We start from the raw sequence: 60,948 nt of genomic DNA, 5'->3' as shown, positions 1-60,948 counted from the left end.
TCCCTTGCTTGACGCGGCACTTTTCAGGCACGCGTTTACCGCGATCAACGAGGGCTTAACGAAACATTGTCGTGACTGCCGAGTCTGGACCAGATGGGTTAGCGCACCGATTTTCCGTGCTGCCATCTGCTGGCCACCCCGTAGCACAGCGGGGTTGCGAGTGTCGTGCGTCGTGCGTGATGGCACCAAAAAACACCCTTGCCCGATGAAGCATTCAATCACCGGGGCGATATTCTCCGCCGTTGTTTTGCCGCTCGAGATCCTTGAGCGTTGGAGATATTTCGCGCAGGAGGTGGTCCATACTCTTTGGCTTCATCGGTAAAGTCACGAAGGTGAAAACTAAATAAATAATTTAATTTTATTTAATTTTGTTTTCACCTACGTGACTTTACCGAAAAAATCCTTGCAGTCACGAAAACTTCAAATCTAGGAAGTGGTTCGTTCGGCATTGCCACGCGTGGTGCGGTTCGCGCGTCCGTCCGGGCCATCGTGGAAAGAGTAGGCCAAAGTATCCTCGACGGGCTCCGAGAGCTCCCCGTGGCCGAGGCCGTTCCAGCAGATGGTGTGGAGCGAGCCAGAGGCATTGCAGGGTCTTGCGCCTCCGACGTTTCACGCGCCCTGGGATTCCTCGGCCAGGAATCGCAGGGCGCGCTGTTCGGCGAGCAACGTCGCCACAGCGAGCGGGGCCCGGCTGCTTTACGGAGCGCGCGGAGGCAAAAGCGTTGCTCGTTTGATCCACACCCGCGCCCACGAAACAAAGCGAGTAACAAACCCCCGGACACGCGCGAATGATGACTGAACCGAACGAGATGAGCAGACGAAACACACACAGAGAGAAAGAAAAAAAATATACCACATCGCTAAGATATAATTCATAAATCAGCAATCGAAGAGGAGCAAACGGTTTTTTTTTTTGCCGTTCACATAATAAAGGCAATAAGGAGCGTGGGAAGGAATAAAAGGCTGGCGCGGTTAGTTAATGTGACTGACGGGGCGGCTTTACAGAGCAGCGTGACGAGGGAGCCTCTCTCTCGCACGGCGCCCTCAAATGCGAAAGCATCTCATTTAGTGTAGCGCTGTAGCGACCTGATTGGCGAGTGTTATTTTGAGGTTGGCGGTTTAAGGCGCACCGTGTATAAATGAGAGGGGCTGGTAATTTCCCCCGCACGCCCATCAGCTCTGACAGCTCCTGACAGGCGCCTCTGTGGACGCGGCTTCCTCGAGCCCGGGCAGACAACAGCGAGGGGCGTCCAAACGCCTCGGCAATCAGACGAGGCGGGCGGGTGACTGCACGAGCGGCGAGGGGAGGAGGATGACGGGGGGGAGATTGTGTGGGGGTGCGGGTGGGGTGGCTGCTCGTGGTGGTGTGGGAAAGACTGGACGACAATTGCAAGAGGCTAATGAACAATATCAGAAACTGCGTATTACCCTAAAGTGCATGTGGCCTTGTAAATTAGTTTCGCATCTATATTCAAAACGAGCAGAATGTACCGGGGGTTTTGTACCTGTGGATGACAATAATAGGGCTGCGGATATTTGCATAAGATTGAATTCTGGTGTTTGGTGAATAATTATACCAAGCTGTGGATTTTTTTCTTTTATATGAATATGAAATGTTCAACAAGGCAAAGTCACAGGATGTATCTTGTCAATGTCGTTTATTATTTTTGTTGTTACATTTGGTTATGATTTAAAGTGACGAAACAAATATGGTAAATAGTGTGAGTTTTAAACCACGCGAAAGATGGAAACTCGTATATTGAACCAACGAAAAACAAAACCCACTGTTGATTTAACCACGTTAACAAACTTGTATATACGATGTTGATCAACTTACCCCGTGCAGATTCAACATATATGCGAATTGCTAAATAAAAGTCCCCAGCTTTTGATTTGTCTCAGAGGTCTAATTGCAAAGCTTAGCTATATTACCAGAATAATCACAGGCAATGGGTTAACAAACAAATTGCTCACCTACTTAACGGCACAAATACGTGGGAATTATCGAAAGGTGAACCGATGTGATTAACCAACATGTCACAAAATGAATAGGATACCAAAGAAAAAAATCTGTGGAATATAAGTGGAAATTCATAATTGTGTAAATGTTTACTTATAAATTTCGTGACTGCAGGAATTTATATTATTGGTTCTTTCGGTAAAGTCACATAGACAGAAAATAAAAAATAAATGTATTTTAATTGAAGACAGAAGCTTGTGTTGCCTCCGAAACGTCGTGATTTAATTGAGTTGTTTTTTTATTTAATTTTTTACCTACGTGACTTTACCGAAAAAAACAGAGTATGAATCCTTGCAGTCACGAAAACTTCAAATCTAGAATTATTTTAATTGTATTTTCTATTTTCTATTCATCATTGTATGTTTCTAGCCGTGACAATATCGATCTTCAAAATGGTCACCGACTCAAGAGACTGGAAGAAAATTCTTAAGAACGCACAAAACAAGCATGGAGAGGTTTGCACACTTCGAAATAAACTCTGATAAAGGAGAACACCTTAAAGGAGAACACCTTAAAGGTGAACACCTCGATCAGAGAACATGCACAAGAAATGAACATCACATTTGAAAGGAAACCAAGTGGTCTTGGACAGGACACACAGCTGACGGCGTGCCAATGGTCAATGATCACGGAAGGCGGCAGAGCGGCAGTCAAACCGAACAATGCGCTCCAAGCGCACGTCCACCGTGGACATGAAGTGGTGAGATTGGCTCTTGCGCAGGAAGCTTTATAGATAATTGAATCGCAACCGCGATGGTGATGATTTGGGCAGGCGTTCATCGAGCTGTGGGATGACTGATAACGCCGATAATGCCGCACGGAGGCATTTCCCCGTTCACGTGCAGGAAGTGCGAAAGCATTTTCATAGTTTTTGTTGCGCATGATATAGTATTATTTGAGAAATGTACAAATTAGTTTTATGATCCGTAGTAATTCTATGTCATTTGGAAAGCTGTTAACAATATAGGAAACATACTTGTGATTGTAGGAAAATATTTGTGTACGTGTTTATTGGTTGTCGTATATTCCGAGCAAAAAAATTACTTGGCTAGTTTCTCAGCACAAGATAAAATGTGCGGCTAAGGCATCGCTGACTACGCCCGTCGGTTGATGTCTACTTTTTAACAACTCTCAAGTTGGTGACATTGGAAGTGTCTGTGACACTTCGGCTGTGTGTGTAGATATACGTGTGGCTGTGCAAAGGCTGTGGAAATCTTATGCAGGTTAAATGCCAAGGTGCCTCGTTAAAACCACTCCGTATCATCAGGCACGCCTACATAAGCCAGATATTCTATGGCAGAGCAGAGACCTATTTAGGGGTTATTATAGGAATATCTAAAAAGGAAAAACTCATTCAGAATATGGGCTAATGGATTCGTAAGACGTAGCGAGGTCAGAGACTTTATCTGAAATTGCTCCATAGCTCTTAAAATATGGTATCATCTGGGTGCACACGCCCGTCATCCAAGTGGCTCTGGACGTGCTCCTCAAACTTCTGCTGATCCATGTCTGGTGGATACTGGTTCTTGCACAAGGGGCACTCCTTCCAGTGGCTCTGCACGTGCTCTTCAAAATCCCCCTGGTCGTATTCTGGTGGGAAGTTGATTTCGCAGATGGGACAACGCTTTCTCATCCTGCACACCAGCGCACACACACACACGAGGCCACAGCAGGGCACAGGTGAGAACGCAAAAGAATTGGCAATATTTGTACAAGTGCAGAGCTTTTTTTCGACTCATTGTTGGATGGCATCCCCTCGTGCGTTGCGAATTATGGAGGGGGGGGGGGTGTTTTAATCATACCTTTACCGAGCATGTTAGTGTGGACTGGTGAAGACAGGGAGAATATGTGGGAGCACAGAAGTACAGTGCCACAATGTATTTTGCCAGACTGCGCACCACATGACCCTCGCCAGCCTGAGATGCATGGTGGAGGTCGCCCATCCAAGCACTATCGATGCTCAACCCGAGTTAGTTTCCGAGATCTGATGGCATCGTGTGCATCCTCCACGACTTTGTCAAAGGCAATATATTTTGCATGACAATTACACAACTGTATACATTCATTGTTACAGAAAAAACACAATGTGACTGCACTTAGGGTGGTGTAACAGTATAGATGTCCATCATCTCTGCCCTGTTCATCTGCTCGAAAGGGTCATTGCAAAAAACGTCAGCCACCTATATATACTTTTTAACATTGTGTAAATGAAGACTGATGATTAACATCATTAGACATTACCTAAAAGTACACTTCATCATGTAATTAATTGTCTATAAAACTGGATGATCACAAAATAACATGTTTGGTCGATTCCTAAATGACTGGTTCAGTGTGAACAGTTTTATTACAATTATATCTGTCATTACTCTATTATACCCAGGAAAGCGTCAGAATTCAAATACTCCGTTTTCCAGGGGGGGGGGGTCCCACAGCATTGGGATGTTTGGCCAACACACATTAAAAAAATTGCCATGGGATGAAACCGGAGAACCCATGCAGAACGGTGAGAGAACATACTAAATCCATCAAGGCTTTATAGACACTGTCCTGTAACCGGATGTTACAATAATTCTGTGTGTAAGTAATTTTTAAAAAATCACCACTTACGTTTCGAATGAAAGGGATTCTGGCTCCTGCTGCAGTTGATTTCCGTCAACATTCTGAAGGGTGCCACACAGACGAACATTAAAAGCCCAGCTTATGCAACACCTCAATAAAGAATTGTGATTCCCAGAAGTGATGCACACGTAAAGTCGTTCATTATTATGGCAACTCAATATATGGAATTTCGCAATCACGTTACTTACAAATTAGAGAACTAATTCCATATACGATACGTTAAAATAAACATTTACGGAATTTTTTATCTTTACATATATATTTTTTTTAGGGGGGGGGGTACACAATCCATTTGTCCTCCAGGTGGTTTTCAAGGAATGCTTTTCAGGCGATACCGCAGACTTCGTGCCACAGCCCAAGCAAGCTTAGCTTCATATGGTTCGGGCCTTTGCGTTGACCACACCTGGTAGGGTACTGTGCAGGGAATCGCCCGTTTTCAATGTAGTTGATTCGGTAAAAAGTAAGTCAACATGTCTGGAAAGAGGCCACTTGAGTGCAAGTGATAGTAATGGCACTCAATGTGATCACCACGGTTTATAATAAGTACTGTACAGTGTTTTCATTTCGAGACTTATTTTGGGTATAATTAGTATAATTTCATCATGAGTTTATTGATTTTTACATAAAATGTGCTTACAAAAGGTTTGCTGCATTCTGACGTGCGATTTTATTATGTCTTGTGGCCGATTTTTTTTCCATATCCTAACGCATTTACAATTATTTATCTGGAAGCCAATGGGAAAATAGGGTTCGATAAACGGAATTTCGCTTTAGGGACACCTTTTCAGGAATGTATCCATTCCGTATATTGAGAGATGATGCCCGTACTGTATCGAATATAACATTTGCATGCAGCACACAATTCTACAGAAATTACCACCACCGAAACAAAACACTGCAAGGTCTTATGAAATTAAATAATGTCGACAAAGCAAAAAGATCAGAACAATTCTTTGTAAGCATTTTACATCAACGTAACTGCAACAGATCGAGAAATAGCTTCTAATTTATAAATGCTATCCATAATGCAAAAGAGACAGGTAATAATTAAACCACTTTGTCACAAGGAAGTTGCCGTTTGCAGTACACGGTGTTTTCTCTAACAGAGTTCATGCGCAGAGAGGTGCCCCGATGGGAGACAATTACTCTCGCACTGAAAGCTAATTAAAGGCTGAATGTGTCCCTCGGGAGTCTTTCACGGCTGCAAGCTCGCTCCCAGAATGGGTGCTGCCTACCATTTCACATTACCCACAAACAGCTTCTGTTTATTTTTTGTTGTTTGACACATAGTGAGGATAAAAACCATCAGGGTGGTTGATAGCCTGTATGATCCAAAATCCCATCTTCTCTGCCACAAAAACAGCAATCTCGGATATCAATCTCTGCAATGCGGATCGAAGAGGCTGTGCCATTCCTTGGGCCATGATGGATCTTTTATCCTTTAGCCTTGTAATCAGAGCGCTCATCGCTTCTGAAGATCGCACCCTCCCTGGATAAGAGTCTTGCTGTTGATCTTTCACTTACGGGAGGACACTTAGGCAAGAAAGTAATCTGTCACGAGAGCCTAAACGGCACGCCAGGGATCACTTTACTTCCAGATGAACTGCTCTTCACTGCCGCTCACCAAAACTTGATTCCCGTAATAGGGAATTGAGCAGGGTTTGCAGCAGGGGTCCGTGGAAATGTTCTTTCAGCCAATGTGCAGTCAAGGAGGCTGTCTCAGTGATAATGCCTACTGAATCGAATTCTTAATAGCTAAACTGACAAGCTGGCCCACGATGGAAAAAAAAGCTCACGTGACACCGTAAAGACAAACAGTGGTAGGCAGGACAATATAAGACGGATGATGGCTTCAGTGCAACACTGCGAGGTCGGGGAAACATTTTCAAAATCACTTTCGCGGGTCGCGATGTTTTTTTGTGTGTGTTGCGAACCGTCGTATTACAGACGCCACAAGCACCCAATTACCGGCGCCATCTCCAAGCTCGTTTACCTCCAAACGCAATTCAACACGTTGCATAAAATATCAACCTAGTTTACATTTTGCAACCGGGTTTTTGCTATTAACGATATCACCATCCGTTCGGTTAAACGTGGCTAGCGAGCAGCCCCTAATAGAAAAAATAAATTTCAACAAAGCATCAGATGCAAAATTCTGTAGGAAATACATTTCAAAGCCAATCATAAAATCCTCACCGCAACTGGGGGGGGGGGGGGGAGGCTCTTATGACCTGCGGAAAGCACAGAAGGCCTAACCAGCCCGAGACACGGGGAGGTTATCGCTGTATTGATGAAGGCTGGAGAGGGGGCCTCCAGCTGACAGGTTCAGCGTCAGTCTCTCTCCTGCCGCGTGACAGAGGCCAGTGGACCATGGCCGGTGCTGTCAGCGGCCCAGGCTGGATGCTCCCTCCCCTTAAACGACCGCTGATTGACCGTAACGAGGCAGCGGGCTGACATCGGCTGAGGAGACAGCCATCACTCATGCCGATTTGTCTGCAAACCCTCTCCGCCCCCCCCCCAAGCATAACCCCCCCTTCTCCATCGCCCTACCACCCAGGTCACCGACGCCCAACGCGGGCTGTCATCTGACCACTCTTCGTTCTCCCCCCCCACCCCGGCACAAATCATACGCGCACACATTTGAGCGCATTTCTCTTCTCGTGCCACTTAAGAGCTGCGGATGCAGCTACAGAGAAAAGAGGCGAGACGTTCTGGGGTTGGGTGGCTCGGAAAATCTCAATTCGGTAGTAAACCATCAAACGGGCCAATTAAACGTAGATGATTTGGAGCGGGTGATGGCCAGCCATTCCGTTTGAAAGCATGGCGTTGGACTGCCAATGCTGCACTCTAAACTGCCACAACCAACAAAGCGTTGGCTTGAAAGGGGCGGGGGGACACAGGCCAAGGGCAAACAAATAGCTATCAAAAACACGATTGCGAAGAGAGCTTCGGTACAATACCTGCAAAATGCTTGTAGCTGACATCCTCATTTTTGTAATTTGTAATTGTAATTTGTAATTTTTTTGCAAATGAGCCACATGAGAAATATCACAAGCAGATGGCGAATGAAGAAATAAATAGCGCCCTTTCTTCTTTTAATCAAGGATCACTGTCAGCACATCCCTGCAAATGATGCTCAGCTGGATCTGTTTTCAACAGCTGTTATGTGCCAGCACGCTATTTATATATGCTGTGCAGATGCAGATGAGACCATTACATCTGATATTGTTTGTTGCGATTACATCACAGTATGCAAACATGCAAGGCACTTAACTAGCAACAATTATTTTATGAGGGATGCATTATTTTGGGGGTTTAAGTAGTCGAATTGGCCGATGGCAAGTATTGCCTACAAATAAAAAAAAATCTGAAAAAAATAACCAATTTAAAGCAGCTTAACTGTGTCCAATGGCAAAACTTTATAATTTATGCACCACGGTATCGGCAGCAGTTCAATTAATGCCTCCTAACTAATAGCGTTACTCATCTGTTAAACATAGCAGAATTCTACAAGAGCGCAGAGGGTAATAAATGACACCAATACGCGTATTCCTAATAGCATATCACACATTAAAATGCTGGACGTAAAATAGCCCTGGAGGATATATCGGAGGATTAACACACTCTGCAATAAACCGACCTTTATCTTTATTGACAAGCGTGCTGCATGTGGATTAATCAGAAATGCATTACAGAGAGTCAATGTGGCAACCCCTTTAGAGGATTTAAAGTGCCGTTTCTTGCTGTGCGGCTCTCCCCTAATCCGCGCAATCCCCACCTAACGGCAGACAAATAACGAGGCATGGGCCCTGTCCGAAGGGACGTCAATAAACAACTTATTAGCGCAAGAGAGAGCTGGCAGCCCAATTACTGAGCGAGCGGGGTTGGGCAGGAAGCGGCAAGGGATGCTCCATTCCCTTATCCTACAGCCGGGGCAGAGGCCACGCAGTTCAAGCCAGCCCCTCCATCAAATAAAAAATATGATATTCATCAAACAAGGCCTGCCCCCCACTACAGCAAAGCGCTCCGGGGTAAGACGCCCGTAAAAAAAAAAAAGCGCGCTATTAGCATATTGCCTAACGGAGTATGACCACGAACGTAACTTAAATTTTTCTGCGATAATTCAGCGACGGGCGTCTCTTCCAAAATAACAATTGTGCGCAAAATATAGAGTGTGTACTAAATTAATGTGCTATTTGTAAAAAAAAAATGAGGGGAGAAAAAACAAGTCCCAAAACACTGAATGTGGCGGCGAACCATTTTTTTTGCTTGAGCAAGACAAAATGAAAATAGCATATTTCCAATTTGTTACATATAAATAGCCTAAACGTGAAGCCTGTTTGGCGAAATTACGATAAAATGAAGCGCGCGCGGCATTTCGTTACATTGTTATTTTAAGCGAGCATAAGATGCCCGAAATGAATGTGCTCTCCGAGCCTCCCAGAACTGGTTGAATTGCAAATGTGTTCTCCTAAGTTCCTAAGTGGCAGGGCCTGGTTACGCTGAGCGCCTTTTTAACAAACAGGATTACGGGAGGCGGCCGCGCGCGGGGTGAATGAGCACTATGCTAGCGGCAGGCTGCAGCTCTTCCAGAGACTGTCAATACGTAAGAACGCCGAGCTCTCTTAACACTCTACCTCGCTGACCGGCTTAGCCATGAGGAAAATATTTAAGAATCCTAAGCCGTTCAGATCCAACGTATGATATTTGAACAATTCTATAATCCTTCCAAATATTTGTTAGGTTAATATTTTCCTGACAAGACGTGGTGCACATGCCTATCGTTAAATGAACGCATGGCGAGTTTCAATCCGCGCAGCAGATCGGCATAAACATCCGTTTCGGTTTGTGTTTTTTTTAAACGACTTGGGCAAAGGGCAAAGTCGAAAAAATAGCAAAAGTGAGCGTGCGGAGTAGCACATGCGGAAGGAGCCTTGGTCACACAATGAGATTATCCTTCGCGAGTTTTCCGACACGTTACAGTGGGAAGGGAGACGCTCCGGGATGCTGTAAAAAGCGTTAATACGACGGCACTCTGGACTTGGCACGATGAGAGGGGATCCTAAAGCGAGGCATCAATTAGGGTCAAAGCGAGTCGTTTGTAACGCGGGAGGGCGACGGCTGCCCGCTGGAGGAAGCCGGGCCTCACGCCGACGCCGGGCTGGCAGCCTGCTCGCGCCAGCTGTTAGAGCCGCGGGTTCTGCCCATCGGCCCTGCGTGCCGATACGGTGAGGCCCCTGGCAAGGCGCGAAGTGGTAGCGGCGATAACGACGAAGACGACAACACTGACGAAAATTATCTTGCGCGCACGCACGCGCGTGCGTGCACACGAGAGAGAGATCGCATGGCACGTTTAAGCAGGACTGGACCACAAAACATGGACAATGTTTCTTTTCTTAGGCACAATTAAAGCAAAGTGAAATAAATTAAGCTGTAAACAGGGTAAACGTGTTAACACGACGGCACTTTCGACTTGGCACAATGAGATGGGGGGATCCTATAACGAGGCAACAATTATAGATAAATCAATCAAGGAATTAGTAAAATATGAAAAAGGAAACGCAAGTCGGGGTGAAAAATGGTTGCGGGACATGAAGACAGCGGACTCCCACTAATCCGGAGGTGTACACTCCAGATGGGGTCTATGATGTTTTTTTGTTAAATTACAATGAAAGAGGGCGATGGCATCGTGATGTCAATCCACTCGCTCTATTCAACTGCGATCCATCCGCACATGTGCCACGTACAGCGGCAAGTTCTCACCACACTGTCACCACGCCGCACGTAAACGCCCTACGACACGTAAACGTTTTCCACCAGAATTCATTTGCTCATCCACAATTGATCTGCTACAGATTAGTAGAAGTCTACTGTGCCAAATAAAAAAAATTATAAATTAAAAAAGGCCAAATGATAAAATAATTTCCACAGCAGGCAAGCCGACTCGTGAGTATTTCGGAATGCTTTACCTGCTCATTACGGTAATCTCGACGGAATGGTTGATTCTTGACCACATGGTGTGGGTAGGGGCCTGTGCTGACCACGGGCTTGTGAAGCCATGGGTTGCATATCCCACAGTTGCCTAGCATGCCTGAGAAGACATAACACTTTACTGCTCGCGTCCCAGGCACACAGGACAGCCAACACAATGGCAAGCTCTCGGCTTGCAAACGCATTGGCGCAGAGGAAAACACAATGTCAAAATGCTCGTCCTTTGCAAATATTGCTGCACACCCATGTGCTGCTAGCTTGCGCTTACCGCCACTAGCGCCACCCTGCCCCGTGTCGCACTTCTCTTCCAGAAATGCAAACTTTTTCTGAACAAGGATAAAAACAATACATATCACAGACAAGATCACTGCTCGTAGCTGAAGCCCCTACGTTAATTGGAAGTAAAGACTTGGTGAAAGATTTTCTTTCTGAATATTAAATGTAATTCTGTCTGCTGTCAGAACGTGCAACAGATGTTGCCTTGTAGAGATATCCTGAGGCTGCGTGTCCCGGGCTGACCGACGAGAGTTTAAAAGTCCCGCTAATTGAATAAAATACTTTAAAATAACTGTGACAGCATTATGGCAACACTCCCATATTTTATTTTATCAATCCAGTCCATCACTAGGGTGCTATAGAATGATTTTCAAAAGTGTTTTGTTCTCACAATGGAAGTTTAACTCGGGCAGGACAGCTCATGACTTGCAGCCTGGTTATAAATGGCGATGGAATACATGGTTTTGTTCATGTTTTCAGTTGCATCTCCATTTTTAAATGTGTTAACAACATCTGATAGCAATACAGCAGACTCCCAATAATCAGAATCAATCGAGAGCAATATCCTTCTTGGATGAGCAAAAAAATCCCAGCCGACAAAAAAAACAATCGACATTCAAAGGAAGGCTGCGTCAAGTGACATTTAAATGCTTGTAAACACGATGCGGAGCAAGCCAGCGGATGGCTCGCGACACGCTGCTGCACTTTGTACTTGCAAAACACTCGAGGGAGGAAAGTGTTGATGAGTTTGTCCACATATTTTATCGAATTATTAAATTATTTGACGGCTGGCAGAAAGCACCTCGCGCTGCAGATAGTGTACCCAGTGGCGGAGTGTGGTGGGCACGGGCTCCAGTTCAAGAGAAGAAATTGGGCCTACGTCGAAGTTACGCCACTGGGTCTCCCAGAGCAAAGGACGCATTGTAATGTTTTTCATAGCAGGTGACAGTCAGTGTGCAGTGTGGTCAACAAACATGGTATTTTTATCCTCTCAACAGGCCATGGCATTTGCAAACCGATGAAGAGTCGATTCTTTGCCATAATTTTCTATTATTTCTCGTTTTATCAGTCTCATTTGTACATTTTTATCTCGCTCCATTAGCCAATGTAACATGATCATATCATTTGCTGATTATTTGCATAAATAATCCATTCCCACGTGCACGATTTCAATGCGTGTATTGCGAGCGTAAGAATCGAATTTGACGAACGTACTAATCCATCGATACAAGTCTCGTACCAATTTGTAGCAAGGTGAAATATCGTGACTGCCGATGCAGCCGTCGCTAACGCTAGGTTTGTTTCAAGAGGATGGGGGGGGGGGGAAGGAAAGTTACTTCGCGCAAACGAGAACGCTTTCTGGATGACACACACTTGCAGATTAGTGGGAGTCGATTGAATTCACAGCGCACGCGACACAATGTGCATCCGGGCCCAGCGAAACGACGGCCAACGTTCCACGCGACGGGAATAAATACCGGCGACTCTTATTGACGTGGCAAATTCGCAGCACCGGCCCCCCGCGTCGCCAAAGACTGCAAGCTTCAGCAGAAACAAATTACTCTGTTATGATGCCAAGGTTACGAGCGACACAAATTGCGGGCGGCATGCGTGCGGACCCAGCCGCCGCCAGAGTGTGACCCGTGACAGCTTCCTCCACGATGACAGGCCCACATCACTCGCAAGCAGCAAACTCTTACTTCTTTTCATCAACGTCTATCCCACTTGCCGGCCATCGTAAAAAAAAAAAACATTTTTAAGGTCACGCTGGATGTGCTGTAGTCTGAAGGTCAAAATGCGAGCCTAAGAAAATTGAAATCCTGGGAAGAGCCGTGCCCCAATACATCTTCGTTATACATTATGGATTTTTCTATTCTTTTTGACTGCCTCTGTTATCAAAGTCCTTCAAAGGTGCTCATTAAATGGATCCTGTAACCTCTATTACTGCAACAAGAAAAAAAGGCCCATAAACAAATTACCAGCACTCAAATTGCATGTGTGATTTTGTTATATTTTGGTCACGATTTACTTAAGCGGTTCAGCGTGTGATGTATCCATCTTTATTTCCACGCGGCCGACTCACTGTGTATTTATTGTCAGCGCAGGTTGCATGCTCGCCCAACTTCTTATTTTATTATAGATATCACAGCAGCAGCAGATTCCTAACCCACTTTCGAATACATTTTATTCTTAGATTTTCATATAAAAATGCAATCTTCTTGATAACACTTTTGTACTAAATATGTTATAAAAAATTTGCTCTTTAAATAGTGTACGGGTTGAGCCAGAGGCCAGAGAAACTGAGGGCTATGCAATATTTTAGTCCAACCCTAACCCAGCAGCAGTGCCTCATGGCCACATCGCAACATGCCGTCATTCAGACATTGAGTATGCTAAACTCTACTGGCCACATTTGAATGTACAACTTTTCTAATTCTACGGGTAGGTTCCCTGCGGCAGCACCTGAGATTTGATGTAGAAGTTTGTTTTCATCTACATTAAATACCTGAACACCACCTACTATAGAGCAGCAACTAATTTGAGCCAAGGACCAATTAAGTATACCGACTATATTCGCCCAAGAATGTCTATCCTTAACGGTCGTGACGTCACTCCACATCGACCAGCCCCCCTCATTAATATTCATGAGCAGGTGACATCCTCCAAATGGACCCCCCCTCATTAATAATCATGAACAGGTGACGTCACTCCACATCGAACAGCCCCCCTTCATTCATAATGATTAAGGTGACGTCCTCCAAATGGACACCCCCCCCCATTCATAATAATTAGCTGCTGACGTCACTCCATATGGGGGGGGGGGGGGTGAGGCGCCTCCTCCCCCCTCCTCGGCGTCAACTTACAACCCTCAGTACAAAGGCAGAACCCTCACGTCACGCAATCTCCGTAACGCTATTGAGACATCAAAGTAAAAAGGACGTCATGATGAACAAGGGATTATAACCTTAAAATAAAATAGTTCTGTGTCACCGAGCCCTTACAAATTGCACACGCATCAATGCAATATCACGTCGCCATCTGCTTTTCGCTTGCATGTTTCAGATTTACTGCACTACACCCGTCCTTGGACGGACAAAAGCTCGTTAAACTATCTTCTTGAGAACTGCTTTTTATATTTAGTTTGTTGTTCTTTCCCCGCATCTCCGATTAGCAGTTGGTTACGTACGGTGCGAAATAAGTTCCATCTACATACATACAACACCTACCGGGGTTGTCATAACAATAAATAAGAATCGTTTGTGTGCATCTAATACGTTTATCATGAACGTCATTTATATTTTAAAGGCAAAATGCCATGACCGTTGCTCCGCATCTCCCTTACCAGATACTCGTCTCTTACATGCTTCAAGTCTGTGACTGTGGCCACCAGCTCATCGATTTTCCCATCTCTCTCGCGCAGCTGCATCTGTGACATTTCACAAGAAAACAAAGCCTCTTGAATATGCCACACACACCTTTAGTTTACACTGCAAGTGAGCAGGGGATGTTTACATCAATGGATTCTTACTGTTATGATATGCGTATTGAATCATGTGCACAATAAGAACTACTGAGGGTTTATTTTTTACCGTGCAATGCATGTAATCGCTTCGCAGAAATGCTGAGGCTGCTATGAATTCTACATGCACCAGTGACAAAAAGAATTGATTCGTGACCCCCAAATCATGACCCCGAATCAAGAAAATTCATTGCATCGTGGCTGGTGGGAATTGTTACATCCATACTAACAAGGTGGGGTTGCTTTCCATTTATTAGGGACTTGAACTTACAAACGAATCAAAAATGTTTCATTGGGTGCAGTCTGAACCGATAATCCACATTGTGAACATTGTGTGAAAAAAATAATAACATGTTATTATTAACAACACTCTGCCGACATTCTTGTGTGTGTCCTTGTACATTTACACATTGTGAAAATGGTGTTTAAAGTTACCAGTAGTTGCTATTAACATTAGTATGTGCACATTACATTGCAGAATGACTGCTTCAAACAATGCATCCTGAAATATTAGTCAATAACATGAAGATCATATTCATATTCTATAATTTGTGGCAGCAACAAAGATCAAAACTATACAAAAGGGCAATGTGGGGATTCTCAAGTTTAAATGTTTTTGTATTTGTAATGCAAGCTGTTCGAAGATTAAAGGGGCAAACACTGCACATTATCCCGCTACATGTAGCTAGTGCAATTAAACTGTCATTTCGCTTTTAATTAAACTCTCTCCGAGCATGAAACATTTCAATCCAACAGCCAGCGGTGTCCATTAATCGCCGGCAAAGTGGAGATGTAATTCAATATGTATCATGGACATCTTATTCGAAGACCTTTTATATAACATGTCCATTTAAATAATTGCAGGGACAGCCAGAGGCCAGTGTAAGAATGTGGGTTATGCAATTGTTAAATTCTGAGCTCATGCTTTATAGCAGAGCACTCTGCTGCTACACAGATCATGTGGTAACCCAGCAACAGTGCCTCTTGCCGCATATCAGAATAGGATGTCGTTAAGAAACTTTGGCATGTTAAACACTACCCGGCCACACTTTAACATTGTGTTTAGTAAATTGCCCCTTTTCCCATACCTCCAATGAGCAGTTGGCTACGTACAGTGTGAAATAAGTTATGCATATGTGAATGTACCGTGTGGCAACATCGAAAGCTGCTTTCGACGTATAAGTTGTTCACATTCAGTAAATATATCAACATATTGTAAACAGTGAACACACATTTTGTAATTGGTTCCACCAACATCTTTCGGGGATATCACTACAATAACATAAGTGAGAATCACGTGTATAAAACTTTACATTACACATTATCTCCACTGTTCATCGTGGAGATAATGTGTAATGTAAAGTTAAGTGCCATCCTCATTGCTCAGCATAGCCCTTACCTTATGCGCATCTATTTCATCCGTTAAATCTTTAAGTGTATTTTGCAGCTCGTAGATTGCGAAATCTTTCTCCTGCTGCTGCCTCTGTGTGCAACATCGCACAAGAAAAAAAAATGCACCTTGTACACACACCTGACGTTGTTGTCAATAATGGTCAGGAATGTAAACATCAATCAATTTAAAATGATTTGTTACGCTCAAGACATCCACAGTGAATAATCGTGCATCCAATAACTACTTTCTCTTCCGTTACCGTTTGTTGCATACAGTTACTTGCAGAAAGCATGAAGCCATTATGGATTCCATTGCACCACAATGACAATAAAAAATTGATCTGTGGATCGAATCGTGACCCTCAAATCGTGACCTCCAAAGCATGCAAATTCATTGCGTCATGGATGGTGGTAAGTGTTAAATCTATACCAGGCGAGATGTAGTGGTGACTTAAAATGTTTTTGGTTAGTTATTAAATGTAACTGAGTGCAGTCTGTACACTGAGTGGATTTCAAAATGACACCATTATCATTATTGATATAACTGTGCCTTGAGATGCAGTGCATTGTCAAATTAATGCATACGAATTCCGTTACAATTTAGCTGTCACGGTAAATGTATACTGTACTTTGTTATGAAAATTGTTGAACATTCACCAATAGCTTCTATTACATTTAGTGTATGCAAAGCACATGGCAAACTGACTAGCTGAATTGATGTATCCTGATGTCAATTAACACAAAGATCATGTTCATATTCTAAGATTCATGGAAATTTCATCAACAAGATTAAAACTGCATGAAGGGGTGAAGCGTATATTCTCAAGTTTAAATGTTTTGAATGTTTAATGCATGCTGTTCAAAGATTAAAGGGCAAAGACTGCACATTATCAGCCACATGTAGCTCATGCAATTAAACTGCCATTTCCCTTTTAATTAAACTCTCTGAGCATGAAACATTTCAATCCAACAGCCAGCGGTGTCCATTAATAGCCGGCAAAGTGAGTACGAGGTTTGTGTTGATCGGGGATTAATGAATAGACGCCGAGGGTGCGATGCAGACGGTAACGCAGCTGCACACCACGGATTTACCCTGGAGTAGCGCCCCTGGGGTGCGCCGAGGCTCGGGCACATTTCATAGCACGGGGCCAGCCAGCCATCTGCTTCGCTGTGATACACAGCACAAGGGGTCCCCCCCCCCCCCCTCAGCAGCTCACACCCGGGCCCCAGGCCTCCTTAACGCTACCCCAGCTGTGCGCGGGTCTGTTTATCTGCGCGCATGTTTTGCGCAAGTGTTAACCAACGAGGGAAGCGCTTGTCGCATCAAGATTCACCCCCTCCTTGCAATTTGAAAAATTGTCACAATCTAGGGTCACGATTCGAGAGGAGGATTGTTGTACCGCCAAACTTGTGATGTTTCTCAGTTTTTTCATACGATTTGTACCGTTTGGTTGGCTCCATGAGCATGAATGAGACGGCGTATAATTTGTATTTGCATAAACAGAAACCAATTGATTCTTACACGTTCAATTTAATGCACGCAACGTGAGCTTAAGAAACTATTTGAATTGACTATTCGGTGCATCGTTACATTGATGCCAAGAAGTGTATTTCTTACTTTTAGATATCAGTATATTAAATTGTGACGTAAAAAACCACTGTGCGATGGTGCGATTATATTGCAAAAATACCCCCCCCCATTTGTTGAATGACTAAATTCATTTTCCAGAAATATTTGGGGGGGGGGGGTACTGGAAATCCTACTCTAAGCTTAAAGACATTCACCCGGGCAAAAACACTCCAGAACAATAGCATACGTTCGCATTGTAAATATATTTAAGATTTCAAAACTGTAATTTGAAAATTTTTACTCTTCCCCAACCCCCACCCCTCGAGTATATTTCAAAAAAGCTTTCTCACATTATAACGAGTGTGGTACGATCAAAGTTTAATGCTGCAACGGCAGTGGTCTCGGGATTCCAATCCGCGCACACAATGCAGCGAGGCAAAAACGTCAGCGGCAGATATTGATTGATTGGCTCACATTTGGGCTCGCTGAAATGGAAGGCCACTTGCCAGAGGTGCGCGCTAAACCGCGGAGAAATTCATGCTGTACTCAGCAAGAGATTACGCAGCACGCTGCTGGCATCTGCCAGTGAACCACCATGAAAATGGCAAACAAATTGAAACACAAAATCTAATTATTCACCAGCGGGATGGCAAAGCAGTTAGGAAGTTTCTCGCAGCACACCAAAAACACATGCGCCAGATTGTATGCGGGCTGGTTTGCAAGCAGGGAGGCAATATCCTCCACGTGAAGTTTTTGTGGCAAAACACTGCACACGTTGTAAAGTTGGAAAGGTTTCTGGAGTGGTGCACCATTCAGCTCTCACGCTACATTGTGGGAAATACCGAAATGTCTTGTTTGGTTTGCTGCTGCTCATTGAAGAACGTCTCCATCCGCATCACCTTCTCTTCCAGAAGCTGCTTGTCCTCCTTCTCGTGCTGCGTGTTGATATCACATGACAAAAATTAGGACGCACGTCGAACACAGCCTCCGATGTAGCTCACTCGCACCGTCCAACAAAAGTGCCCTCTCTAAAAGCATCGCTAGGCTAATCCGGGCCCCCCTTAAGGAAAATCAAATAGGTTCGACGTGCGGTTGAAGCTACACGTGAACTGGTAAAACAAAATACACAATTTACGATTGCCGCATTGTATCGGTGCTCTAACGGCACCGGTGAGCAATGCTTGGAACCCGCGCCGTGGAACAAGAAAACAGACACACGCATACATATGCTGCTTCTCTGCCGCAGGAGATAACTGGTCAAAATCGGCACCGCTCCAACGTTGTTTAGAAATTGTGTTTGTTTGTTTGTTTCTTTATTTAAGCATGTCAGCATTTCTCAAAGTCAACAGTGTGCCTGGTATAAAGTGCTCAGGTAATGAGTACGTAGAGATGGGATGTGCAGCCACTCGAGTGTAATGCACGCCTTACTTCCTCTAAAAAACTTGTTACTATGGCTGCTGTAAGCGCATGTCCTGCGATGCACGGCTGCTGACATTCATGGTTCAAGTCTAGCGTGTCGCAAAGTTTTAGCGAGCGGGATTTACACTACCGTGAACTTTGTCAGCAGATCTTCCTTCTCCTTTTTAATCTTCTCCAGAGCCGACCGGACGTCTTTCAGCTCCAATGCCTTTGTTGAAAGCTGATCCTGAAAAAAAAAAGTGACCATTATGGGCATACACTGTGAAAGCATCCAGAAAGTGGCAAGCCTACGAGAAGACATATAAACAGAGTAAAGTTAAAGGTAACACAGAATGCATTAAACATGAGAAATGACACAAAGACAGCAGCAAAAAAACTGTAAATGAAAAAGGAAAATAAATGGAAGCATGCTTTTTTTGCAACAAAAAAAACAAGCCAAACAATAAAACAAAAACAAACAAGCGAGTTCAACTGCCAACAAAAGACAGAGCACTGTACGATGAAACTGAGAATATAACGGCCTGAATAGGATTGGTGACAGCAAAACAAAATCCAAATTGCACGTCGAATGACGATGCAGCGTACTGAGTGAAGATTTAAAAAAACACAACACGCGAGAGGAGATTAGCGGCAAACCATTAGCTCTTCAAGCATTCAATTACGAGGCAGCATTCGTTTATGACGATGGCAGTAATGAAGCACCGTCAATGTGTCGTCTCCTACAAAAAAGTGACATGGGTGTCTTCCGTGCCAAATTACACAGGAATCTGTAGGTTCGCTCGCTTGTAAGTAAAGGAAACTGTAGAGTCACTTGAGCACTGCGTTACCTGCATGTTGGCCTGCTCTCTAGCCAGCTTATCCGACAGTACTTCCGTGGCCCGCTTCTCCTCTTCAATGCTCCTCTGCAGCTTCTGCAGCTCCTCTTCCAGCCGCTCTCTGCTCTCCTTCTCTTTCTGAGCAACATCGCGAACGACAATCCGAGATCAAGTGTTCAGGTCCTTGTTTGTGAGTGTGTGTGTAGTTTTTGTTCACGTCACCTTTCTCTGAAAATGCAATTCCTAAAATGGGTTTGGCGACGCTCGGACAAATCTGCGCCAGCTGTTTCGTTAATTCACCCAATGAAACGGTGCAAGTGTCCTTTATGAAAATAAAATACATTTAAATTAGACGTAATATGTAATTATAGCAACCTGCTCTGAGAATTTGAGTAATGGTCTAACATTGGCCACTTTAACCCCCCCAAGCTGTTGTGTACGGCCAAAGGAGGCTGGGAAAAAAAAAGCTGTTTGTGGAGCCACCGCTGGTTAACTCGGCTATTTGTATCAATTACTGATGACAGCTGAAGGAATGGAAATTTAAGAGTGTGCCGCCAGAACTAACCAGCTGGTGTATGAGAAAGAATCGCTGCCAAATTTATGTGGGGATCAGCCGTGCGGGAAAACAAAAATATAAGTAATAACCTCACTTGCTAGGCAATGAAATTCCTATCTATACATCTATAAAAATGCATCACATTTAAAAGCAAATGCTTGACAATTTTTTTCCCCGCATTCTTTCACAAAGCTAGAACAAGCTATTATTTTTATCTAAGCACTAACATTATTCTCCAGCGTACACACATTATGTCGTGTTGCATTTAATTACGTGCGAACAACGGCACAATTAATTACGGCTCAAGTTTTACGACAATTGTTATCTCAACAACAACAAAAAATACTTTGTGCAGCAAACGCACACTGGGAGGGATGGGCATGCAATCCTTACTTTGAACATTTCCTTATACTTCTTGCACTTATCCGTTTTTTCCGCCAGCTTCTCCATCGCCCGAGACGACAGCTCACCGCCCAGGTTCTCCTTCATCTCAGACGCAGCTGAGAGGGAAAGGGGAGGGGGAGGGAATAGTGATGCGTGCAAGGCGGCCAAAAGAACACACATGAAATGAGTTTTATCTCTCTCCGCTCTCAACCGCCCCGTCGTAGATTCTGCCGGCGGACGACAGAGACATAAGTTACGGCGATAACTTTTTACAGGATCAAGGGCACTGAAATGTTTTAAATGACGCGCTTGAGAATAATGTGTCTCGACTTACGAGGGGACTTCTGGGTTTCCATTGAAACGACCGCCGGCGCTTCCACCTGTTCATCCTGTCGCAACAAGGCAGCGAAGGGAGAATTTGTGCGTTAACGTTTCAGTTGAAGTGGCCACACTAAACCGCTTCGTTTTTTTCGAGTAGAGGAGGAAGAGCAGCACTTTCAAGTGAAAGGCATTAAAATCGATTAGTGCAAATGTGAAAGCAAAAAACAGTTCATGTGACCAAATGCACAGGACTGTGAACATGAAATGACATTTAGACGATGACCTTCTCAACTGGAGCAGATTACACCCAACCTCAAAAATGTATTTTATTTTTTAGAAAACTTTTAGTCAAAACTGTTAAACTAAATTGGTCCCTCCTCTTATTTACCAAGGGCTAAAATGTAGGCTTTAACGACAAATATCTTTATCAATTTACATGAATGCTTATGCTCACTGTACATGCATCTAATGACACGTATAGGAAGTTATTATCGATTTTGTATTCCGTGTATGTAAAGGAGTTCATGTGCTTCTCTGCCACTAGAGACCGCTATTGTCACCCTCTTGAAAAATAAAAAATAAATGTGATTCTTGGACAAAATCGCCGCCCAAATCGTGACCATTCATTGAAACATGGGGGGGAGGGGGAAGGGGGGTGGGCATGACGATTTAAAAAACAGCTCTCGATTTCACAAATGGAGCATGCGCTGCCACCTCGAGCATCCCGGAACGTACCCATTGCTGCTTCGCCTTGGTGAGCTCCTTCTGCAGCCTCATGCACTCCTTAAACTTCTCCTTGTAGTGCTCGGCTCCCATCTGCAGACGCAATTTCAGGTCTTCATTCTCCTTCCTGAGTTCGTCATAACCAGGCGAGTCTTCACGCAAGCCCTCAACGTTCTTGTTTTCCATCTGGAAAAGACGACGACTCGGCTTGGTCAATGAAGTCGCAGGTATGAGACCGGCTACTTCAGTGCAATGGACTAGAAAATGTTTTCGAAATTTCACAGTTTAATAATTTCCCCCCACCACTCCCCTCAAGTGAAAGCTTTCAAAAGCAGATGTTTCATCACTTCACAGAATGATTCCCAACTATCAACTCAAAAATCTGAGGATGGAAAAGAGTAATGTTTTTTTATTACTTTTTTTACCTTACCACTGTCAATAAATTATATAGACCGTTATCAATATCATGGGTCCCTGGTTCCTTCCAGTCAAAATGAGCGCTCACTTGACCCTTGTTATAAAAAAGAAGAAATTATGGACTTATTGCCTCTTAAGCATGTCAACTGTGCATTAATTCTAGATTTGAAGCTTTCGTGACTGCAAGGATTCATATTCTTAAGTTTTTTCGGTAAAGTCACATAGGTAAAAAAAAATTTAAATTCATAAAAGTAAAATAAAAATAAAATAAAAATCACGACGTTTCGGAGGCAACACAAGCTTCCGTCTTCAGGTGGAACCGTCACAGCACGATAGCTGTATCAAGTACTCGATACAGCTATCGTGCTGTGACGTCGTGATTTTTATTTTATTTTTATTTTACTTTTATTAATTTAAATTTAAAAAAATTACCTATGTGACTTTACTGAAAAAACTGTGCATTAAGTTCATCCAAAATAAACTTTAGCAATGGCAATCCCAAGACCGCTTGCACAGATCGTATAAGGTACGCCGATACTTTAAAATGTTAGCAGGCTCACGTAGAGAGCAAGGAATGAAAATGTCCCGTGCGGTTTGAATATGTCAAAGCCAAGAGCACGAGTTGGTATCATTGGGCACCTGAGTGACGAGGGTGCGAAGTTCCTCGCTGCTCGTGCGCTCTTGGTACAGAGAGGCCATAATTTTGTCCCGGGTACTGGTCGCATCCAGAAGCTCCCCCTGGAGGAGCTTTAACTTCTGCTCGCTGTTGGCCAACTGATCTTCAGTGCGGCGCAGCAGCTCCCGTACCACACCCAGCTCCTTCTGGAGAAGGCGCAGAGCAAACGAGGAGAGTTTCTACCATTTATCATTGCAATGTGATACGCAGTGCAGTTTACATTAGGGATGCAACAATCCATGGACATAGATTGGGTCTAACGATCAAGATACCTGCGTCGAATCCTAAAACTAATAATTATTTTAAATTCTTACATGTCTTATCGATATCAGTCAATCTTTATCCACCAGTGGATGACAGTGGATGAAGCCATCTCAGGACGCTGCCATTCCGCATGGTTTGTCTTACGATGCTATAACCCATTACATTCCTGCGCATAAACTTCTCTGCTCCATCTCTGTGGTGGTTCCTCCTCTGAAGCGCATTTTCTGTTAATTTACTACCGTTACTTCCAATGCGAGGAGACACTCATTATCAGTGGTTACTGTACCAGACGGGCGTACTCAGTAAATGTAGCTTCCCGAGAGAGCTAGTCGACCAGATGCCTGAGCACCGTACATTAGCAAATGTTGCCTTTGCATTGTAACCATCAATGAATCCACCTGCCCTCATTACCTGAAACCACAAAATTCCAAGAAAGAGCTTGCTTACCTTCACTAATTGGGAGCCGGAAGAGGCCGTAAGGTTGGCCGAGTGGATGAAAGCTCATCAAGCAGATTGCTGCACAGATCAAGTAGTGCCACGCTCAGCGTGGAGTTGTTGAAATCCGAGCACGCGCGTGGACTCACCTCCGGTTTAGATGACCCGGCTCCTGCAGCCCCGCAGAGCGACCTCTCTCTGTGAGCCGCGCTTTGCTGCAGGCGGGAGATTTCCTCTGTCAACTCTGAGATCGCGTTGTTCTTTTCTCCGACCTCTGCCTGGGCGGCCTTCAGGTTTGTGTTGAGCTGCTTGTTTTCCAGATCCGTCTCCTTGATGTGCGTCTGTGTACAGATGTTGGTCACAGTTTGGCATCCATGAGTATGAAACTGCTGTTGGTCTTTTTTTTACTAAGACATTTTCATTTGGAACTGCCCTGAAAGATTACTTCACTAATCTACATCAGAAGATACTTCACGAGAAGTCTGTATCCACACGAGAGAAATATCTTTGTATACCTTGCAAAACAGGCTGGTCGCATGTTCATAGTATTTTTTTTTCTGAGCTGGAACTAGATAGATCAAGTGAATTATCACGTTTAACAGGATGAAGATGATTTTGTTGTGCAATCATTATGACTGGATTGAGACCAACTGATTACTCTTTTGAAACCATGGTGTAAGGGCGGGCTGAAACATAGCTTAGAACCTAGCATCTCGGTGGTGCTGGTTCATTAATCAGTGTTATTCAGACAGTGTTAGCCTCCTGAGCCACCCAACCACCTCTTGCACTTAAATGGCATTAAAAGCTTCTGCTCACTCAGACTTACCATAAAAAGATTTTTCTCCTCTCTCTCATTTTTAAGTTCGGTCTCTAGCTGTTGCTTTTCAGCAGTCAACTTCTTAATGCTGTCCTTGCACCTGCGCATGGACGACAGTACAGAAAAGAAGTGTTCTTTAGATACCTGTGCATTTACAACAGAAGAAACGCATCAATCCTTAAACAAGATTGTCACATTTCTGGTGAGCACACGCTCGATCTATAAATCGGGTTTTGTGGCTTTTACAAACCCCTAGACATCAAATTTCAGCATCAAGACTCTGTACCAACATGAAAAATAAGCTTGCGAGGTCAATAAATACCCTAAGGGCAATCATGCACTTTGCTTCTCATAAACGTCGCTCACAAACCCACCCCCAAGGCAAATAGCAATTTGTAAATAGATCACCCAGGGACCTAAGAATCTTATCGGCAAATGAGTTTCACAGCCATAAGGTGGGCAGTAGGCATGCGGCGATATCATCAGTTAAAATTGATTCTTAGGCTCATTATGCGTGCATCGAACTGCGCGTAAGAATCTAATTATCGACAATTTATTCAAATTATATGCGCATAATCAAAATGTTAACAAAGAAAGCTGAACGAGACGGTTAAAATCAGAATGATAAAGCCATTCGCTGAATCAAATGAACCAGATCTGCGATGCAACGATGTTCAGCTACTAAACGCAAAAGTCGATATGAACATATTGGAGGCCTCACCCATCCAGCTCCATCTCTTTGTCCAGCATCTTCTTGGCCAGGGTTTCCAGGTCTCCCTCCAGTTGCTGAACACGTACGGCAGACTCCTCCAGCTGACGTTTGTGCTGCACGAGCCCCGAGTCCACAGCCTGCTTGCTCTGCTCGAGTTCCTGCATCACAAGCGTGACGAAAGCCACATCTCGCCGTTCAAACAATGATACGTCGTGGTATTCGCGACAAAAAGACGTGTGTTTGAGGCAAGTGTTTGGCCAATGTTCCTAGTTGTCCTATTTTTCAGAATTTTTTTTATATCTTCATCGACAGTGGAGCAAGTTGTCAATATTGACGAATTGTGAACATGGCCCACGATGTTCACAACTGCAGCAAGGCCGTTATGATCATAGATTGACCACCTTGTGTCCTCTGCAAAGGTTGACTGTGGCCAAATAATCCAGAACGGAAAAGCGTCTTGATCTGGTGGTGAAGCCACAATGGAAACTTAGTCTTTCATTGCAAACCAGGCACAGCAAACGGCAGAAATGCTGCCAAGAAATAGTGGAAAACGCCGCGCCGATAAAAACGAACTACGTGTCTGAGCAATGAGCTCGAGCAATCGTTCCATATTTCAACCGGGTAATTTAACTGGTCTTTCAGGATTAATTTATATTTGTATTGCACGATCGATACACCTTTAAGGTGGCTAAATGGTCAATTTAAAAAGAAGAATAAAGCCAGGAATTTAATATCAACAGTATAACCCACTCCAGAGGGCAATGATTCAATGTGTAAACACAGTGCTCTGTTGAGGTACGACAGCTGAAAATAGAATTGGATTTCTAAACTGAAATGATGTCACCCAGCCCCCAGAGATGAAAAGGTCATTTTTTATTCCAATGCAAACCGTCAAACGTCCTCTGTCAAGCACTAAAAGAGAAATGGATTACTCACACGTGGCACACTGGTATGCCAGGCAAACTATACATGGCTGTGGCCTTTAATTAGGTTTATTTTGCCTCATTATCTTGTCAGCTACATGTAAGCAATGCACTTGAGATCCAGTATTGGCTGTTTATGCAGTGGCTATTTTTTTTGCACAGCAAGAACACAGCCACGATGAAGGTTATTAACCCTGCAGTAAGGTAGTGTCCGCACACGCACACACCCATGCGCAGGGCTTAATTTCTCTCTGAATATTTTCTGGGTCGCTGGCAAGACTGGAGTAGTCATGTGCCTAGCAGACAGTGAGAGACATACTGCATGTGGTGTGCAAAGAGCTTACTTTTTCAACGAATCTGGCTACGACTGGAGTAGGCACGCAACGTATAGCCATTGCGAGAGGTATTCTGGATGTGGTCGGGCACGTGTGTAAATATTTTCCGCGTGAACGACCCGGACCGACTCAACCGAAATGAATCCTTGCTCGTGCATCCCCAAAGAAAACTGCGGCAAAATATTTCCCGAAATGGCGTGTCCGCATTCATCACCGAAATGCCAATGTAAAAAAAAAATATCCAGCCAGAGCACCATGAATGTTGAATGATTGGCACTCATACCGTGTAGCGGCTCTGCAAAGCGCAGTCCTCCTTGCGCCGCCCGTCCAGCTCCTCAGAGAGCTGCTTGATTTTCTCATTCATGCCAGTCACTTCGGCCTCCATATCAGATTTAGCTTGGCTCAGCTCCTTATACTGGCGCTGCACCTCCTCCAAGGAATTCTATCAGACAGCACGTCTTGTTAGTGGTACGAACCTTTTGTTTGGGCAACATTTGTACAAGTTAACTTCTCACACGAACTCTAAAAAAAAAAACGCTAAAGCTTTTTAAACGGTTATCATGCCACGCGGAATGTCTGAGTTTTTCTCCTCCCAAATCGACAAGGTTATTTTCGAATGCCTATTGCGTTTTTAGGAGTGAACCTCTCTTCTTGCCACTTCTGGTAGTATTCTTTAAAGGGCTATTGTGAAATCTATGCAGTCCCTACTCTATCGTTTAATATTCAGTGTGGAACACCGGGCCATCTGCTTCTTGCTTTGCTGTCAGCAGTATTGTAAGTGTTTATGGAGAGATGATGGGCCTTGTCAGGCAGCAGGAAAATGTCACCTGCCATCGCACGCTCCTTCTGCTCTGCCATCTGGGGCTAATAGAAACACCTTATCTGGCTCAGCCCTGCCGAGCGCACACATTTATTCCTAAAAGCCAGCGTTGCTCTCCATCACTTTCGCTAAATACAACTGGAATTAAAGGTTACCGAAAGCCCTACTCTTCAAGCACGGCAATTGTAAACGTAAAGAGCAATAACAGTTCTACGAAGTGGCTGGGTGGGGCTCAGGGGTCACAACATGAAGCTGGCAACACTTAGAAACTTGGGTTTGAATTTGGGTTTCAGCCACCTGTGATTAAACTGGCTTCTCGAGTGCAGCGAGTAGATGGTTACCTAATGATAGCACATATTACATTTGGTTTTTCAGTTTGTTATGCTTAATCCTACTTCTAGATTTAAAATGTAGGTATTACTGACATGTAATGAAGAATATTTCGAGAGGATGAAAAAGTGTGCTCTTCAGTGTGGCTAATTTAGGTTTATTCAAGTGACTAGGGAAGTAGTCACGTGACATCTTCTAGGGCTGTTTCATGTTTTTAGTTGAAAAGTTTAAAAGGCAAACTATACATCACTAGCGGGAAGTACCTGGCGTTGCCCGGGGGAAAAATATATTTAAAAACATTCTCTCAAAAACATAACATATACATACACAAATAATAAGTGATAAATTGTTAATTTAACTCCTTTACATTTGACGGATGGGAAAAAGAAATTGCGATTTATTGGTCGGGGGGCTTATTGCGTCGTACGTGTAGTTTGTTGAAATGTAAAGCCAGCAGTTTGAGAGTTAAATGCGTCACAACAGACAGACATAAAATTACTTTTATAGGTAAGATACTAATATTTAAAATAATCTATACTTCGAGTTTCCTCGCTGGTTGCTTGCTGGACTCCTCTCCATTAACAATGACTCTGTTGTTAGAAGGCTGGCTAAACAGGAATTTTCCGCGAAACAAACACCGAGTTGAAACGATGGAAGAAGTTCGGAAGACATTACAGTGACACCAGGTGGAAGTAACAAATACAGAAGATGGACACGATTCATTTAAAATTACTCTAACTTTTCAACTTGTGCTATTAATGTAATTATGTTGCCAAAATATACTTTAAATTCCAGAGAATATATAAAAAACAATACATATTATCTTATCATTTTAGTACGTAATATGTTTTTATTACTTTCAGTGCTCCGAGTATTAAAACTACAGCTGTCTCCTATTTTCTGTTGTAGAGCAACGGCTTCTCTATTCGCGAGAATCATAATAAAAACACATGTCGAGGAGTGTGTAAACAACATTTTGCTAACAACATTGCCCCTCCTTGTAGCCTTGCCAGCTGCACGAAAAGACTGTGTTGTCCCATCGAGGTGATGATGATGATGACGACGAAGGGTTCGTTACCTTCAGCTGAGCGGCCTTGGAGGTGACAACAAGGATGTCGGATTCACCCTCAGTCTCCAGGGTGAAGAGCTCATCGGACTCGGAGGAGTTGCGGAACTGAAACGGCGTGCTGGCTCCGCGGATCTCGCCATTGCTCGTGACATAGCACAGCTGGTAGAACTCGCCGTCGTCTTTCGGCAAGTAATACGCTGGCAGGGGGGTCGAAAGGTCACAAGGTCGCAAGTGGCGATAAACGTAATGTAGAGGTGTGCGTGCGTGCAGCACCTTGTGTCAAATGCTTGCTGGATGAAGGCTTCCCCCCATGCCGTGCGGGTGGACAAGGCGGAGATTAATAACACATTTTAAAAGACCAACTGCAAATTACAATTGCTTATTGATTTAATAGTCGCCGTTGCTTTTCGGTGCAATATTATTATCCTGATTGATTAGAAATGAACACATTAGCATACAAATGTGAAATGCTGTAATTCGTTTTAACCTGATAATTGCCCAAATTGGCTTTAAATAAAGGATTAAAATGATTGGTTGCTATATTTAATGCAAATCAGTAAACATCATGGATCAAGCGCAGTGGAAAAAGACGTAAAACCGGAGGGAGCAATGTTCGTTGATGCCAGCACGGAAGGCGTTAATGCTCACCTTGGAAAATGAGATGCTGCTCCGAGCCGAGGCTGGTCTGAGTAGAGCTCGGCACTGGGGCCCACAGAAAGGTGAAGTAGTCACGTGGAGTACGCCAGCCGACCTACACACACACACGCAAGGCTGGGAGTGTCACTCAGTCCACCCTGCTGGGCTAAATCGCCCAAAATGGGAACTGCGCAATGAGGATGACAGACGAGAGATGATGCCCTCTGGTCTGCATGATAGTATGATCAACAAGCTAAATTTCCATATGTATATTTTTTTTCCAATTGTTTAATTTTAGTTCAATTGTTATTTGAAGTGTACTATCGGTCGTTATCAAGTCATGAGATGAAGTGACTGCTCAGAACTCTTGCCAGAGCATTGCATTATTCAGTGTTGAAAAATGACTTGTGGAAAGTGACATCGCAGAACTACTTCTGAGATCCATTCAAGTGACCTCTCATCCACATTTGGCGGTACCACTGTATCGCCCGTCCTGCTCGAGATGTTCGTTGCATTGCGTTAAAACCAAAAGCAGAATTTAAATTCTAAGAGCTGGATTTGTTTGCCACATTATGAAAACCAGATTCAATTCAATAGATTTTTGCACCATCATTGGTGACTTGGTCTGAGTCTATTAAGTCACTGCAATTGAGAACCCAGATGAATCACAGGAGGCTATACTTCAGACATGTGGACATGTGCCCCTAACCATTTCAACCAACTGTTCATGATTAATAAAATCAATAACTTTCTTTACACATTCTATTCTGAACTTACAAGTTGCTTTATTATTTAGAATTTTCATAAATTCTCAGCATCCCGCACATGCAACTAGTGTAACACGTGTGCTCATTTGAATGTAAAAAAAAATAATCAGGGCAGGAAAATAATCATCAGTTTGTGCAGCTATTAGGAAATTTAGTCATCTGACACTGAACAAAAGGCAGCCCAATAGTCATTGTACATGCAGCACTAATACTAATAATATACAGGCTCACAGGGTTTGTGGTGATAAACAAATTCCCCAAGTGGAACAACCGATCCTTGAAACTATAAGGACAGCACTCTCTTTATAAGCACTAAGGGAAGTGTCATCTATAAATAGCACAGAATAACTTGTTAAGCAGATTGAGACACCGTGAGCAGGAGGGAGCTCATGTGATGGCCGTGTGTGCCCGGTTTGTTACAGTTCTGGGAATGACCAGCTTTGGCAATGAACGTGAATTGCACAGAGGCGCTTTCTTTCAGTCCGTCATTACTTTTGCGTTTTATGTACGAGGCATCGCGGGCCTTAATCCACTGAAAGGATACTGACCGTAACAGGTTAAGAAGGATGGGTTTTTGCTGCACTTAAATTCCGTATATACAAAGCAAACCTCAGCAGTGTAATACTATTCCGCTGTCTTCAGGTGGCAGCAAATACCTATATATTAACGGCAAATACACAAGCAACACCGAACAGAAGGAACTCTACCAGTCAGAACCAGAACTGGAGGGCTCGATAACCTATAAACTGAAGCATTCGGTGCACAACACATGTTTACAGTGGGGAAATACTCTACCGTAAACATGTAATGAGTCACCCCTACCGCGATTCTATGATCTTGTGACAATTTGATGTAACGATCACATGGTGAATGCAGGGAGAAACTGCAGAATTTAACGCAAATGATAATGTACAGAATATAGTGGTGCGACTGCATAGGACCTGTTATAAAAATCTATGGAATAATTCTTGAACAATCGCATGTGCAGCCCATGACAGACATCCAGCATTGCATTGACAAAGAGCTGTATGCATGTAGAACTTCTTTCGCAACGTACACAGCCAACGGTGCTAATTGAAGGTGTGGCTGTAACTTATTATTATTGTTGGTATGAATCTCTGGAGCTCGATCTAGCAGATTACCCTTCAGCCCAGTGGCGTGATCAAGCAATTACAGGGCCAAACCTTTACCTGCTGGATTCTTAGTGATAGAAATCCCCAAAAATACACTGGACAAAACAAATCCTTACAAAGATAATTCAATGCATGTACCATGAGAGTAATGCTCTTTTTTAATTGATTAATTATTCATTCATACTAGCTTGTTTTCCCGTCCAAGGACAGGTGCATATTGCAGTAAATGTGAAATATTCAATAGAAAAATTGTTCAGCTCATGATTATTAATGAGGGGGGTGGGTTGCCCCATGTGGAGGGACGTCACCCGCTTATGGTTATTGTGGAGGGGTGCGGCATGTGGAGTGACGTCACCCGCTCATGATTATTAATGAGGGGAGGGGTGCAGCATGTGGAGTGCGCGACCTTCTTGTGCGTTGGTGTAAATTTCCACGCGGGCATGAATATTAATGGAGCGGGGGGAATCTTTTGCAGTGACGTCACACACGATGTAGCACTGTGCTGCGTAGATAAATGTTTTACCGTCTCTTTCTGTAAAGAAACGTCATATTTGAAGCGGTTTTGCGGAATAAATTATTAAATTCAGCTCGACCTTCCTCTGCGTGAGTGCAAAAATCCACCCACTCATGAATATTAATGAGGGGGGGGGGGTGGGCCTCATGTTGAGTGACGTCACGTGCAGGACACACATTCTTGGCTCATGAGATTAGTAATTTAACTTTACACTAACCAGCTCGACCCAGGGTCGCGATTAGAATGAAGAGAAAATTCTGTCCCGTTTGTTACACCTCATTGTTTATCCTTTGTTCTGTCTCTAATGCAAAGTTTGTTTGCTCTATTGACCTAAATGTAACATGAGCATTAGTTGTCATAAATTGTACATAACCAATTCTCATGTGCATGATTTGATGCATGTATTGTAAGCATTACAATCGATTTATAAATTAGTGAATACCAGTCCCTCCAGAAAAACGCGGAGTTTTTTGGCGATTGTTGCGGGCAAAAATCGTTGATTATGCGGCACGTTTTCTTAAAAAATGCGATGGAATATGCGGGATATTTATGCAATTTTATGCGATTAAATTGCGGGAACTTGCAAAAATTGCGGGAACTTGCAAAAACTGCGGTTTGATGAAAAAGAGAAAAAAAAGTGATTCCCCCAACACCCTATTCACTAGGCTACTACTTTAATGTAAAGAGTCATTTCTTATTACTTCCTATGATAAGCAAGCATACTACATCACAGCAAGTGCTGGGAATATTTAAGTTCTCATCTTGTTTTATTTCAGACCTTAACAAACAGATGGCTCAAACTTACAAAACATTGAGTCGAACAAGTTCTGTAGCTTTACAAAATTAATATGCTACAACTTCTGTAAAAATGAATAAATAAAATATTAAAAAATAAAATGTGTGCTTCCTGTTTTACAGAGGTAGCTATGCAAAATAATTTGCCCCCACTGTCATGTAACACACTGGGGAACTGCTTTGCGCGGTCTTTTGCGCTTATGTTTGTTGACAAATGAGAAAGATTTGCGGGATTCATCATGGTTTCATTGGCATCGCGGGGTTTGCAGCTTTTCAATGATGTCGCGTAATGAGTGACGTCACTTCATAACGTTCCCATGGCAACAGGGGAAATGGCTGCGCTTGTGTGAAGTAAACGCAACATTTTTCAACTTTCTGCTAAGATATATGTGACTTTTTGCAACGAAAATGCGGGGATTATGAAATCATGCAAGCCCGCATATTTTGCGCGCGGAAATCTGCAATTTATGCGGCGAAAGTGCGGCGTATTTGAAAAAACGCGCCCCCCGCATAAATATGCAGACTTTGGCTGATTTTGCGTGAAATCTTGCGATCGCATAATCGCGTTTTTCTGGAGGGACTGGAATACATACATCGTTGCATATCCAGTGATGAAGCTGACTAGTTTCAGCAATTAAGCTGATGGTTGCGAGAACACTAACAAAGAAACCTATTATTCTTTGGGTCTTTCGGTTGAACCTATCTATGTCACTTTACCGAAACCCAAAGAATATGAATTCCTGCAGCCACGAAAGCTTTAAGTCAAGATTTAAAGAAACCTATTGATTTTTTTTACACCGAACTAATAATATAATGCTGATTACAGGTTGGGAGGTCATAACCTTGCATTGTCTGTTGATGAGGCAAGCAAGAAATCTCGAATTTGAAGAATGTGTTGTTGAGTCCATTATAGCTTAGCAAGGTTTGCCAACATAATGCTGTTGTAAGCAGTTTGCTTTCAAAACCTGTTTGATGCCAAGTTCACAGCAGTGCATATTTGACATTGTCGTGTGCCTGTAAATGCACACAGCAATGTACCTTGACCAGAAAGCAGAGGTGTGGACTCGAGTCATGTGACTTGGACTCGAGTCAGACTCGAGTCATGAATTTGATGACTTGCGACTCGACTTGGACTTGCATAACAATGACTTTGTCCCACCTATGAGATGTGGACTCGAGTCATGTGACTTGGACTCGAGTCAGACTCGAGTCATGAATTTGATGACTTGCGACTCGACTTGGACTTGCATAACAATGACTTTGTCCCACCTTTGCCAGAAAGTATACAATGTGTAACATTCTCAGAGTTGTGGACTAAGATATATATTTTATCGTGTAAAAAGTGTGGGCCTATGACCAAATCACCCTCAAGTGTGCACTACCTTGTAAACTCTCGGCAGCTAAGCAAAGTTTAGCCTGGATAGTGCTTGGATGGGCAACAAAACCACACACAAAACTAGTTGTTATAGGCTCCTGCAAGGCTACGTGGTGGGCAGCAGAGGGCAGTGCCACAAAGTTCAACGTTGTGCTCTCCTTCTATCCTCCAACGTCTATGCTTCCCACCTTGACCAAGCCCGCACTGACCATCGTAGTGAAGTGTGTGTGTGGTTAAATAACCCCCGTGACCCACGAATCATGAAGCCTTCTTCCAGCAGTGAATTGGCAAACGGGCTATACATGTAGACATATTGCAATTTATTGACCATGATTTCTTTACGGATAAAAGTCACGAGTGTTTTAAAGAGAGAGCACCAAAATACACTGAGAACGTTAACCTACATATACAGGGCTTTTGAAAAACACAATAAAATGGAGCAAAGTTCAACCCTTGGCTCTTTCCTAACTATTTGTAAATGACGGAACATTCAGTTCCCTTTCCAAGGCAGTCTGTGTAGATGCTGACTCACATGAATGAGAATGACACATTTAAAAGCATTGTAAGATATTTTTCAAGACTCAAATGCATTTCCAAGACTGCATCCACGTGACATATTATTATAATACTGCATACTAGATCAAAGCAAATAAGTCTGAACATGGTAGTACAGCAACGGATTGTTGAATCCATCTGTGAGGCACTGTTAACTTCTCTTACACGTGGGTTTTCTCCACATACTCAGGTTTCCTCCCACATGCCAAACATTCATAAATGGAATATCAGCAATCTCCCACGGTCCCATGTTGCAACAATGTGTCTAGCCAATGCACACCAGCTGACCTCATCCCTCCATCTTGCGGTAGTCATACTCTCAGGCATGTTCCACACTAGCAACCATTCCAACTTGTAAGTGACCATTATTTAGCTTGTATTTATCTTGAGCGTAAGTTTTCCCAATTATTAACTTTTTTATTGAATGTAATCCATGTCCATTGCTTGTTACGACTGCCATCAGTGAATCAGTTGACATTTATGAAAGATTTTACGAACCAAAGTCTAAATAAAACTATTGAGGAATGACAAAAAAAAACAATAATATAAACCTACATGGAGATTGCACAAAGAAACACTTTCAACTGTGTGAAATTAAAGTAATATTAGATGCTTTACAAAACATTGGACTGGTAAAATATAGACAAATAACATAAATGGAAAATCCATAATATTGTATGTACCTGACTCAAAGACACTAAGAGTAGGAGGCACTCTGTTTATTAAACGGCCTTAACAGTTAACGCTTGGTAACTAGGGTCCCCAGTCAGGGCAGCTGGTAGACTGCCTGACTGGCCACGCCGAGAGGATGAAGACGGAGATGACGGTGAAGACTCCAGCAGCACGACGGGGATCCCCCCACTCCAAACGACAGCCCCGAGCTCCCCTCCCGGGGCCCCTCTTATACTGTCGTGGCCTGGCTCCGCCCCCGGCAACGCCCCCTTCTGGAACCTACTAGCGGGTTCTCAATGTGCCCCTTCCGTAATCTTTCCCCTACATCCCTCTCTGGTCTATCACGTGACCTTCTGTCAGTCGGGGCTGCTGCAAGCTGCAGTTCCCCTTCCCTGCCAGCAGCCAGCACTATGCTGCTACGTGACCGATTCTATGTCACTACATACCAAAAAATCTCACATGTGGGTAATGACAATATAACAGTTTGGAAGCTGCATTACTTTTGCTTCAGTGAGTCATGTTTAAATAATCTATTTTGTTTAAAGTTTAAGTGTCATAAGCAAAAGTGTGAAAAATCAACAGGGTAAATAAAAAACAATTGACTTTCTTTATATTTGATGCAGTAGAATGCAGTGAATGTGTTTTCAGTCAAAACAAGCTGCACATGACAAATGCCATCCAATTTGCTGGCAGTCATAATCGGAAGCCTACTGTAAAAACAATGCAATTATCACAAGGCACAACATCAGTAAAAGCGATGATTAAAACAAAAGTAAATTTTTGGAAAACAGTAAGGTATTCAACATACTTTAATTGAAATAATTAGAGTAATTCCTCCTATTTCTTAAAAAAACATCTAGTGCGGGAAAAACTCACACAACCCCCTCACCTTGAAGATGCCAATCCAGTCCTTGGAGTGTGGCTGAATGTGCTGCGTGAGTGTGTAGCGACACTCAAGGTGTGTGTCGGGTGGGTATGCCTGGGCCACGTTGTGGAAAATGACGTGTGAGAAGCTGTACGGCTCGAGATTTCCGTCGCCCACAGGAGGTGTCTGCACCAATTCGGCCATGGTGTAAAACTCTGCGAAAAGAACGGCACAAAATAGAGCGACGGTCACAAATCATGCTCACGTTGGGTTTTTGTTGAAGTATTGTAATACTTATGAGAAAAGGATAGGTGGATTATGCTAATTATGGTTGTCTACATTACTGTAATGGGGAAACCTACAATGCAACGTGCCATTTAATAGCATAACGTTCAATACAAATTAGTTTATTTAGTGATACATTTTGATTATTTAAGGATTTGTCTATTACTCAAGAGACCAATTAAAAACATTATTCATCTGGAATGTTTTTTTATTAAATTGTTATCTGGTCTTTATGTGCTCTGAAGAAAGGTAATTGGTTAAAAAGTCACTTATTAGATTTTTATTTTAAGGCAGTGTTATTGACGCATATGTTCAGTGTTTTGATATTTGTATTTGTATACAACTGCCAACGCAGAATCACCATCTTCTTATCATATGTCATGCTTAATATTGAAAACATCCTTCTAAAAGAGCCATGTTTTGATGGCTCACTCAAGACAAGACAGACACAATTTGAAGAGGATAAATGTATATGATTTGATGTCGCCAGCCAGACAGGTTAGCAAGTTCCCTGGAAATTAAGATTATTAGGTGCAAATCCACAATCACATCATTATAAATTCACAGGTTGCAAAATAAATACATCTTATTGTATATTGCATTGAGGTGTGGTCGTATTCAAGATATGTATAAAAACAAATTGTGTTACAATGTAAGGAGTTCCTCTGCAGGAAGCCAGTCCAGTTTTTGTTCCACTGCAAGTGTGACATGGTCATATTTCCTGACTGCAGATTTATCGAGTAGCATTTTGAACTTGCTGCAATGCAGACACCACCATGAATGGCACTGTGATAGTCTAGATGGAATTGAATTAAAGAGTTAGTTATTACAAAATAAAATGTGGCTTTTGTTTATTTGGAATACGAAACACAAAAGTGCAAAACGATTATTTTGGGCATACCTGCCTCAGCTAACACAAGTCTAAAGCTTTAATTTTGATTAAAACAAAAAGTTACAAGTTACTGTGAGGGTAGACCATGATAACATTCCAGTGAAGCCGCTCCCATGTTTCAATTCGTCAACGTGGTGGCATCACTAAAGCGCTAACTTTAGTTTAATATTATCGTTCACAAAACTTCAAACTCATATTCTTTGGTTCTTTCGGTAAAGTCACGTAGGTGAAAAAATAAAATAGAAATAAATAAATCACGACGTTTCGATTGCAACACAAGCAATCATCATGTGTGACAACCACAGCAAGAATTTTTTTTTACTGAAGTGGGAGAGATGCCTGGACAGCCAAGGGCACACCTTAGATACACCTCTAAAATATCTTCGTTTTTTGCATTGCATTCCCTTAAAGCTGTAAGTTAAATACAATTCTCATAAATAAATAAAAACTACTGAAGTTACAATACAATCACATTAAGCCTGCCACTAACCTGTGTGCAAAGTAAATGCCACTCTGTTCTACTTTAGGAAGATTGTATCCCAAGCTTGCATATCAGCCATAATGCCGGACTCTACTGTATTCTAACTATAGCACACTCAAAGTAATGTTTCAACAGCAGTGTATTTGCATAGTTACGAATGCCTGCTATGATAGGTACTACATGAACATGATGTGGATCAACCGCTATGAACAATCATACCATTTTCATTCAAGGGACTTCACAACTAAGCACAATGCCTTTTTGGAAGCAGCAAACTTCTGATTGACTGACAATGCCTGCAATATTGTTCTGTACTTTTGACTTGCTTGTAATGTTTTTTGTTGTGCATGTAACAATTGAGCCATATAAAATACAGCTGGCTGGATGGCTCAGATGTCCAAGTGATGAGCTGGAACTTTAAGATGCAGTACTTTCTACAGTCCATAATACAGTTTTTTTTGGGTTAGATCACGTAAATATATAAATGTGTAATTAAACCCGCTACCACCCGACAGGGCCATTTAGTAAGGTTTGCCACGTAAACAGAACATGCAAATTCGTTACTATTTATGCGATATAACCCAAAAAACCTGCATCATGGATAAAATTGATCGTGAAAGCCTAGGTGTTAAACGGATTTCCTGCAGTGTTACTTAAAAAGAGGAAGAAACGCTAGTTTCAGTTCAAGTTCATTTATTAGGTATAGCCCTGTGAGCCATTCGGCTCTTGAATACAGTATTAGTATATCAACACTATGCAGCGACCTGCTGCAGAGGTTGTATTGTTATTCGGATATAATTTTACCCAGGAAAGCTGTATTGAGTCTCAAGAGGGTCCTGTCTTGTGGCGTTTGGCCAGTTATTTTGTTTTATGTCTTTCGTAAAGCGTGAAACTGAAGTGCCCAGAAAAAAACCCAACATAAAGAGGGAACCATACTCTTTGGTTCTTTCGATAAAATCACGTAGGTAGAAAAAAAGAGGGAATAGCACAAAAATATTTGAAATACAGCCAAGCTTGGCTGTATGCCATTCCTGGCCACCTTGAAGCCCAAGTTGGTTTGTGAGTTTCAGAAACGTCCCTGCATGAGCCATCGACCGTTGCCTCTAAAACGGCGCATTATGAAACGTGCAGAACAATGGCACCGTGAGTAGCATGCTTCGAGATGAACCCAGCAACCTCAGTTGCATTTTTGACCGTGGCTACCATCAGTGGTGAATATCTGAACCAGTTCTGGGCTGTACCTTCACCAACCCGCATTGACCAGTGTAGGTGAAGCATGGTCAAACAACCACCAAGGTCAACATGTGGAAGGCCTTCTCGTCCAGTCGTGGAACAACGTATGTGAAAAGATAACTTGAAGTGTATTTATTGGTAAATCTCATGTGAGGCTTAGTAAAGTGAAAGGTTACCTTCTCATAATCCATCTGTGAGATTATAAACTACGGCATTGCTTCATGCTCATTTATATATTATCATACTGAACTCAAATTCCTTGGTAAAGTACCAAACTAAAACTGTACAGCTAATTTACATTTATATGTTTGAGTAAACTGTTTTACAACACATTTAAATGGTTAAATGATACAAGTACTAGCAAGAAAATTCATAAGTAATGTATTGTAACTGCAGTAGATATAGTTTGCTCCTCTCCACAACCTCCTCAATCCCTGCAAAAAGGAAGTTTTTTTTTATATTCTGCTGCTCCCAGTCAAGAATTTATTTCCCTTCGCTGGCACTTGAATTTTTCTGTCTTTTCTGCTTCCCTTCACTCTGCTTTATTTAAATGTATACAGTACATAATTGTCAATCCACTGTTCCATTAAGGCCTCCCCCATGTTGGTCCTGGGGTTATTTAACCATACTACATGACACTTTAAGCACGTGTTGATAGAGCAAGACTTATTCACAATTCACTCGCCAGTGATGTTAGTGGTGGGCTAGAATTGAACTAAACACTGTACCACCACTTCCCACATTGTAATGTACCACGTGGTTTATATTGTTGCCATATTGGAATTGATCCTAACCTAACCCTGATGAGTGGGTGTAAAACATGTATCAAATTATATTGAGCTTAAGCTGCATCCACTAGAGGCCACTACATTCACCACAATGGGTTGGTGTCAATCGTTAAACCCACACTGATAACATTACACACGATAATGCAGAAACCTTTGGACTTTGACTCCAATACCTGTGCTTATGCACACACAAATAATTGGTTACCACATCTCTGAATATAATGATGCACTAATTAAGTCTTGTAAATATGGGACGTAATGCTTTCATGTATGCCATTATGTAGTATCACTGTACCACTGTGTGCTTGCTAGAGTGGCTAATTATGTGAGGGGTTAGGGGTGAAAGCTAGGGCCCTAAATACTACCTCCACACAAGGCCGTTTGACCTCTTAAAATTTACATGGCGTAATGACGAATGGCCAACTCTGATTGCCACCTAAAATTTCATAACCAAATTTCTGGATGTGATATATTCAAACGTCAAGTGGTCTCTCATCTCAAATGTACGTTGTCATGGGCCTGTGGTGGAATTTCTGCATTTCTACAACAGTGGCCAGTGTATCCATAAGATAATCCCTGTTGATTTCACACAAAGTGATGCTCATTTGATGTACCCTGGAGAGATGTCTGCTAACTCACGATAGAGAGATCTGAACCTATGAACTGTCTGTTGAACTTCTTTTGCACGGTGCTAATCGGAGGTGCGGAATCTTCCCTATGGGAGTCCAGTATTTTAAACTTAGTGGCACTCGGTTTGATTTAATCAACATTCTCTATGTAGTCAGGCTACGGTCTATTGCGATGGAATGTCATCCTATTCCAGTGTCATCTGGAATAGGAGACGTGTCGTTCTCTTGATTGTGTAATGAGCACGTACACGTCGATCACTTGTGTCATTTCACTGCAGCACGAGAGCGTCCACAGCTGCGCGGGTTATTTTTCCGCACATGGTCATGCTGGTCATTGTGGTGAACGCGAGGCGCACAAGGCATGGCATCATAGAATCACAATTTGGTAGCAATGTCTAGCAATTTTCTGATTCAGTGCAGCAGAGACCGAGTCTCAAGGCTGAACAGATGATCTGTAAGTTTCACAAGTCTCTCTACTTAATCCACCAATCATTGCCTCCAAAGCGCTGGATCACAGACGTCCGCCATCACGATGACATCTGTAAGGCTGTTGTAAAAACGAGATACTGTACACGTATGCATTGCATTGCATATGGATGTGGAGTCCCTTTAAAGTGCACCCAGAAAATAAGTTAGCCTTCAATCAATCCACTACGGGACGAAGAAGGCCTCCCCAGGTCTTCCGGCCATTTGAGTTGGTCAATAGAGGTTGGTGAAAGGTTAGTAGAGGAATGGTTCAGATAAGATCCGCCAAGCGTGTTAGCCGTGAGCGGGAATCGCTCGAACTCAGGTGGTCGGGTTCATAGTGCACTGCGTCATCGCAAGCTAAACGTACTGCGCACGTCCGTAACGGCCATAAAGAGAGAGAGGCGCATACGCAGTTTGAACCTACTCAAAACAGGGCACGATCGAGAGACGCAGCAGACACAATAGTACATACATACAAACACACATCTATATATAATAAGGGAGAAAATTATTAAGTCAAAGGGAAATGCCGCAATTGAGGATGTAAAGGCACTTGTTAATCTTGGGCCTCTTCCTACGTCACTGCCGCTCGTAACGCACGACATTCATGATGGTGATTCCGGGTATGGTGATGATGGCGATGTGGATAACGACGTTGACGATGTGGATAACGACGTTGACGATGCGGATAACGATGGCGATGTGGATAACGACGTTGACGATGCCACGCAGTTACCCCCGACTGATGATTGGTACGAAGCTTTAATGTTGGTTGTAAGATGTTTACGGTCGTGGCGCTTGACAGCGACACGAGCAATGATGGTTATGAAGATGTGACAGTGACTATGATGAGTCAAAAATACATTGAGGGTGATGATGATGATGATAATTGGCCGTGATAGTGAAGATTACTGTGCTAATGGCTATGAAGATGCTGAGGGTATTGCGATTCTGATGATGGCAGTGGAAGATGCTGACGACGATAACAGTTAGAAAAACGATTGTGAACACCAACGACTATCATGTAACGCTTCACAGTTAAATTTGACGTTGGTGCGACCGAATACGACGTTTATCGATATTATTAAGATTACGACAGCAACGACTGATTATGATGACGACGACGACCATCACTCACCCCGAGCCGAGTTCTCGCGTGCCCGTCCCTCCTTCTTCAACCCCTCGTCTGGGCCGCTACGAACGGCAGCGACGAGCGCAGGGACTTGGGCCACCTCCGGACTCTCGCCGTGTACTGCTGCGCGATCTCTTACCACGAACCCGCTCAAGCGACTGCCCTCCTCAGCTGACACCAAACGCCACCACAACACCAACACCACCACTAACAACACCAACCACCCCGGAAGTCGCCTCCCACAATCCCGCGCGCGCCCCCGCTTCCGCTCTCCACGCGCGTGTTTGGGTTTTTCCACCCGCCCCCCCCCGCGCCTCACCGATACCGCCTTCTGATTGGTGGGCACGCCGCGAGGGGAGGGGTTGAGAGAGGTGGGGGAGGGGTTGAGATTGGGGATCGAGGGGGGGCGTGGTGCGATCCTGTGTTGACTCATGACGTCACGCGAATGACGTGTGAGTTGGTGACGCACAGAACCAGAATATTTGTACTTTAGGAATCCTATGAGCTCTAAAGGATCTGTTCTTTTCACAGACATACAGTCGGCTCGACAATGAGTGGCGGTGCGTGGCTCGCTGCGGCTTTGTCGATGGAGACGGTGGTTGTGGGTGTTGTTATTTATCCCAGGGAAGTCTCCACCGTAGCTCATGGCTCTCTTTTATTCAAGATTGTCTCACATTGTCATATAGCTACTTCCGTGCCCAGTTACATGCTAATCTCTCACTTTAACATCATGCTAATCTCTTACATTAACATAGCTACTTCCGGGCCCAGTTACATGCTAATTTCTCACTTTAACATCATGCTAATCTCTTACATTAACATAGCCATTCCATACCCAGTTACATGCTAATTTCTCACTTTAACATCACTAGACTCAGCCACTCCTTTATAACCATGGGGCTACACCCATTTAAAACCTTTAAAACAGTCTGCAGCAGCAGCAGGCCATGCTTTCCCACCTGATGACGGACGCTTGTGTTGCGCCCGAAACGTCGTGATTTATTTGTATTTTATACCTACGTGACTTTACCGAAAGAACCAAAGAGTAAAGATGGTCCCTGCCACGATTTTTGTAGGAGGGATGAGTTGAGTATATACTACTGCAGGAGATTTCAAGTGGAGATAAAAAGCTCTATACGGCGTTAGAAACATATGTTGTTACATTAAGCGAATGGTAGGGGACGATGTATGCCATGCATAATCCCAATTGAGCAGTTTTCGAGAAAATTTGGTAAATTTGGACCATATGGTTAGTTAATTGTGTTGACTTTGGCGATTGTATTGATGTTGTGGTGGCAATGACGATGGCGGGTGATTGTGATGATGGTTGTGAGTGTGGTTTATTTTGGTGGTGATTGTGATGTGATTATGAAAGATGTGGACACCATCTCATAAGTGAGCTCCTTCGACAGGCGAGGCTGCTTTGGCTGGGTCATGTAGCCCGCAAGCACAGCCACTACATCCCCAAGCAGCTTCTGTGTGTCCGGATAGAGGGGGCTCGACGCCTCACGTAAGATAAGAGATGGGCTGATGTGGTACAGAAGGATGTGGAGCTGAGTGGACTTGCCGATGACCGGCACCAGCGGTGTCAAGATTGGCCTCTATGGAGGATGCTCGTGAAGGACGCTCCTCGGCACTTGGAAGCAGTCGCCCTCCAGCAACAAGAGGGCAGATTAACAACGCTCACAACAACGAGCAGAGCGTCGGGCGGTTAAAACGCAGCACGTTGGCATATTAAGAAGCGCCTGTCAGTCAACCAGTAACACCTGGATCTGTCCCGTGACCCGCCAGCAGCGAGCCTTCCAAAGTGGACCTAGCCTGGCACAAGCACCGTGGTGACGTCACCGCCACTTTGTAGTGAATGGCGGCTGTTGTGATTTCTGGTGACTGAGAACAATTACAGGCATGTTGATCTTTAACGATGGCGATAATTACGATGATGGTTGTGATAGCACACCTGCACACGAGCTCGTTCAATCAAACAATCCTCTCTCGCTTTTTTCCATCAACGTACAGCAAATGTACACATGTCAGCCTTGGAACAGGGTGTACCATAGTTTCCATGGTGTGTGAATTTTGTTTTTATATTTGGGGTCTGCCTTCGAGTTGAGGCAAGGTAATTCGCCCACACTTGGTTTCCGCGGGGCACAGCAAGTTGCTGGAAATGTTGGTCTCCATGCCCAGGGCGACTCGCGTTACACCGCACCCAATGTGGCCACGTGACTCGTGTGCTGAACATTGCTCGCTGCGAATTCTGCGTCACTTCGCCGAGGGCTGTGAATTTCCCGCGTGACTTGCCGAGTTCGCGTCGGTTCTTGCTGCCTTTCTCACGCAGTGCTGCTGTACGTGTGTAGAACAAAAATAGCTGGTCATGAGCGACTCCGTCAGTGACTGGCGTCAACGTGAATTGTGTTCCAGAAGGGGCTACATACAGGAGCTGAGATAGTAACACTAATATTGTTCAAATATGACTAACTTGGTGGAAATACAATTTCCGTTTTGTCCATATTAGCCTTTGAACTTAGCCCCAGGAACGTTTGTATCCGAAGGCATTTAAGAGAACTGAAAACAAATATGACGCCATATTTTTCATAGATGAGACATTTTTTTGACTTTTTTGGTATTGTGACCAGGGTGGGGTTAGTCATATTTCCAGTGGTAGGTGATCAAATACAGATTTTCAACAACCCGGACTGGCTTGCATGGTGAAGTATGGTCTGACTGCAGGAATTCATATTCTTTGGTTCTTTTGGTAAATTCACGTAGATAGAAAACATTCTAATAAAAATAAAGTGAAAAAAACCACTAATGTAGACTGTAGCCTGGTTCTTAATCGGAATGAGTGTACTGGCAGTCTATAATGTAGACTGTAGCCTGGTTATTAAGTTTGGTGAGTGTACTGGCAATCTACAATGTAGACTGTAGCATAATAACCAGACTGTAGCATTAACAAACATTGCTTCAATCTACATTATAGACTGCCAGTACACTCACCAAACTTAATAACCAGGCTACAGTCTACATTATAGACTGCCAGTGCACTCACTCCGATTAAGAACCAGGCTACAGTCTACATTAGTGTTTTTTTTAAATATTTTTTAAATTATATTTGTATTTCTTTATTATTTTTATTCACTGATATTTCTATGTGACCGATGTCACAGCTGGAATTCCCATCCAAAGGTGGCACTTTCGGATTTCAAATTGACTCGTGACACCACCGCCCTGCGGTGACTCGAGTAAACACACACGTCCGCCGCGCACTCGCATCACACGTGCGCCCAGCGTGAGTGAGGGAGGTTATTCATGAGCATTGCCGCTGCAACCTTCAGTGGCTTAGACACGAGTCCATTTTCAAAACACACTCGGGTTCAGTGTCAGGTTGCTGCAAGTTGCGGTAACGGTCAGCCGCAACTGGACCTGAAATTCCGGTTCAAATTCGATCACCCGGCGCGGCCGTTTGAAACAATGGGCGCGTTTCCTTAAATCCCCTCGCCTCTGTGCACGCAGCAGCACAACTTGGGTAGACCACAGTTGGTCAGTAGGTCGCGTGTGGTGGGGTAAAGTGTGGGTACTCTCCCCTCTTAACAAGACGTCTGGCCAGCTTTAAAGAGTAGGCCAAATACCATATCGTGGGGCTTCACTAGAAAGTTTAGAGCTCCATCTATGTGGCAGCTCTAACGCCATCAGTGGCAAGCGCAGGCAGTGTCAGGGCTGCAAGTTAACCTTGTTTTACCTATTTAAATGCCAACGCTTGCGACCTTCCATGGGTTATTTTGAGAGAGTGCAGGAGGAGCCAGTTATAAATATAGATGTTGGACTTTCCCTGTCCAGAGAGTTACTTTCACTGCGTCGAGAGCGTCTGGTGACTGATGTTATACTGTAACAGGTGTCGTTCGAAAGGTGACAATTCACCCCGATGGGATTCCACTAGCTGTTTAAAAATTGAGACCTGGGACCCTGTATTAACATTGGAACATTCCACGCTGTTGTCGTTTTTGTTATCATGATGGCATATATTTTACCAGGAAACGCTGGCCACATTAATAGCGTAGTGTGCTAACCGCTGCACCGCCGCTCCACTCTAATTAACATATAAATGCCCAATTCTAATTGTAAGTGGTGCAAACATTACCAACAATCATCCCAAAAGGAAGGTGTCACGAGGAGCGATGTAGCTATTAATACACTGAGGATACATGTAGCTGGTAATGGTAGACTCATCCCCTGATGGGTATTACCATCGTAGTGAAAAATAGCTCCGTATTCACATGCATGTACAACGCCATGGCGTGGAGTTATTGGACAATACTGCACCAGGCTGGTCAGTACGGATTGTGAAGACTCAATTTAAATGTATTGGTGATTATTTCACACACACGGCAAGCTTTCTAGTGTATATGATAATAATACACTGAAAACATTGACACCTATACATGGCGTAACATTAAACCTCGTGTTTCCGCAGAAGAAGAAAAAAAGTCACTGAATTATTAACATAGAAGATAATGGAAACATGATGCTGGGGTTTTATATTATTATCGCAAGATATTGTACTACGATATATGTATTGTTGCGTTGTGAGAGAGTGAGTGATGGAACCGGTTTGGGAAACCCTCCATCCAGCAGTGTGTGAGCATGGCTGATGATGATGATGGCGATTGCATCTGAGCTGGCCGCCAAACGAAAACAAACCACAGCTTTCAACACCTCGACCAATGCACACTCTTGCACCCGCTATTGTCACCTTGCAGACTGACTGTCATCTCGTCCACACAGTGTTCAACTACCACACTGAAGGTCACAACACTGCCCGTTCTCATAACCTTGCTCAATTCGAGACGTGCATTAGCTCTCATCTAGTATGCCACCCAGTGCCGGATTATCCGAGTAGCAAAAGTATATAGCATATGCTTTGGGCCCCGCACTTTCAAGGGCCCCGCGCTAAATGCGTTCAAGCTATAAATTCCGGTTCAGTGATTCTACACTTGCTCTATTACTATAATACTATACTGCCTTCAACTTTTATGAACAACTGGGTGTTTAAGGTTAGCGATTTGCATTATTATCTGGCTGATAAAAAAAATACAATTACTTTACTATGCAAGTAAAAAAACATGTGTTTTAATATTAACGTGTTTTTTTTTTAATTTAGGGCCTCTTTATAACCTATGCTACAGGCCCCGCACTAGCTTAATCCGGCACTGATGCCATCCAGCGACGAACTGGTATAAAAAAACGTCCCAGGCTCACCGGGCCCAAATTGCCGTGCGATCTCATTTGGCCATTTAGGCTGGTCCAAAAACACAAATGGGCCGGTGAGGAAGAATGTTTGGGGCTGCCGAATATGGAACTCATTGTCAATTAAGAGCGTAAATAAGCAATGAAGGGTGCACATTAGGGGTAATTAAATATTCGTATATTTTTTTAATGGTATATATGTATTTTCATTCTGATCACATTTGCAATTTCCCGACAACGACCGGCCCACCGGCCCTCGGAATGGATAGGCCCATCTGGCATTTGCTCCGGACTGCCCTATGGCTGGTTCGGGCCTGATGCCATCAATGCAGCTATTTGTTCTTGGCTTTTGTGACTGCAGGAATTCATATTCTTTGGGTCTTTCGGTAAAGTCACGTCGATAGGTTCAAATTCATGAAAATCAAATAAACTAAAAACTGCGACGTTTCGATCACAGCACAAGCGATCGTCATCAAGATGACGATCGTCATTAGGAGGATGACCATCGCTTGTGTTGTGATCGAAACGTCGTAGTTTTTTTTTATTAACTTGACCTATCTACGTGACTTTACCTAAAGACCCAAGGAATAAGCTATTTGTTACTGGCCGCTTGGCGTTTTGGGCCTCTGGAACTGGCCGCTCCCCCTGTACCTTGATAAGTAAGCCGACACAACCATCCCCTTCCCATATCTTTTTCTCCGCATTAAAAAAATCCGAGTATTTATTTCTCACAAGCAATCGGCCGACCGCACGACCTTCTGAAGCTGCCCAATTTCAGCAGCATTGGTTCAACACAAGCAATCTCTGGACATGGCTTCGACATTCAGTGTCTCATCAGAAGGTTTCCTTAAATCAATGCTGGTGAACTGTTAATAAGCAAGGGCCCTCTCTGTTATAGATATGGGTGCTAGTTTTGTACCTTGCAACACCCCAGACCCCTCTTTTTCTGGTCCCACACCGCCCCGTTATTCCACCCCCCGCCCCCGCCCCTCCTTCCACCACGTTCGTGGTGTCGGGGCCGTGAAATCTGGGGCTCATTATTCCCATCACACGCACGCTCTGTCACTGTGCGGTGGAGGTGGTGGAGGAGGAGGAGGGTCCGACGCGGCACCTCTCGGCTTGTTAGGCAGCACATTTCACTTGCTGAGCAGCACTGAGAGCCGGGAGGAATTCCCATAGCGGCTCGCACACGGGCGGGGAAATGAGCTCACACTGCGCGTGTGCGTGCATATGCCTCTATGTGTGTGTGCGTCTATGGGTGTGTGTGCATATACATTCATTCATTCATGTAGTATGCATGCATGCATGTATCTGTGTATATATACGTATGTGCGTAGGTGTGTGAGTGTTTGTGTCCGTGTGTATTTATGTGTGTCCATGGGTGTGTATGTGTCTTTGTCTCTAGTAGCGTCGTGGTTAGCGCGCTGTGCTACGAACCTGGCGACCCGGGTTCGATTTCCGCTCACGGCCAAGACCAGTGATGATTATCTGAAGTGGTCCTGGGCCTCCCCTAGGTTGACTCAGCCTCAAATGAGTATCTGGTGCGAATTGTAAATATCGCCACTAGGGAGACAAAGGCGGCCGGGCGTGGTGTTGGCCACCTACCCCCTCGTGGGCCGTGCCGGCCTTTATAGGTACTCGCTAACAGCACTTTCCCCGACAGTCTGTTAAGGCTATACGGGGGACATTTGTATTAATGTGTCTATATGCATTTATGTATGTATGACGTGTGTGTATATGTCAACCGTCAAAGAGCAACTAGCCTGGCACAAGCCAAGCGCCACATCGTGGCGAACGGCGGTTGTTGTTATGGCTATTTGACGTGTGCTTGACGAGTTCGTAGTTATACGAACCCGGCAAACCAATGGCTGGGAACTTCCTTATTTGTGTACGTGGAGCATGCAGTGTTTATATAAAAATCAGCACTGATACAAAGGAGGCCAGGCGTGGTTCTAGCCACAACCACCCCCCACAACCACCCCCTCGTGTCCCATGCTGCAGTGGTGTAGTGATTTTCAGTGGTGTAATTGCTATGACGCTGGACTAGATCAGAAGGTTAGGCGTGGAGCAGTATACCAAGCACTCTCTCGAGCTCCCTCTAGTGGAGGCCCTTCCGCCAGCAATGGCGTGAGCGAGCAATTGCAGGGCTGCACCTTTAATTTCAGAGACAAGGACAAATGTAGTAACCACGCGGTGACTTCGGCCGCCGTGCCGTTTGTACGATCGCACATGCCAATCGGGGCGCACTCACGACTCAAATTCCATCGACAATGATTACTGGTTCCTGACACAAGCATAATTATTTGATAATTTAAAAAATATATGCATATGCATTATTCAGAAATACGTACATACACACTTACACGCACAGAAACAATCTCATTTTGTTGGAAAAAATACATGCATTCATTAATTTTTCTTTGTATCATAGAAGTGAATTATTCTAAAATTGTTACACACCAAATACACATTCACACCACTTACGCGCACAAAGGTAGAGCCTACACAGGCTGTTGGAGCAAGTGCTGTTAGCGAGCAGCTATGAAGCGGGAGGGTGGCTAGCACTACGCCTGACCACCTTTGTCTCCCCAATGGCAATGTTTATACACCGCACCAGGTAGTCGCTTCAGGCTGAGTCGACCGAGGGGAGGCCCAGGACCGTTTCAGATAATCGTCACTGGTCTTGGTGGCCGTGAGCAGGAATCGAACTCAGATCGCCGGGCTCGTAGCGCAGCGCGCTAACCGCTACACTACCGCTCCCCACACGCACGTACACACACACATACACACACACATACACGCTGTAGCAAACTGACACACACACACGCAAATGTGTCATACAGAAGGCTGCACGCTTCACGGTCTCGGTTTGCATCGAGGAGAGAAGCCTTCATGCAAGAACAGCAGTCATGAGTAGCAGTTGATGTTGTATGGAAAATTAGCTCAGTGGGGACCTTGGCATCTTGAACCGTCGCAGCGCTGGGATTTGACGCGTGTACTTTTGGGCGTCTCTGACGATGTAAAACTTTTTTCTTTTTTTTGCTTGTTAGTGTTGGCCGACGCGCGCGCGCGCGTGTGTGTGTGTGCGCGCGCGCGTATGTACGTGCGTATGGACGGTCGCCCTAGGCATGAGATAATGAGTGAGTACAAATATTGATTTTTTTTTCATCGCGTAGTAAGAGATTTGTTGGACGTGCAAAGTAATTGCGTGTATTGGCCGCGCATGCGATTAATTAAACGAATGAATGCTTACTCAATGCGGATAAGTTAGTATGTTTGCGAAGGGTGAGATCAAATCATGTTAATGCATGCATTCATCCGTAGTGGGTGTGCCAATTATTTGTCTTTGAGATGTTTGATCAATGGGCAATTTCTGCACTTTATACTCCAGTAGACTTCACTCCAGCAATCTAACGAGGAATGGGGTGGTTATTATTTTGTGGTCAATTTATGAACATTATTTTTTTGCGAGCCCATTTTGCATATCTAAAAGGTAAAAGTATGGTATGATATACTGCAGATACGAGTGTGTCCACTATTCAAGAGATATGTCACGGAGTTGTCTTCAAATTCCCACTGTTGGAAAATTGTACCCACATGCAATTAATGCAGTCACACAAATTAATAGAGCAAAAAAAGCAGTTGTGGTTCATTGCTCCAGGTTGTGGAGGCAACAAATGCCAACTCGGGTTTGATTTTCAAATCCTGCGTGATGATACCCGCAATTGGCATCATGGAGAAACTGAAATGCGCTGCCAATCACTTCTCGCACCCATATACTCCCAATGGGAACCATAGCGACACGCAGATACCCGTGAACGCATGTGGCTTTTAGATACTGTATAATGTATGTTCTATATAGTCGTCTCAGCGGCCAGCAAAAATATGACAAGGTTTTCATGTTCTGGATATGTGTTATTTAATACCCTGACATTGTGATAATGCACGATTGGTACCTAACGTTGGGGGATTTTAAAATGCAGTTCATTTACAATGCCTTGTTTGAAACAAAATAGCTTCCTTATCTTGATGTCAAAACCGTTCCAGAGTTTGGCTTGCGTTGGACCAAAGCAGCTGAACGTTGACACTCCCAGAAGGTCGTGGAGCTGATGGGAAGGGCAAACACACTCGTGTTTTTGTGGAGGGACATGTCTGTGACCGAGGCGTATTATTCAATAATCGTGTCTCCAGTCGAGCAGAGCAAAGGCACAAATCCCCCATATAGCCTTGTCAGACTCTTGGGGCCAGTGCTGCGAGCGAGTAGCACCTATGAAGGCCAGCACTGCGCGCGACGGGGTGGGTGGCCAGCAGCGCGCACGCCCGCCTTTGTCTCCCCAGTGGCGATGTTTACATACGGCACCAGGTAGTAATTTGAGGCTGAGTCAACCTAGGGGAGGCTCGGGAATCGGTTCAGACAATCGCCACCAGTGGCGATGTTTACACACGGCACCAGGTAGTAATTTGAGGCTGAGTCAACCTAGGGGAGGCTCGGGAATCGGTTCAGACAATCGCCACCGGTGTTGGCCGTGAGCAGGAATCGAACTCGGGACGTCGGGTTCGGAGCGCAGCGCGCAAACCACTGCGCCACCGCTCCGCGCCCCCCCACAACACACGACCATAGTTGACACATGTGAAGCATTTATACGCTTGGCCACTGGAGGGCTCTTCAACACCAAGCCCTTCCTCTCTGGCGGAGTGGAACAGAAGTGGCTTCTTCTTCTCTGGGAGGTGTTGAGCCGCTAACAAGGCTTTAGCCGCCCGCCTCCACCGCCGGCATCATTACGAGCCTGTGCATAATCACTCATTGACAGGTAGTGCGGTCTAGCGTGGGTGTGAGGGCCCTTCAACACGAGTATGCTAATGCGGGCTAACTCTCTCCAAAGCGTAGCTCCTGGTCATTAGGAACACTTCATTACGGAGACTTTCTCTTGTCGAAATTGTAATTGGCTATAATCGCTAATAATTAACTTTTTTTTTGTTTTGCCATTTTTCTGTCCTTGTGTTCTTTCTGGCTTTTGTGAAGCGGCAATGCACGGGACTCTGTTGCAGGATATAATTGCTTGACTGTGGATTGTGAAAGAAAATGCATGATCTCTATGTGTGCACTACGGCACGGTCTAGTTTCACATGCGCTATATGGTACATTACGGAGGCGTTGGCACGATAATTAGCGCACGGTGTTACGAACCTGACTGACTGAGTTCGATTACCGGTCACGGCTAACACCGCAGGCGAGTGATATCTAAACGGGTCATGGACCCCCCACTTATCACCTAGAGTGCACTGACCAGTGTGGTGAATTATGGTAAAACAACCCCAGTGACCCACACGGCATGCGGATGCCTTCATTCAGCAGTGGATTTACAAATGGTTTTAATAGATTATTATTTTTAGTTTATTGTGTGCTGTTGTATTTCGAGACCGTGAGAGATGACGGCTTGAGGAAACCTTCATCCAGCAGTTGATCGATCATGGATTATGATGATAGCATATTAAAAAAAAACACATTCTACTGTGTATAGAACATTTTCATTTACACAAAACAAACTCTGTTGGTATACCGCAGGTATTCTCATCAGCCATGGCCAATCCACTGCTGGATGAAGGCCTCCACAAGCCGCTGTCATACCACACACAGTATGACTGCATAGTAAAACTACTCTCTGATGGACGTTCCCTTCCGGCCAGCTCGGCCACAGCCGGACCAGCCAGCTAGACAGACAGTCAGCCAGCCAGCCAGCAAGCCTGACATTTAAAAAAATATACAGTATATGAAATGTTTCATTGTAATTCAGTTACAGGCAAATATGTGGCGCACGGAAATCTGGTTGAGTTGCAAATGTTATTTCGCCAAACCTAACATTCACTGATCATTTTCTGCATCTACAGTAAAACAAAAAGGGTCTGGGCAGTGGAAAACACATTAACTTCGATATATATTTGACTTCATTAATTCACAGTGGCACGCACAATAAATAACTTTGTGCCTAACTAAATAAATTATCCCGGGAATATTGCTTGCGGATTCAGAGAGCATTTCGCTGGCAAGTTGACCTTTTGCCACGGCAGCATGACAACATATTCCGTAGTTAGTCTCTCCCTGCCACAACTTGCACACACGCGCGCGCGCGCCCGGCTTGTGTGTGTACGCGTGCCTCTGTGTGTGTGTGCTCGCGCGCGCTTTGGTGCACGCGCGCGCGCGTGTGTGTGCGCGCGCATGTGCAATTGTCCAACAGAGAAAGGCAATTAGGGCGCGAGCTGACAGTCTCTGCTTGATTCCTCATTGACTGGCGCTCTGATCGTCATTATAAGCTGCTAATGGGGCGGACGGCTTGTGAGCCAACAGCTGCTGGTGGGAGGCCGGACTCCGCCTCCTCCCACTGCACCCCCCCCCCCCCGACACTCAAACTACCCAACCTCTCAAATACTAAACCTCCCAACCTCCCATCCTCTTCACCATCCAACCTTTCGGCTATAATTCCGCCCAACCCCACAACTTCCGAACCACGGAACCACGAAACAACGTAACCGTTCATCCACCCAGCCTCTCAACTTGCCAATCGCTCAACCACCCAACTTCTCAACCAGCCGATCTTTCAAGAACCTCTCAGCCACTCGTCTACTCAGCCGCCCAACCATGCAAACCTTTTAACCACCAAAACCTCTCATCGCCCGGCCTCCGAAACACCCCAAGCATCCAGTCTTTCAACCTCCCAAAATCACAACCATGCAACTATCTCATCCCTTCACAAACCAGGGGCCTACCCACCACCCCAACCCCTGCACTACCCGACCCCCCTCCTATCCCCCCAACCCCAGTAAATTATTCGAACCAAAACAGTGCCCAGATCTGCAGATCTGTTGGAGTGGTGGTGGGGTGGGGGGTGGGGGGCGGGGCTCTCCGGCCCGCGTGATATTGATGGCCTCTGCCGTGGATGGAGAGAGAGAGAGCATGGGGGTTACGCCCCCTCGATTTTAACTCAGCGGAGCACGGCTGTCAAATTACTGCCGCGCTGCTCCGTGGATGTGGGGGGGGGGGTGCGCGAGGGGGGGGGGGCATTTGGCGGTCCGCGTCTCGAGTCCTTGCGCTGCGTGCGTAGCGCTCGACCGGGGGAGAGGGGTCGGCATCGGAGCTCTCCGCTGCTGCTGCTGCTGCCACCTTGGAAGTTCCACGAGGAGGGATGGATCGGCGTCGCGCGCGAGACCGCGTCGTTCGCCCTGAGCTCTCCGAGACGTTTGGAGAACGTTTGGGAGACGTTTACGTGGGGTCGCTCTCTGCGCGCCTGTGCCCCTGCGGTTCTCCGAGAGGCGTGACGGGTCCTACGGGCGCGCGTGTTGTTCGGCTGCGATGTTCCACGTTTTGATTCACGTCCCTCCTTAGGAAACGGGAGCTCTTCCGGAGATTCAAACTATATATTTGCAAATCAGGCTTCCAGGGGAACGGGCTGTGAGTTTTGACCAAACGTGGACTTTCAGACTTGGACACTAAAATCATGTGCTTATTGGAAAGAAGCCAGCTGTAATTAGTATTGCTTTTCGTGTGCGTTTACATCGCGTGTGTGTGCGAGAATCTCACCCATGGGTGATGTTTAATCTCCGTTGGTCATCGTGAAGCACTGGTGAACATTCCTCATTCTCATGATGGGGCCATGTCTCTCTGCGGGCCTGCCATAGTGAGCTATTCATACTAAAGCTATTCATGTTGTCATAACGGCAGCGCACGCATGGCTGTGAAGGATGGCGACGGCAGGGGGACGACTTCATCCAGCAGTGGATAACAAATGGCTGAAGGTGATGATGTGTTTTGTGCTAATGAGTTCACCTGACCCTCCCGCAGATACTAGTGGCCACTAAATTCACTGCAGCGTTTTGAAATATAGTAATAGAAAAATTGCCGAAACGAATCCCAAGACCGAGTCGCGAAGACTCATTGAATCGCCGCTCAAAGGATGAATCTTTTTCCCACCCCTAATTACATCATTTGAATAATGTCAGATCAGGCGCTCCTGAGCGGCGACGAACGCTATTGCTCAAAGGTCCCGACGTCTCCTCTGTCCACAGTGTCTCTTACACCACTTGACCAATCTTGACACAATTTTCAGGCATGATCCAAGACTAAAATATCTCTCATGGGGATTGGATTCCGGGTCACGGGGTCAAGGTCTCGTTGTTCCCGGCGCCTGTCACCGCCGCGAGTATGTACCCACCGCGGCTCTTTTAAACTTATCGACCGCTCTCAACACAATTTGCACGCTCGGTCCGGCGTCGTCCGAACTTCGGCTGGGATTGCTTTTTGGGTGAACAGGTCGCGGGTCAATGTCGCCACGTTACACAAGAGCTGTCCCGGAGAGATAACTCCCCAGCAGTTATATCGCTGCACTTGTTTCTGGCAGATATGGTACACACTTCACCTGGCTATATATATATATATCTCCAGTTAGTTACGCGCCAGAAGTATGGAGTTCTCCCTCTTACATTCTCACCTTGCTGATACCATCTATATATCATTTTGTTTCTGCTTCTATTTGGACCAGGGTTCGCTTCCAGCTCGTGCGCAGGTGCGAAGTGAATTCTCTACATCGCAGGATCGTGAGTAGGGCTCAATTTGGCCATGGCGCATCCATATCGCCTTGTTATTGTTATTGTGATATGGTACTTACTTTGTCCTCGTATGAATATAAGGTGTAATATTATAGGGTTATTATGGATAGACGTACCTTGCACTCTAGTAGCAGTGCCTTACGCCTGTAATCCTTCCTCCAAGCCAGCCTAGCAGCGTTCCGAAAATTTTTAATTTGAAATTAGGCCCTGCTCATGTGAGATGGTGACGGCTTAGGGAGGCCTTCATCCAGCAGCGGATTGATCATGGCTAGTGACGAGTCCTACATGAAGATGCTGTAGAGCGGCGTTCTTCATTGGAAGGCCAGCGGGCCACTGGGTGTCCCCTGGTGGCCTTTAGTGCGGCCCCTGACGTGCGGCCACCGACAATACACAACAACAACACGTGACAACAACAACACGTGACAGACCCAATGGTTTCAGATGTGTGGCGGCCCTCACACTGATGTCTTATCGACGAAAGTGGCCCCCCTCTGAAAATTAGCGAAGAACATTGCTTGAGACTGTCAGGTTAAGGGACCAAAGGGACGAAGGGCAAACGCAACCTGCACGCCTGGGATGTCGTTTATTTATCCAGGGAAGCCTCGCCGAGTCTACAGTCTCGATTCAATGAGGATGCTGCATTGAGATTGTTTCACCACTTCCGAGTATGAGCGTTTGGCTTCACGCGGGAGGGAATCCGAGTACTCGGGTGCATGAACCCACTTGCTGTACTGCCGTCCCACGGGAAACCTCACAGCCGTGCAAGTTTAGGAGTTTCACAAATTTCTAAATTATCCACCAACCATACCTTCCCAAGCGCCGGATCACGTGCGTGCACGTGACCTCTTGATCTCGTTAATCCAAAACACTCGACACCTCCATCATTAGCCCTGCTGTATAACAGGAGATTAAATAATAGGCTGATGTTTCGGGCAATCGCCCTTCTGTAGGGCAGAGTAGGCCTGTAGGTGGAGACTGCCCTTGTAATTGGAGGATCTTCTGTCCCGCCATCTGAATACGAATCCCTTACTAATCAGCGGTCAAATCCTCCAGTCGCCAGACTCTACATTGTATATCACAGAGTTAAAATATGAGGCTAATGAGAGCTTCAATAGGTACTTATACATACATATAAATACCTCGCCACCTTTGTAGAAAATACATATTTGCGATTGTACGCATCTGCCAACACCGTTCCTGAAAATGTATTTTGTAAGCAAGAAACAATCGTTCTGCATCCCACGTTAATGACCATTAAAACCCCCCCAAAACTCGCATTTAGTCTCATTCCATGGTTCTGGAATGACGTCCACCATGAAGACAAATCAATGAGAAACAATACAATTGAAATTATAGAAATGGGACAACATACGAATTTGATATTTCGGTCAAATCACGACCCTGAATGGTGACATTTCATCGAGTTGCCGGATGAATTAACAATGGAGGAAACACACCACGAAGAGGAGATGGAGCGATGATATCGGTTTGTGTGCAGGCGGTGGCTGGGAGAGGCCTTCATCCAGCAGTGGACTGACCATGGCTGGTGATAATGATTGTAAATTTAAGGCTATTGTGGTGGTGATGTTGCACTCGTGGACATCACAATGGCAAGGCTCTTCATTGTGGCCAGGAAGCCCTCAACGAAACTCAAGACTCATTTTCCAGGAGCGTCATCAAATTGGGATATGTGGCAAATTAATATTTTTTTAGCGTTTGTCAAGTGGGAGGAACCTGGAGAACATTCTAGAAAAAAACCCTAAAAAATCTTCCGGCCACCTTCGAAGATCATCATTAACAGTGCTTTGATGAATTTACGCAGCACTGCACGATCAATGCAATCAGCCAACGCACTCCGACCGCCCGCCCGCCCGCCCGCCCGCTCGGCCGCTCACTCGGTCGCTCACTCTCCTCGCTCGGCGTGCCCGTCAATCGTCCACCCCGAACCGACGCTCGCCCCCCAGCCGCACGATCGCGCAGCTGCGACCCGGACTCCCCAGGCAGCCATCAAACGCGCCAAACAGGGTCACGCCGATTCCGCTTACAAGGCGAGGCTGATAGAGGCAATCGCCCTGATTGTCCACGGCCCTCTTCTAGCGGCGCCTGGGGGACGCGGGGGGTGCGGTGGGGAGGGGGTTGGTGGGGGGGGGAGCGATTATCCCGGGGCTGGTGAAGCTTTTCGTGGTTGCCGTCGCTGCTGCTGCTGGTGGTGTAGGGGAGGGGAGAGAGAGGAGGGGGTGCGGGTGGCCGTCCTTAATTGGATATTGGACATGATGCCGCGCGCCGATTTAATTATTTCTCGGCGGTGCGGATTGTTGTCTGCCGTGATGGTGGCTGACAGTTGGCCAGTTGGGTGCCGCCAGTGAAAATAATGGAGCCAGGTTGTGTATTCAGCTCAATGCTCGCCAACTCTTCCCACCCACCCCCCTCTCACCCCCAACACAGACCACGTCCCCCCCCCACCCTCTTGCGCAGGTTTTGTATTCTTTTTTTTTCCAGGCGCTCGGGTCGTACGGCATCTGTGGGCTAGACGGATGGGCCGCCGCCTCCTCCTTTCATTGTGTAAAAAGGGCTTATGATGTGTCGCTATTGTTGCTGACAAAAAAAACCAGCCTGGGAGCTGCTCGGAGACAGGCCCGTTAATAGCCCTCTTAGCGGATTTAAACACCTCGGGGCACAATTGACGTGTCGGCAGACAAAGCCGGTTTCCACCAAAAATGTTTTTTTATTTTGGGGGGGGGGGGGGGGTTGGTCAAAATTCGCTCGCTGCAAATCACGCGAATCGTCCGATCGACACCGCGCGCTGCGTGCGGGAGTTGAAGGGTCACGTGGTCGATCAGAATCAAAATAACGTTGCGATAGACTTTTTTTGTGGTTTTGTTGCGTACATTTGTTAATGCGTACTGAATCGCAAAAATCGATGGTTGGCCATGAACGTTACAAAAAAACTTTTTTTTATCTAAAAAAAAATTGAGGCGGCTATTTTGTAACAATATCAGAACTCGTCTTAATTACAATCTTAAGCGGGTAATGCGCGCGCGTAGAGGCGTTGCAGCCACCGGAGTGGCGCGCGTTCACATCGTCAGCTGTTTTTCATCCGTCTTTGTGTGTGTGTGGGGTGGGGGGGGAGGGGGAATTTTATTTATTTTTATTTAAACTCCCAAAAATATACATATGGTTCGTGCACATGTTTTATGAGCCAGAGCGCTGCTTGCGATGCAAACGCAGGGAAATAGGCACGCGAGATGTATGATCACGCCGCCAGCACAGACAGGAGGAGCGGGTGCGCGCTCGCTGGCTTCCTGTAGGTGTAAGGGTTCCAATTATCAGTGCTCCTTCGGTGTTGAGCATCTTTAAGCACGCGTATTTGTTATTGTGCCAGCGCGCCGTTGTTGTTGTGGGTTTTTTTTTTTGCCGCGTGCGTTTCGTTATTGATAAGGGGTGGCCGTAATTGTCGGGACCCTGCCCCGCTCTTTGCCATGCCCTGGTGGCGCGATTCGCGGCGTGTAGAGCCCCAATTTTTGCGCGAGGATTCATTACGCCGCTGCGCGTCATCCATTACCACAATTACTGCTCCCCGAGGAAGCATTAGTTTCCCTCGCAAACGACATGAATAATTCTGTAACAAATGAAGTTTCGCTCAAATTTGTCTTGTTTTTACACAGATGCTGTTTATGTCTGTAATTGCTGCGCGGTTTCACCTATTACTGGTGGCAATTCAGGAAAAATCACTGCTGCGCGGTAATAGTCATTTAGCAGTCGTGCAATTAGCTGGGATCCAATATGTGACAGCCTGGCAGTTGGGCGATCCGCAAACAAATCGAAGATGGATTTAACAGGAGTAAACGCCTGTCTATTAAGTTTCCTTTGATTAGCCACGCAATAAATAAACACGATGACACCGCTTAACCAGTAAGCGTGGCTTGATGCGCTCCACTTTTTCCGCTGCTGTTCTGAAGCTCATAGCACTTGACACGTTTACACGCGTTAGGGATGGCGGGTGTAGGGTGGGGGATTGGGCGGGGGGGGGGGAGAAACTCACGTCGCCTTGTTAACAAGAGGGAACTTGCTTGAGTGTAGGGTGCGTTTGTCTTAGCTCCGTTGACTTATAGGAGTGCACCGGTGGATACGTACACACGAGGGCTTTACAATGCATCGGGTAGCGGCATTAAGCCATTTGTGCGCTCAAACTGCTTTAATATTGGTATAAACTACAGTCGCCGTTTTGTAAACCTCCTCCCGTGCAGACCTTTAGAAACCGTTTTAATTGCACTTTACAGGAATATATAAGCGTACTTTTATATATGAGCGCTCGAAGCGGGTCCTAACGCACCCTCGCTCGTCGGCATGCCCGCTACAGACCCTGCCCTATAGCGAAATGCTCGCTCTGCAGGTGAGTATGTCACACCAACAAAGGCGTGGGTTGTTTAGGGAATGGTTGGGGGGGGGGGCTGGTGGTTTAGTTAGGAGACGGAGGTGGAACTAGCAGTCATTTTCATTGCGCTTCCCTTAAGGCCATTCAAAGCAAATGTTGCGACATTCTGTTGAAGAAGTGAGCTAAAGAACCACGCGATCGCCTATATGGTGTCGTCAGCATGCCGCGTAGTTGGGCAAGTTGTTCTACTTGGACAAAAGTTATTGTTGTTGTTGTTGTTTTTTCTCTTTCTTGCAGAATCAACTGCTCGGCTGAAATGTTCCGGTGGAAATGGAATGGTAAAACAATTGCAAATGCATCAACTCAAGCGGCAGAGGCAATTAATTTCACTTCGTCATGAAGTTGGTTTGTAATATCCTCTAGAGGGTAGACTTTTTTAATATCCGCTAGAGGGTTAGACTTTTTGACAAACGGAATCGAAGGCGATGGATAATTTGAGCGTCGGACGCTTTGTGTAAACAAGGCATTCAAAGAGCGACGTATTCTTTCCCAATTATGTGGAACAATTGCACCTTTGACAAAAGCCTGGACTAGGCCTCGGCAAGGATTCAGAGCCACCACCCCCCCTTGCGATGCAGATGTTCCCCTCTTCATCACCTTGTGTGTTCTCTCTGAGGCAGCTTGCCCTTCTGTGTCACGATCCTAATGGTGACGGGACTCAGGCCAACAGCCAAGGAAGAGCTCGCTCTTGGTTGTGTAACAATTCTCCATCATCAACATCTTCATCGGTTATTAGCAATCCGCTGCTGGATGAAGGCCTCTATCACAGTCTCTTGATGTAACAATCCGTCTAGCTCCTGCACACGAGTTGGTTTTGCATCGCTCCATCCCCTGTTGGTTGTGTCCCATTATTGTTCATGATACCATTCAGAGTGTCGTGACTTGACCCAAAGATCGCATTTCTACAGTCTCACTTTTTGGGTTTTTCATGAATTTGTCTCGTGCAAGTATTGTTCTATTGATTAGCCTAGAGCCGTAGAGTAACGTTACCATCTGCATACAGTTTGAATAAATTCGAAATAATCAGTCGTCAGTTACACATAT

General features: G+C 44.8%; 1 protein-coding gene across 4 annotated transcripts; it reads right to left on the bottom strand.

The window, feature by feature from the left end:
- Positions 1 to 1,641: 1,641 nt before the first annotated feature.
- Positions 1,642 to 41,902, bottom strand: TAX1BP1 (Tax1 binding protein 1). Of its 4 annotated transcripts, XM_078598194.1 has the most exons (21): positions 41,634 to 41,888; positions 35,744 to 35,934; positions 29,056 to 29,158; positions 28,417 to 28,604; positions 26,472 to 26,630; positions 24,940 to 25,088; positions 24,228 to 24,318; positions 23,551 to 23,742; positions 22,666 to 22,848; positions 21,622 to 21,795; positions 20,900 to 20,954; positions 20,575 to 20,681; positions 19,638 to 19,763; positions 18,941 to 19,036; positions 18,234 to 18,326; positions 15,829 to 15,912; positions 14,253 to 14,336; positions 10,902 to 10,959; positions 10,612 to 10,733; positions 4,631 to 4,683; positions 1,642 to 3,654 (listed from the first exon to the last, which is right to left on the bottom strand). In XM_078598194.1, exons 2-21 carry the CDS (start codon positions 35,921 to 35,923, stop codon positions 3,447 to 3,449), a joined length of 2,505 nt encoding a protein of 834 aa, XP_078454320.1. In that variant the 5' UTR covers positions 35,924 to 35,934; positions 41,634 to 41,888; the 3' UTR covers positions 1,642 to 3,446. The 4 variants fall into 4 exon arrangements, with proteins under 4 accessions (XP_078454320.1, XP_078454322.1, XP_078454323.1 ...); XM_078598196.1 differs by having other exon boundaries at positions 10,612 to 10,959; positions 41,634 to 41,902; XM_078598197.1 differs by lacking the exons at positions 10,612 to 10,733; positions 10,902 to 10,959.
- Between the last annotated feature and the right edge of the window lie 19,046 nt (positions 41,903 to 60,948).

This window comes from Lampetra planeri, chromosome 10 (assembly GCF_965212315.1).
Source record: "Lampetra planeri chromosome 10, kcLamPlan1.2.h2, whole genome shotgun sequence".
NCBI lineage: Eukaryota > Metazoa > Chordata > Hyperoartia > Petromyzontiformes > Petromyzontidae > Lampetra > Lampetra planeri.
This window is presented reverse-complemented; position numbering and strand designations above follow the sequence as displayed.

Excerpts from the sequence above, each read along its gene's own strand:
- TAX1BP1 (XM_078598196.1), bottom strand. The coding sequence starts at position 35,923 with ATGGCCGAATTGGTGCAGACACCTCCTGTGGGCGACGGAAATCTCGAG. Across the intron at positions 20,955-21,621 it reads CCAAGGCGAAGCAGCAATGG|GATGAACAGGTGGAAGCGCC; the intron begins GTACGTTCCGGG and ends TTGTTGCGACAG. Across the intron at positions 15,913-18,233 it reads AAACCAAACAAGACATTTCG|AGGCAGCAGCAGGAGAAAGA; the intron begins GTATTTCCCACA and ends TGTTGCACACAG.